Below are 62,454 nucleotides of genomic sequence, written 5' to 3' on the forward strand. Positions count from 1 at the left end.
CATCCAGTCCCAAACATGCTCAATGGGGGACAGATCCGGAGATCTTGCTGGCCAGGGTAGTTGACTTACACCTTTTAGAGCACGTTGGGTGGCACGGGATACATGCGGACTTGCATTGTCCTGTTGGAACAGCAAGTTCCCTTGCCGGTCTAGGAATGGCAGAACGATGGGTTCGATGACGGTTTGGATGTACCGTGCACTATTCAGTGTCCCCTCGACGATCACCAGAGGTGTACGGCCAGTGTAGGAGATCGCTCCCCACACCATGATGCCGGGTGACGGCCCTGTGTGCCTCGGTCGTATGCAGTCCTGATTGTGGCGCTCACCTGCACGGCGCCAAACACGCATACGACCATCATTGGCACCAAGGCAGAAGCGACTCTCATCGCTGAAGACGACACGTCTCCATTCGTCCCTCCATTCACGCCTGTCGCGACACCACTGGAGGCGGGCTGCACGATGTTGGGGCGTGAGCGGAAGACGGCCTAACGGTGTGCGGAACCGTAGCCCAGCTTCATGGAGACGGTTGCGAATGGTCCTCGCCGATACCCCAGGAGCAACAGTGTCCCTAATTTGCTGGGAAGTGGCGGTGCGGTCCCCTACGCACTGCGTAGGATCCTACGGTCTTGGCGTGCATCCGTGCGTCGCTGCGGTCCGGTCCCAGGTCGACGGGCACGTGCACCTTCCGCCGACCACTGGCGACAACATCGATGTACTGTGGAGACCTCACGCCCCACGTGTTGAGCAATTCGGCGGTACGTCCACCCGGCCTCCCGCATGCCCACTATACGCCCTCGCTCAAAGTCCGTCAACTGCACATACGGTTCACGTCCACGCTGTCGCGGCATGCTACCAGTGTTAAAGACTGCGATGGAGCTCCGTATGCCACGGCAAACTGGCTGACACTGACGGCGGCGGTGCACAAATGCTGCGCAGCTAGCGCCATTCGACGGCCAACACCGCGGTTCCTGGTGTGTCCGCTGTGCCGTGCGTGTTATCATTGCTTGTACAGCCCTCTCGCAGTGTCCGGAGCAAGTATGATGGGTCTGACACACCGGTGTCAATGTGTTCTTTTTTCCATTTCCAGGAGTGTACAATCTGGTCCGGAGGCCTTGCCTTTATAAGTGATCTAAGCTGCTTTGCTACACCGAATATATCTATTTCTATATTTCTCATCTTGGCAGTTGTTCTTGATTGGAATTCAGGGATATTTACTTCGTCTTCTTTGGTGAAGGAATTTCGGAAAACCGTGTTTAATAACTCTGCTTTAGTGGCACTGTCACCAGTGACTTCACCGTTGTTATCGCGCAGTTTGAATTTCGGTTACACGGTGCAATCTAAAGGCTGTATTTCAACAAAATACATATATATTACAATTACCCACGTCGTAACTTGTTACTATCAAATAGAAAATGTTGTGGGAAAGGCGAACCAAAGACTGCTTTTTATTGGCAGGACACTTGGAAGATGCAACATATCTACTAAAGAGAGGACTGATGGAGGATGCAGAAAAAGTTCAAAGGAGGGCAGTTCGTTTTGTAGTATCGCGAAATGGGGAGAGAGTGTCAGGATGTGATCCGCGAGTTGATGCGGAATTCCTTCACCAAAGAAGACGAAGTAAATATCCCTGAATTCCAATCAAGAACAACTGCCAAGATGAGAAATATAGAAATAGATATATTCGGTGTAGCAAAGCAGCTTAGATCACTTATAAGGCTTTTTCATTGCGGCGCGATCTTTCCATGAAATTTCATTTACCAGCTTTCTCCTTCGTATGCGAAAATATTTTATCGACGCTCCCCTACATAGGTAGAAATTATCGTCGTAATGAAGTAAAGGAAACCAGTGCTCACGGGGATAGATTTAAGCATTCGAATTTCCCACTCGCTATTCAAGAATGGAGCGGTAGTTGAAGAGTCTGAAGGCTGTTCGATGAACACGCTGCCAAGCACTAAGTGTGAATCGCAGGGTATTCGTGTAGATATTGGTGTGAGAACGGCTTAAAGCACTTTTGCCGAGGTCTTGTTGCGAAGTATCGGAGTACCCTCTCCCACCTCCCTTTTAAAAATGCTTGAACAGGTACACTCTCAAATGAAGAGCAGAGTACACTGTTCATTAAAACGTGCTTGCTGTAGATTGTAAGGAGGAGGAGGAGCCATCATTGTCAGGGCTGCTAGCTGGTAGCTCATTACACACACGACAACGTCTTCATTTGGTCAAAAGTACAGACGAGTTGCTTGTTCGTTCCTTCCAATAGAGGTGGCTGTTAGCATAACAAACGCTTCCGAAGGTCTGTATGGTCCTTTGACTGCGCCGAGGGTAGCTCCGCCACGCCAGGGGCGCTGCCCCTCCCTACCCCTCCACAGGGTGGGGGCGTAGCCGGCGGGGGCGGCGAGGCAGTGACGGGGGCGGCGCGGCAGCTCGGTCAGTCGCGAGCTGCAGTCGGCGGGTGGCGGCACGCGACACAGGCCAACCGGAGTCCCGCATACCATTAACTCGCCGCGGTCATGTGCGGCCTGGACCAGGGGGAGCAGCCGCGCCGCTCCAGGCCCAGCGAGACGCGCAAGGTGGGTGCCGCACATCCGCTCCCTGCCCCTCTCTCTGCCTCACGTCCTGATCTCGTCGACGTCTCCAACATCGGCAGCGGTGGAACTGACCACAGTGCAATGTTACCGTTTGCTTCTATTTTAACGTGGTGTTATGTAATTATGAAAGAAATTTAGTTTTTGATAAGAATATTCAGTTGGAAAAAATGACACGTTGTCTATGACGATTGAGTCATTGCTTGGTTCCGATCTTTTTTACTGTTCCGTGCCTCAGTCGGTAGAAACGGAAGCCTTTATAGGATCGCTTTGTTGTCCGTCTATCTGAGACTCTTTTGTCTATTTGAGTCCGAATAATTTAAAGAAAAATTTAATTGAACATTTTTTTTTTACGAAATTCACCTTCATCGGCAACGAATACAAGAAGAAACGGGTAAAAAGTAAACAATAAATGTTTTATGGAGGTAGCCTAGTTTCACTTTGGAATATGAGGGTAAAATTCTTAAAAGGGGAGGCAATGAATCATTGTCAAGTCTATAAAATCTGCTTGGTAGCTATGCGTACATACGAGGAAGTGACGCCCTAACAGCTATGCAACTCGGCAAATGCAGCGGCACCTAGGCGTCAGCGTGCACTTTATACTGATTTTTGCAATGAATATAAAGCGCAACTAATAATTTTTACTCCTTTTCTACATTTTTAGCATATTCAGTTATTAGTCACATTCCGCATCATTACCTGCGTATTAACCAATCCTCCCTACACCCACCATCCCTGCCCATTTTTACAATAACTGATTTTTAAAATTAGTTTAAAAATGTTTAAATTTATTAAAAAACTGTTTAAGAATCAAGTCTCATTGCTCTACTGAATGTAACTGTAAAATCTGCCAAAGTATATTCCTCTTGCGAATATGTCCACGTATAAACAGAGGTAATCACTCTGTCTATAAAATCCAGTGCTTAATTTCGGCCGGAAAGCATTCCGGTGCCTTCCAGGGATTTTTTTTTACTCTGTAGAACAAGTCAACACCGGAGATTTAAAATAGTATACGTGTATTAAACCTCAGCTTAACTATAATTTACCGCTGCGCCGCCACCAATGACTATTTTAGTGTGTAGCCCGTGGTCGTGCGGTAGCGTTATCGTTTCCCACGCACGGGTTCCCGGGTTCGATTCCCGGCGTGGTCAGGGACGACTGGATGTTGTGTGCTGTCCTTAGGTTAGTTAGGTTTAAGTAGTTCCAAGTTCTGGGGGACTGAGACCATAGATATTAAGTCCCATAGTGCTCAGAGCCTATTATAGTGACGTTTGTGTTCAAATGCGTTGCTTGTTTGTAGTAATGAATATGAACTTGACCAGTTCTCATCGTCATTCATCGTTAAATGCTTTATTAATTGATACTGGACCACAGGCGGCCGCAGAAATTTTTCCTGTGGAGGACGGGAAGGAGGGGGTTGGGGGGCAAGACTCTAAATTTGCTATAAATGGCTCTGAGCACTATGGGACTTAACATCTGTGGTCATCAGTCCCCTAGAACTTAGAACTACTTAAACCTAACTAACCTAAGGGCATCACACACATCCATGCCCGAGGCAGGACTCGAACCTGCGACCGTAGCAGTCGCGCGGTTCCGGACTGAAGCGCCTAGAACCGCTCGCCGGCGTTCGCTATAAAAAGAAATTACTTCGTCAGTTCTGAGACGTGACATACCATAATAACTAAATTTTGCAGGTGGCACAAAAAATTTATTCAGGGTGTTTATGGGGACAAGAAAAAAAATTCGCAGATTTTTCCCGGTTAAAAACGCGCTTTTCCCCACGCGAAAATACACTTCCTGCAAGGTGAAAAATAAATTTTTTCCGTAGGTGACAATATTATTTTTCCCTTGAAGCTTCAAAAATGTTAATTCTTTGACTGGTAAAGGTTTTATACACCAACGTGGAACTTCAGAGAACGAAAAAACTAGGCAAAAAAATTGGAAAGATCTTTGAGGTAGAGTGACATTTACGCAGCTTATTTTCATAATACGATACTCTGTATATTTTTCCATTCGTACTACGAAAGTATTGATTCGAAACAGCTCGTTAGTTTCCGAAGCATTGAAATTAAGCCTGAAATGCGCTTTTGTGAGCCAGTCATTGCTCTTGTCACGTGATCTCGCCAGCCAACGAGGGCAGATATTCAAAGCATACGACGCGTGTCGTAGTCAGCCAATAGCATCATCATGGTTTAGACACAAACAGGAAAAGTTAATGATTTAAATTAATGTACATAGTGTAGCTACAAAAAAAGTTAAACTTTCACGTATAATATTTGTCTTGCAGATTAATAAGCTACATGAAAAGCTAAGCTTTCACATATAATATTGGTCTATTTTGTGTGAAACTTCCTGGGAGATTAAAACTGTGTGCCCGACCGAGACTCGAACTCGGAACCTTTGCCTTTCGCGGGCAAGTGCTCTACCAACTGAGCTACCGAAGCACGACTCACGGCTGGTACTCACAGATTTACTTCTGCCAGTACCTCGTCTCCTACCTTCCAAACTTTACAGAAGCTCTCTTGCGAAACTTGCAGAACTAGCACTCCTGAAAGAAAGGATATTGCGGAGACATGGCTTAGCTACAGCCTGGAGGATGTTTCCAGAATGAGATTTTCACTCTGCAGCGGAGTGTGCGCTGATATGAAACTTACAAAAATGGCTATGAGCACTATTGGACTTAACATCTGAGGTCATCAGTCCCCTAGACTTAGAACTACTTAAACCTAACTAACCTAAAGATAACACACACATCCATGCCCGAGGCAGGATTCGAACCTGCGATCGTAGCAGTCGCGCGGTTCCGGACTGAAGCGCCTAGAATCGCTCGGGTACAACGGTCAGCTGCATTGGCAGTTCCTTTAATATACAGGGCGTATCAAAAAGAATCATTTGATTTTAAAAGAAAATCGTAACTGTTATGTTATTTGACATGTGTGTGTGGAGAACGTACTGTTGGAAAAAGCAAATTCACGAGTTTTACATGGTCCCCGCTAGGGTAGCAGCAGTGTGCTCCCACTTCAGTTCTGTATGGTAAACATGGTGTCGGGAGAACAGAAAGCGTTTTTGTGTGATTCATTTTGCACAGTGCGGGTCAGTAGTAAGTGTCCACTGTGACATTCGTACTAGGTATGGTGTGGACCCTCCTACACCACAGAGCATCAGACGATGGCATGAACAATTCCGAGAAACAGGTTGTTTATGTAAAAATAAATAGCCGGGCCGACCCCGACTGTACGACACAGACGTGGAAGGCATCTGCCATAGTTGCACAAGAAATCCGCAGAAATCCGTTCGCCGTGCATCTCGTCAGCTCAACATCCCCCCCAGGTCCGTCTAGCGTGCGTTGCGTCGCTGGCGCTGCACAGTCGAGGGTGGACCCTCGACGTGATTAGGAAGTTCTAGCGCTGGTGCGCTTCGCCTTCCTCGTGGCGGTGTGGCGAGTTGGGTCGTGGGGATATGGAATGGCATGACGGTGTGCGTATGCTTTTTTTGTGTTTTTTGATTTGAGGAAAGATGAAAGGATAGTCAGAGGAGACAGTAAGAGAAGAGGAAAACGAGCGGTCTAAGTGGCTGGCCGGTGGGTGTCGACAATGAGTCCCGCCCCGTCTCGTGATGACCTCTCGAGGTTGCGCTACTGGAGTTGGGAACGTTGGCGTTTTTGGCGTGCGATGGCTTCCATGGCTGCCCTGTCCTCGGCGTCTTCCTGCTTGAAGTTAACACATGAAACCACTCAAAATTCAGCTGCTGCAAGCTCTTCGTGAAGGTGACAAACAACAACGTGTGGAGTTCTGTAATTTCGTTCTTGGCAAGATGGAAGATGACAGTTTTCTTCCACGCTTAGTGCTTTAGTGACGAGGTAACGTTCCATTTAAATGGAAAGTTGAACTGTCATAATGTGAGAATACGAGGTACGGAACAACCACATGAAGTTGTACAGCATGAGAGGGGCTCTCCAAAATTGAATGTTTTTTGTGCAGTTTCACAGGAAAAGGTGTATGGTCCACTTTTGTTTGCCTAGAACACTGTTACAGGAATCACATACCTCGATATGCTTAATAACTTTCTTTTCCCACAGTTGGAGACTGATACGAACGACTTCATTTACCAGCTGGGTGGGGGTACCCCCACCACTGGCATCTGGAAATGCGAGAATTTTTTAAATCAAAGGATTACACAACGATTGATCGGTCGCACTGGATCAAATTATTCAGTCTTACATTAATGGCCTCCAAGGTCACCGGACCTGGCTGTGTGTGATTATTTCTTGTGGAGGTTTTATAAAATACTCTGTTTATGTGCCTCCGTTACCAATAACAATGAATGAACTGACTTATCGCATAACAGCAGCTGTGGAAGCTGTAACTCGAGATGTGCTCGCTGCAGTGTGGGAACAATTTGAATAGAGCATTGACATTTGCTGTGCATGTCAAGGGGACATATTGAACATCTATATGAAAAGCTATGAAAGAATCTTTTTGAGTTTCCTGATCATTAAAAAACAAAATTCAATTTATATTTTTATTGTTTTCAGAAATATAGACGTGCCATATAGGATGATTCTTTTTGATACACACTGTATTTGACAATACATGGGACCTTACTTATCAGCTCAGTGCAGTTTCTGTACCACCAATGGATCTAGTTACAACTAATTCAGTCGTAAGGCCAAAACAAGGGATAATCTTTTTTTCATCAAACATGTCCCGATTAACCTTCATAATAGTGCTGTCATTATCTGTGATGTGCCCCGATGTGTGGTGTTCTGCCAGCTCAAAAGCACCTAATGTTCCGCAGGGGAGTTAAGACTTGTCTAGAAAGCGAATAATTGAGAGACATTCGTGGGTGTTGATTTGCGCTGGGACAAAGAGTTGCACACACCTGGAAACAACCATGGTGCTGTAGGCTAGCGCAAAAAATTTCCCATGAAGGCACTGACAGTTTTGTCTCACAGTTGCGACGATTGCTTTTGAGATAATAAACAGATCACTTACTTTTATTCCATCTTTCTCGTTTTCATTTGATTAGGCATTATATTAAACCCTGTGGTTAAAGCTTATACAATTGTAATTCAACTGATATTACCAGATGTAACCCAAATCATAATACTGTAAAATTTATGTTTTACGTACTTATAATTTCGAAAGTACAAAAGTCACGAGGACTAAATTACCAGACTCGATGTGTCGACGGCTGAGTATCTTATCTTACAACGGGATGAATGATCCATTGTTGAACGACGTCAATGTTTTTTCTCGTCGATTCATTGGCTATGTATCTCTATTCAAAACATTGATGCTAACTTTCATGTTTATGGCTGAACCTCGACGTTTTCTAAATATGGATGTATTGTTTGCATGCCTGCTTACAAACGAATGAAGCCAGTGATGCATAATCGAATCCCTCGTGTTACATTCTCAAAATACAGGATGGTAATTGCCATAGCATTACCTCACGGCGATCATCTACATAATGCTAAAATTGACTATACGAGAGGTATTACGGAATCACGGAAATAACATCTATAGGTGTATGATAATTCTATAACGAATACAAATTTTATACTTCAGATTCTGGAGGGGGGTGGGGGTTCGAGTACCTTCCTCTTGCCCCTTTCCCCGCCCTCTGCTGACGCCGATTGTCGTCAGAATTTCCCGTGAACATTTACATCAGTATTCCACAAGCGACCTGATGGTGTGTAGCTGGGCTAGTTGGTTGGTTTAAGGAGGGGTGGTGGACCAAAAAGCTTGGTCATCGGTTCCTTGTCCCTCTTAAAACAGTTCCACAAGGGAAATAATAAAACAAACGAGATTTACAGCACAAAACCGGGAGGGAGGGTACTTTTGGTACCACTAACTGATCCCCCCCGCCTGTTGCAGTCGCGAAAGGCGCCTAGGAAGAATAGGTGAACTTCTGCATTACCGGTAGCTGTAATTTTTAGAATTTTCTCATCTCAAAGAGTTGCAAAAAAAAAAAAAAAATCCATTCTAAACAGAGTCACTTAAGTAACAGTATTTCCCGTCGAACTAGCAGTGCTAAACCACCAAAATCGCTGGTGAAATGAGATGGTTGTATGACATTGTTGGCCAGGAAGCCCCATTCAGTTTCGGCCGCCAAGTGCAAGTCTTATTTCAGCCGACACCTCACTGGGCGACTTGCATGCCAATGATGGGAATGAAATGATGAGGACAATACAACACCCAGTTCACGTTGTGGAGAAAATCTCCAACCTGGACGGGAATCAAACTCGGGTCAGCTGCATGGAAGACATGCACGTTACCACTCAACTAAGCAGGTGGACAGTCGCTGGTAACTTGTTGCTACAAATTAGAGAATTCTGTAGCAAACAAAAGCTGTGTTAGATTACAGGAGGAGCAACGCACTCCCTCTGCCCCCCAGCCCCCACCCTGCCACCTTGTGGATGTCTGTGTACTGCACAGAACTTCACTGAGCAGTTAAACAATGCAACTATTCGAATGTTGCTGCTAGGAGCAGTTGAAAACATGACGCCATCGTCACGGAGACCGCCGACTTGTGTATCGAGCAGAACTAGGGAACAAAGCACTGCTACCTGAAGAGATGGTAGCACCTATTATTCATATTAGATCTTGTGGTTATTGTTTTGATTATAAGAAATTATGTTTTAAGAAACCTCAATTCCAGAACTATTTTGGAAGAAATAATATCTCATTGTAAAGTTTATCATAAGTTTGTGGTTTTTGTGGCTGGCAGCAGCACATGATAAGGAATAAAATTGTATATTTGAATAGATGCATTCCTGTATTTAAAAGTTAAGAAATGGAGGACTTGAGCTCTACCTATTGTTGCCTTTATTTAGTATTACTGACATTACAATGGCAGTGTTACATCACAGTTTGCAACAAGTGGCTTAAAGTCTAATTTTGTTCTTTTTTTCATTATGTAAATACCTATCTCCATAGCCGGGGTCGCTAATGCACTCCTGTGCAGTGGTGCGGAATTGGAGGTAGGTCGGTTCAGATCCCTGTGATGGCTGAAATTTTCACTGTCAGTATTTGCTTGGAATGGGGGAGGAGTAAAGTTCCTAATCAGCAGTTTTTGCACCAGTGTCAAATGAAGTGAGGGCATGAGACACTGTTTATGGTGATACGCCCATTGTGTGGGGACATTTAAGATCGATGGCCCCTTGGTGTTATTCCAGAGGGGGTAGGCTATGTACTAACATCAGGCTTCTGCTTCTCCTTTCTGTCATCACACAACACAATGATAACACTACACTATAAACCTATGCATACACTCTCTCATATCCGCAAAGAAAGGAACCAACATTCATGGAGGATGAACACCATCCTTGACTAGGCAGCTGAATTCATCCATTGGTATTTGCAGCCAATAATACCACATTACATTTAATTTTAATTACAAAGATAGTTACTTAATGAATTTTCTAGATTCAATAATGACTCTTTGTCTCTTATTTTTGTTATTGATAGTCCAAAGATGAGCACTGGCTGGTCGGAACAACTTACAGCATTGAGGAAAGCTCATATTATAGGCCTATATAACAATAATGTCCAGATTGAAATCATACAATATTCATGTGTAGTTTTTTTGTTGTTTTTATTTGTGGTTGCATTCATAATATTGGGATAATAGTGCTATAGAAAGTGAGATTGTGTTTTCTCATAATTGTGAGCCCTAAACACATACAGTGCATCTACAGATTTTCATCACTCACAAGTTTCTTACAGGTACAGAAGTCAAATATGTCCTAAGACTGTTGATTATAGGAATTCTTCACGTGGTCATGCCTTGTATGAGTTTGTTGAATGCTGCAGCAACTGCTTACAGCTGTAAACTTTTGCTGTAACTGTTCTGCAAATAATTCATCAATTTATTCTGGTGAAACTGAAAATGTTGTAAAGCACTTTTACTTGTTGTTGCCCTGAAGCTGTTTTCACAAAATACTTTCACTTAATTTGGTCCAGTGTATCCACTCCACATTGAATTTAATTATAGAGATCTGTAGTTTCTAGGAGACTACAAATTATTCACAATTTATGCACTTGAATCAAGTTATACTGAGAAAAAGAGCATTTTTATTTTTCTTGCCTTCATGAAAGGATATAATTTCTCCATTGTTCATCACAGTAGTTTCTTATAGTGTGTACACTTTTGAACATCATGTCGGTAGCTCCCTTCGTTAAGAGCTCACTGTACCCACTAGAGTTAGTCCTCAGTGCTCTGAACAGGTGCATTTAATGTGAAAATACTATCTGTTGTTACATTCCTTCCACTTCTAGGGAATACTGCCAAAAGCTTCATGACAATATATTCAGAGTGGTTTGATCCTCTGGTCAATATTCTTTGTTTTCCAGTATGCAAATGTGTTCAACAGATAAAGTATTTGCTGTGTGCATCTGCTATTAACAAAAATTTGATGCCACGTTTATTTGGGTTACTAGCCATGTATTGTGTAAATTTGCATCTGTTTATTGTGGAAAAAAGCTGTCCTTCAATTTTTGTCCCCAGCTGTACAGCAGGAAAACATTTTCAATGAAACAATTCCACATTTCTCACACCAGCACAAATTTCTAAGTTTTGAGTGTTATTGACATCTGTTCCCTGATATCAAACGACAAAAATTTAATATCTCTTAACACTGTGTCACACAGGAAATGTAGTCCCCAGTCCCAGATACTCCCTTGACACAAGAAGGGTCAGGCGTACAAGACTGCAGTTAATCCAGCTCACTCAGAAAGCGAAACACAAACTGTTGTTCCAAGTCACATGTGGCTCTCTGCCCCTATGCACTATTCATGTGTTTTAGCAGCATCTCAATTGAAGATATGATCCATAGGCACCATTCTGTCTCATCTTTTCTGGATTCCAAACTGCCCCCCCCCCCCCCCCCCCCAAAAAAAAGGCGTGTTAACTGACACCTGTCTCTTCCTCACTGTCTCCCTCTGTTGCGTCGAGTGTCACCTCTCCCTGAAAGATATTCTGGGTTTGATGTGGGAGTTTGTTTTGCTGCACCACTGTTTTCCCTTGATTCAGAACAGTCTGAAATAGAGCTTCTAGTTTCTACTTGTCTTTCAGTTTCACTACCTCTGAAACTCATTGCATATGTTGAAAGTAGTCCATTACTTTGTGTCTGACAACTTGCGGGCCATTTTCAATACCCACATCATGAGTTAGACACAACCAAGCACATTGGATTTAGCAATATGCAATAATTAGTTGAGAAGCTACAGCTTCTATAATAGCAGCATGCCATAGTCACCCATAAAAGAACTGAATGTTTTCTGTGCTGTGGGCAACACAGTTGCATGAAGAAATTTTAAGCAATCAAAATGACTGTGATTCAAATAAACAGCAAGAAATAAAAGCAATGACTATAGTTACAAGTCTGCAGTCTCTGATGAAAAGAAATAAAGTTCACAAAATTTCAAGAATTTTATTTCCCGGATCTGGATCTGTTTTGTGAGAAAGATTGTATGTGGTGAGTTGGTGGAAAGCTAGACCCATTCCTTTAAAGAATAGGTTCACTTAACAGCCTCCTGCTGTTAATGAAACAGAGCCTTTGTCTTTCTTGCTCATGCAGCAGTCTCTCCTCTGTAACAGTCAGGGCACCTGCAGGGGAAAAAGAAAGTACTGTTAGTGGCATGCAGTTGCAGTGTTTAGCTCATCATGGCTCCTCCTAGGGAAAGAGTGTCTTGGAAGGAAAGCAATCCAAAGATGCAGAGTGTATCTTGGGAGGAAATGTTCAGCAGATGTCCACCATACTGAAAGCAATTGGGAGCACAGGTTTCAGTCAGCTGTGGGTCATCACTCATGTTGGCACCAATCTGTCACAAGGGAAAACTATGCATATGTTAACATTGGCAAGGATAAATGGTTTTGTGAAGTAATACTGAAAGTTTCTACAATTTATCTGACAACTGTCTCAAAGTCTGACAGCTTACATGTGAAAGAAATATTCCAGATCTCCTACTTTCAAACAAACACAATCTTTTTGGTAGAGGGAGTAGCAAGCGTGAGGCTCAGGAATAATAGTCACCACAGACCAAAAGGTTATTTAGGAAGAAAAGATAGTATTTACTTTTGGTCAAGTTGATAGAGAGTAATTAACATAGTTAAATGATGAACTGAGGCATTTTAGCTCAAGTTTGGCAAACACAGAAGAATTGTAGTTAAAGTTGAAAGATGTACCATGCTGCAAAAACTAAAAAACAAAAAACTTATATCAGAGAGTTGATAGTTATCCACTCATTATTTGTTATAGCATATAATGAATAAAAGCCAATGGCTTTGCCACAGTTGTAGTACTGCACTGTTGGGCTGGGTTAGCACTTGGATGGATGGTGGGTGACCATCCAGTCTGCCAAACACTGTTGGCAAGGGGGGTGCACTCCGTCCTTGCAAGGCCAACTGAGGAGCTACTTGATTGAGAAGTAGTGGTTCTGATCTTGTAAACTGACATGTGGCCAGGAGAGTGGTGTGTTGATCACATGCCCCTCCATATCCACATCCAGTGACACCTATGGGCTGAGGATGACACAGCAGCTGGTCAATGGCATTGAGCCTTTGTGACCTGTTCGGGTGGAGTTCAGTTCTTTTTTTTATAATGAATAAAAATTCTGTACTCTAGATCCCAGGGATGGGCAAGTGCCCCATCTTGTCCCCCCATCCCCTCTGTGGACACCTATAGTTCCAAGTAAAGTACTAACATATGACAAATACCCACACTGCCTGAATGGTATCACTCATCATTAATATTATGTTGCAGACACAGAGATCACTATATTTGCACTACTAAAGGCATTGCTGGGGCACTTAACAGTTAAAAGTTAATCACAATTCTAGCATCAATAACTTTAAGAAGTGATGCCCATGAGGCCTAAAATAACTTTCCCAGTAGGATTTATAAGAAAATTGAACCTTCCATTCAACATCTTATCAGTTCATTTGGTGGCTAAATTGAGGACATCAGGTAGGAAGTAGAAATTTCAAATTCCACATTTAAATATGTATTCACAGAAGTTGATATGACCATACTAATGACATTACACTGCATAGATTCACAAATGAGCGATATCGATATTACCGGAGTATTGAAAAATAATTGAGAATAATAGTACTTAAAAGTGAAAAATGCACCTGGCTCTGATGGAATTCAAAAAATATTTTACATTGAATACACCACAAAATGAGCTGCTTGCCTAAGTCATAATTATCAAGTTTCAGTCCTACAGAAAATAGAACAATGTGATTGAAAAAGAGTACTGGTCATATAAAGCAACATACTGTAGATTGGACGCACAGAATTATGACACCAGTTTCATTGTCATTCATCTATTACAGGATCCTAGAGCATATCCTAAGCTCACAGATTACGACATACATGGATTCAGAAAAAAACCACTAATGTGAAACACAGCTTGCTTTAATCATACACATGTTGTAGACAATAGATGTAGGTAACCAGGTACATTCGATCTTCCAAGATTTCTGTATGACGTTTGCCACTTTAGCATATCATCAACTACATACCGAGGTACTATCAGTATATCATACAGAGTCTTTTCAAATATAGAACCGGCTCTAGAAATATTTGACTAACAGCACCCTGAGCTTAATATTGGACAGAAAACGTTCCATAGGAAGGAAAGTAATATTGGATTAACCGTATGAAATTATAGTAGAACCTCTAACATTTTCAATATAAAATGGAATTACTTCGAACACTTTCAAACTTAATTACATTACCATGAAAATAGTTTTTTATTATTTTAAAGTAAAAAAAGATGATACATGAGTTTATTGCATGTAATAAAAATAAAAAAGACAGTGTTCAAAGTTACCTTGAGATGGGGGTTAACATTGGACATGAAGTACTTTTGTACTGCTGTTCAAAGTTAAAGTCTCTGAGAGTAGCTTTGTGCAAACAATATTGCTTTTAAGAGAAATTAGTGATTTAATAAGACTTTATTAATGTGGAATATAATGACAATTTAACTGAATTTAGTTAAAATTTGAAAATAAAGTTTGTAAAAAAAGGTTAGCAATCATTTTCTTAAGTTCACAAAATACAACACAGTAAATGAAATCACTAGTTCGCCACTGTCTATAGAAGTGTATTTTGGTAGAATTTACTGCTGAAAAGTAAAAATCCCTTCCTATCGACATCAGCAGTGCTAAGAAACTTTACAATATCCTCCTCACTGGCAATTCCTTCTTCAGGTACATCAAGCCAGTAAAATTCAAATTGACCTTTATGACTGTGATGAAGAGAAACTAAATCATAAGTTATTCCAACTATCTTCACTGATGTTTAGAATTTTACCAACTCAGTTTTTTTGGTAATGACTGAACCAAGTAAAAGTCACCAATTTCTGATTTATTGTTAGTATCCAAAAATCCATTTCCAGAATTTGTGTCAGAATTATTGCTGATTGACAGCCCATACTCATTGTCACTGGCTTCCAGGAGTTCTGTTTACTGTTCATCATCAGCACTTGTACCAGTACTAGTAGAGTTGCCTCCTTGCATAGAGTGCTGTTTTTCTTTGATAGTTTTGCTAGGTAAGACATCTTCAGCATTGATACTTCTCCCAGCAGTAGCATTAATTCTTCTCTTTCTCTGCATCTTCCTTGGTTCATCAATGCTTCTCAATTTCTTCAGCATGTCGACCACTATTTGCAACATGGTATGCGATGGTGAATTTATTTCATTTCCACAATTGCTGGAGGACTTATCATGAATTTCATATGGTAGGCGCAATGGCACCTTACTGACAAGGAGAGGATGAATTCCACATTTGTCAGATTTTCACTTATTTCATGTTGTGTTGGACATAACTTCTTGTACAGCTGATAGAGCCTGTTCCAGAACATCTTAATTGGTTGTTTCAGGACATTTTAATTGAAATGACTGCTAAGATTGTCACCTATTAGTACTTTTCTTCCTGAAATATTTCTGATATGAGGAACAAAAACTGTTTTGAACCAGTCACGGAACGTAACTGTTGAACCAGCCATTCTTACTATGATTATAACGTGTAGTTGGTAGGCCACCTTCTGTCCGTGTAGACCAGATGTGCTCTTCCTTATATATGACATAAGCTGGTACATAACAACAGAGGATGAACCACAGAGCATGACTGAAATGGAGTTTTTGGTACTGTTCTGGGTTCTATCTGGGTATTTGACTCCTCTCTTAAATACACAATGTCCCTGGCCAGGGTCATCTGAAAAATTGGTCTCATCATAATTAAATATATTATCAGGTGGGACACCACAGTAATCATCAATTTTCAGAGTGATACTCAAGTAGTTAAAGTAATCTTTAACAGTTCCCGCATGTAAGGAATTTCTTTTTGTTGTAATGTTACAACTCATGCACTGTGACATTCTGTCCCTGTGTCTTTTCAGAAATACAGGAGCCCAATCTGTATCTTTTATCTGGCATATTATTATCAAATGCTGGTAACTTATGTCCCTGAGCTGTCAAATAGGTGATTGCCAGCATTCGTAAGTCTAGCAGGTCAAATAGAAATTAGCAGTCAGATACAGTTAAGAGATGATTAACAAAGCTACTTTCCTCCTCATCAGAAAATGCCATTGGTCACCCAATATTGTTGAAGCAGTTGTCTCACTATTTATTGCTCAGAGCTCCTATGGGAATGGAAACATTTCTGCTAACTGTTTTCATAGTCATTCTACCGTTTGTGCATTCATAGCTTCCTCCAATATCTTCATAGAGTACAACTTGTATGGAGAGGAATCAGCTTCATGGATGTATGTTCTTGGCATTTTAAAACAGAAATTTAAAAAAAAACACCATGTAACACCTACAAACATAGGCATATTTTTTTTATTAAACTAAGATGTTTGATTGTGTTGATCACAAAATATTGCTCCAGAAGTTGTACCATTATGGAATATGGGGAGTAGCTCACAATTGGTTCACCTCTTACTTTAGCAACAGATTGCAAAAGGTCACTATTCACAATGTTGAGAATAGCTGTGATATAGGGTCTGAATGGGGTATGATCAAGTGGGGGGGGGGGGGGGATCAGTGTTGGGGCCACTCCTGTTCCTTATTTATATAAATGACATCCCCTCTAGTATTATAAGTAACTCTAAAATATTTCTGTTTGCTGATGACACTAGCTTGACAGTAAAGGATGCTGTGTGCAACATTGGCTCAGTTTCAAATACTGCAGTTCCTGACCTAAGTTCACGGTTTGCAGAAAATAAAGTAACACTATATCACAGTAAGACTCAGTTTTTACAGTTTCTAACACACAATTCAACAAAACCTGGCGTTTTAATTTCACAGAATGGACATATGATTAGTGCATTGGAATATTCCAAATTTCTAGGTGTTCAGATAGAAAGTAAACTGTCCTGGAAAGCCCATGTTCAGGATCTTGTTCAAAGACTTAATGCTGCTATTTTTACTATTCGAACTGTATCTGAAGTGTGTGATCATTCAGCATGAAAATTAGTCTATTTTTTTTACTTTCATTCGCTTATGTCATATGGTATTATATTTTGGGGTAACTCTTCCCATTCTAAAAGGATATTTTTGGCTCAGAAACTGGTGGTTCGGGCAATAAGTGATGTAAGTTCATAAATATCTTGTCGACCCCTGTTCACAAGTCTGGGTATTTTGAAATTGGCCTCTCAATATATATATATTCCTTACTGTCATTTACTATTAACAATATCAGCTTGTTCCTAAGAATAAGGAGCTTCCACTCAGTGAATACTTGGCAGAAATCAAACCTGCATTTGGATCAGACTTCATTAACTCTTGTGTAGAAAGGTGTGCAGTATACTGCTGCATCCATTTTCAATAAGCTACCACTTGAATTCAAAAATGTTAGCAGTAATTCATGTGCTTTCAAACTGAAACTGAAGAGTTTCCTCATGGGTCACTCTTTCTATTCTGTTAAGGAGTTCCTTGAAAAATTGAGGTGATTTTTGTTGTGATGTTGATTGTGATTACTTAAACTTATGGACTGACTTTTTTTGGGCACATAAACAGTTTATTTTTATCTGTTATTACTTTCATGTTGTAATTTCATGTACTGACACATTCCATGACCTTGGAAATTTGCTCCTCAATTTGGTCCTGTGAAACTTGACGAGTAAATAAAAAAAAAAATTAAAAAAAAACAAAAACAGAGTCTCTTATAATTTATTACGTAAAATTTTACTGGCATAAGCATAAACAGCATTAAGCTCTACAATGAGTATTGTTGTTAATATAGTGTATGGCTCAGACTTAGTTTATATGATTTGTTTGGCCTTTGTTATTGTTTACCTTGGCTTGTTCTGCATGCCTGAAGCTTTTCCTTACTGTTGGGATCTTTGAGTCATGGTAGATTGGTGGGTGGGTGGGTGGGGGGGGGGGGGGGAGGGGGGGGGGTTGGAGGGTGTGAGAGTGGATGAACAGATGAATTGTCCATAATCTGGTATGGTGTCTATGATCACTGACACTGAAAATAATGTTTAGAATGAAAGAAAAGTCTATCAGTTCAGAAAATATGTAAGGCCTTTGATTTTGCCTTTCGTGGCACTTTATTTAATTTTACCTACTATATAAGTTTCTTCCAACAACTTCTCTTGTAACTGCTTCAGATTTTTCTCTTGGCCACTCAGGTTTTACTTATTTGCACTTTCAGTTTATTTTACCTTCAGCATCCTACACATTCTCAAGTTTCTTTCTGTTATCAGTTAATATAAAACCTTTCTCAGTATTGCATGAATGTTAACCAATGTATGAACATACATAATAGGTTCTTTGATATGTGAGTGGCTCAAAGACTTCTTAAGTAATAGAACCCAGTATGTTGTTCTCGACTGTGAATGTTCATCAGAGACAAGGTTACTATCAAGACTGCCCCAGAGAAGTGTGGTAGGGCCGCTATTATTCTCTACCCACATAAACGATCTGATGGACAGGGTGAGCAGCAATCTGGGGATGTTTGCTGATGATGCCATGGTGTACAGAAGATGTATTTGTTGACTGACTATAGGAGGATACAAGATAAAAAAGACAAAATTTCAAGTTCGTGTGACAAATGACAATTAGGTCTACATGCAGAGAAAGCAATTTTACAGTTTCTTCTGTTTTTATGAACTCTGACAACGTTTTCGTAAATTTAGTGACTTTATTAGAATTAAAAATTTACAAAAAATATTCTTCCTCCTTTATTCTTTGAGGGGAATCACTGTCATGCTCACATATGCCATTGGGTGGATAGCTGAACTGTATGTCATTTATCAGCTGCTATGTAAACACTGTTCGGCCTTTTACATCAGCATGACTACCATTAAGTTATAAGTTAGGATGAATGGGCATAGGCAAAGGGTGTATTCCGGCAACACACAGTATCCTGTTGCAGATCATGCTCTACAACATCACAGTCATGACCTCAGTGCCTATTTCACCACATGCACCATCTGGATTCTTCCCCCAGACACCAGTTTTTCAGAATTGTGCTGGTTGGAACAAGTGCTACAATATTTCTTGGTTCTCACCACCCACCTAGCATTAATTTACATTATTTTCTTTCACAGTAACTACTACTTTCTTCCCTCCCTTTTAGTTTTCTACATCTTTCATTTTCTAACTTGTCTATTTGCACTGTCCCCCTCCCACTTCTGTTACTTCCAATACATTTAGCTTTTCACTCTTATTAACTCACGCACAATCTTTTAGCAGTAATCTCTGTCATGCATATTACCTTGTCTTCCAACTTTAAAATCCGAGGTTTTCAATTCTCATCTGGTGCTGTCCCCAACAATCAGACTTTCCTTCTCATCCTGTCTGGGGAGTCTGCCCTGCCCCGGGATTCTTGGTGACTTTTCTGGACTCTACCCCTTTTCCTAAACTTCTACAGTCCTTTTTCTTCACCCCTCTTCCTTCCCCTTCAACCCTTCTACCAGAAGAAGGATCCACTGGCTCCAAAAGCTTGCACAAGTTAAACTCTTGTTTTATATGTGTGTTCTCCTGCTGCCACTTGGTGAAAAGATTTTTTTATCTGTCCATTTACGTTGAACTGTACGAAGGTATGTCAATGGTTTACAGGTAGTCTTTTCCAATGGTCATCAGCAACTGTGATTTATGTGAGGTTCTGTTGATGACTGCATGTCACAAATAAATATACACTTACGTGATTTTATAAATTCATAATCAGCTTGTACAATTCTTTATTAAAAGGATACATAGGTCATTTGTTCTTCATAATCCCCTGTCCTGACAGATCACTTAAAACAATGAATATCATAAAGATGTGATTTTTACTGTCCTCTATGGACCAGTAAGTGTCTCACAGAGATAAAATAAAGTGCTATGTAGTTAACTGTGTCCTTAAATTATTTGCTTTGTATATATTCTACTTCCATTTCTGTGTAAGTTAATGTTGTTCCTATAGTATGTCTGGTAACTCCTGCACTTCACTACAATACGTTCTGACTGCTTTTTATAGTTTTTGTTCACAACTACTACAGTTGAATTGGCTGCTGGATTGAGCAGTACTAAATGTTTCATCTGTATGCCATACATAAACCGCACAACTTTATATCACCTGGCCTAATCCATTTCCATTTGGTATAACAAGGGAGCAAGACATGTTTTTGCATTTGTAAATTGTCATCATATGCAATCACAAGACAAATTCTTGAAACATACAAGTGATTGTGTCATATCAACTTGATTAGTTTACAGATTTTTTCAGAGACTGTATAAGATATGAAGTTTTATAGACACGTATAATAAGTTCATTGTTTTTGTTGAATGAATTCAGTTAACTGTGTGTTATGAATGTGTCTGTTAATGTACAGATTGAAAATGAGGAGCACTTTTTTTTCTAACATATACTGTTTCTTTTTCGCAGATACGGAAACCACTCATGGAAAGAAAAAGGAGAGCTCGAATAAATCACAGTCTCAATGAACTTAAGAAACTGATCATGAATTCTGAAAATGAGGTAACTTTAATATTTTTCACACAATTTACCATGCTGTTGTTGGTGTCACTCATGGAATCTACAGATGCAGAAAAGCACTATTTATGTTGTTGTTGTTGTGGTCTTCAGTCCTGAGACTAGTTGATACACTCTCCATGCTACTGAATCCTGTGCAAGCTTCTTCATCTCCCAGTACCTGCTGTAACCTACATCCTTCTGAATCTCGTTACTGTATTCATCTCTTGGTCTCCCTCTACGATTTTTACCCTCCACCCTGCCCTCCAATACTAAACTGATGATCGCTTGATGCCTCAGAACATGTCCTACCATCCGATCCCTTCTTCTAGTCAAGTTGGGCCACAAACTTCTTTTCTCCCCAATCCTATTGAATACCTCCTCGTTAGTTATATGATCTACCCATCTAATCTTCAACATTCTTCTGTAGCACCACATTTCAAATGCTTCTATTCTCTTCTTGTCCAAATTAGTTATTGTTCATGCTTCACTTCCATACATGGCCACAATCATACAAATACTTTCATAAACGACTTCCTGACACTTAAATCTATACTCGATGTTAACAAATTTCTCTTCTTCAGAAACGCTTTTCTTGCCATTGCCAGTCTACATTTTATATCCTTTCTACTTTGACCATCATCAGTTATTTTGCTCCCCGAATAGCAAAACTCCTTTAATACTTTAAGTGTCTCATTTCCTAATCTAATTCCCTCAGCATCACCTGACTTAATTCGACTACATTCCATTATTGTTGATGTTCATCTAATATCCTCCTTTCAAGACACTATTCATTCCATTCAACTGCTCTTCTAAGTCCTTTGCTATCTCTGACAGAATGACAATGTCATCAGCGAACCTCAAAATTTTTATTTCTTCTCCATGGATTTTAATACCTGTTCCAAATTTTTCTTTTGTTTCCTTCACTGCTTGCTCAAAATACAGATTGAATAACATCGGGGAGAGGCTACAACCCTGTCTCACTCCCTTCCCAACCACTGCTTCCCTTTCATATCCCTCAACTCTTATAACTGCCATCTGGTTTCTGTACAAATTGTAAATAGCCTTTCGCTCCCTGTATTTTACCCCTGCCACCTTCAGAATTTGAAAGAGATTATTCCAGTCATCATTGTCAAAAGCTTTCCCTGTGTCTACAAATGCTAGAAACATAGGTTTGCCTTTCCTTAATCTACCGTCTAAGATACGTCGTAGGGTCAGTATTGCCCCATGTGTACCAATATTTCTACAGAATCCAAACTGATCTTCCCCGAGGTCAGCTTCTACCAGTTTTTCCATTCATCTGTAAAGAATTCGTGTTAGTATTTTGCATTCATGACTTATTAAACTGATAGTTCAGTAATTTTCACATCTGTGAACACCGGCTTTCTTTGGGATTGGAATTATTATATTCTTCTTTAAGTCAGAGGGTATTTCGCCTGTTTCATACATCTTTCTCACCAGATGGTGGCGTTTTAACAGAGCTGGCTCTCACAAGGCCATCAGTAGTTCTAATGGAATGCTGTCTACTCCCAGGGCTTTGTTTTGGCTTAGGTCTTTCAGTGCTCTGTCAAACTCTTCATGAAGTATTGTATCTCCCATTTCATCTTCATCTACATCCTCTTCCATTTCCATAATATTGCCCTCAAGTACATCTCCCTTGTATAGACCCTCTATATTCTCCTTCCACGTTTCTCCTTTCCCTTCTTTGCATAGAACTGGGTGTCCATCTGAGCTCTTGATATTCATACAAGTGGTTCTCTTTTCTCCCTTTAATTTTCCTGTAGGCAGTATCTATCTTACCCCTAGTGAAGTAAGCCTCTACATCCTTACATTTGTCCTCTAGCCATCCCTGCTTAGCCATTTTGCACTTCCTGTCAATCTCGTTTTTGAGACGTTTTTATTCCTTTTTGCCTGCTTCATTTACTGATTTTTTTTTTATTTACTCCTTTCATCAATTAAATTCAATATCTCTTCTGTTACCCAAGGATTTCTATTAGCCCTTGTCTTTTTACCTACTTGATCCTCTGCTACCTCCACTATTCCATCTCTCAAAGCTACCCATTCTTCTTCTACTGTGTTTCTTTCGGCCATTCTTGTCAATTGTTCCCTAATGCCCTCCCTGAAGCTCTCTACAACCTTTTTGCAGTTTCTTCAGTTTAAATCTACAGTTCATAACCAATAGATTGTGGTCAGAGTCCACATCTGCCCCTGGAAATGTCTTATAATTTAAAACCTGGTTCCTGAATCTCTGTCTTACCATTATATAATCTACCTGAAACCTGTCAGTATCTCCACGCTTCTTCCATGTATACAACCTTCTTTTATGATTCTTGAACCAAGTGTTAGCTATGATTAATTTGTGCTCTGTGCAAAATTCTACCACACGGCTTCCTCTTTCATTTCTTAGCCCCAATCCATATTCACCTACTACGTTTCCTTCTCTCGCTTTTCCTACTACCAAATTACAGTCACCCATGACTATAAAATTTTCGTCTCTCTTCACTATCTGAATAATTTCTTTTATTTCATCATACATTTCTTCAATTTCTTCATCATCTGCAGAGCTAGTTGGCATATAAACTTGTACTACTGTAGTAGGCATGGGCTTCGTGTCTATCTTGTCCACAATAATGTGTTCACTATGCTGTTTGTAGTAGCTTACCGCATTCCTATTTTCCTATTCATTATTAAACCTACTCCTGCATTACCCCTATTTGATTTTGTATTTATAACTGTGTATTCACCTGACCAAAAGTCTTGTTCCTCCTGCCACTGAACTTCACTAATTTCCACTATATCTAACTTTAACCTATCCATTTCCCTTTTTAAATTTTCTAACCTACCTGCTCGATTAAGGGATCTGCCATTCCACGCTCCGATCCATAGAACACCAGTTTTCTTTCTCCTGATAACGACATCCTCCTGAGTAGTCCCCGCCCGGAGATCCGAATGGGGGACTATTTTACCTCCGGAATATTTTACCCAAGAGGACGCCATCACCATTTAACCATACAGTTATATTGCTAAAAATATTCACACCAGATTTTCTGCAGAATCTGTTAAACTCTTGAACAAGCAGTAGTTCTAATATTTCCGTATTTCAAAGTAAAATTCCTGAAAGAAATAAAGTAGCACAAAAATCTCCAACAACAATCAATATCACACTCACAAAATCTCTCGACTTTATTTTCTAAATTATGGTACCAGTACCTTTCAACCACTGTGGCAGGAGGAAGCACTCTTAATGTGCCTCCAGATAGGGGACTGTCCTCTGATACAAGGACTTTTCTAGGAGGAGGATCCACCAGTATTCAGTGCTTTCATGTACAGATATCTGTGCATCACTTCTTAACAGAATGTGTTTTATATCAAGCCAAAAGGGCTAAAACTAAGCAACCACTTTACCTGCCCCCTATTTTAGAAGATGGCGTATCAAATGTGGTTCATGTTTAAAGATTCTGTGTGATGTCTGGTCTTTTCAGTAGTAACTTAGGTAGGAGATTTTAATGTGTTTCCAGGATGGTTGCTTCATCTTTTGTCCTCTTTGCTCACCCAGGCATATCCTCCTTTTACAATATTTTAGATGTTGTGTAGTTATAGTTTGTTGTGTATTTTAATCACAAACTACCTTGAGGCAAACATTTTTTGGTGTTACGTGTAAAAGTGTGAGTGTGGTTGAGAGAGTGTTTCTCATGGTGGCTGAGGATTGCATTTTATATTTTTCCACCTGTTTCATGCTGTTGTTTGTTGTTGTGGTCTTCAGTCCTGAGACTGGTTTGATGTAGCTCTCCATGCTACTCTATCCTGTGCAAGCTTCATCATCTCCCAGTACCTACTGCAACCTACATCCTTCTGAATCTGCTTAGTGTATTCATCTCTTGGTCTCCCTCTATGATTTTTACCCTCCACACTGCCCTCCAATGCTAAATTGGTGATCCCTTGATGCCTCAGAACATGTCCTACCAACCGATCCCTTCTTCTGGTCAAGTTGTGCCACAAGCTCCTCTTCTCCCCAATCCTATTCAATACCTCCTAATTAGTTATGTGATCTACCCATCTAATCTTCAGCATTCTTCTGTAGCACCACATTTCGAAAGCTTCTATTCTCTTCTTGTCCAAACTATTTATCGTCCATGTTTCACTTCCATACATGGCTGCACTCCATACAAATACTTTCAGAAATGACTTCCTGACACTTAAATCTATACTCGATGTTAACAAATTTCTCTTCTTCAGAAACGCTTTCCTTGCCATTGCCAGTCTACATTTTATATCCTCTCTACTTCAACCATCATCAGTTATTTTGCTACCCAAATAGCAAAACTCTTTTACTACTTTAAGTGTCTCATTTCCTAGTCTAATTCCCTCAGCATCACCCTACTTAATTCGGCTACATTCCATTATCCTCGTTTTGCTTTTGTTAATGTTCATCTTATATCCTCCTTTCAGGACACTGTCCATTCCATTCAACTGCTCTTCCAAGTCCTTTGCTGTCTCTGACAGAATTACAATGTCATCGGCGAACCTCAAAGTTTTTATTTCTTCTCCATGAACTTTGATACCTACTCCGAAATTTTCTTTTGTTTCCTTTACTGCTTGCTCAATATACAAATTGAATAACATCGGGGAGAGGTTACAACCCTGTCTCACTCCCTTCCCAACCTCTGCCTCCCTTTCATGTCCCTCGACTCTTATAACTGCCATCTGGTTTCTGTACAAATTGTAAATAGCCTTTCGCTCCCTGTATTTTACCCCTGCCACCTTTAGAATTTGAAAGAGAGTATTCCAGTCAACATTGTCAAAAGCTTTCTCTAAGTCTACAAATGCTAGAAACGTAGGTTTGCCTTTCCTTAATCTTTCTTCTAATATAAGTCATAAGGTCAGTATTGTCTCACGTGTTCCAGTGTTTCTACGGAATCCAAACTGATCTTCCCCGAGGTCGGCTTCAACTAGTTTTTCCATTCGTCTGTAAAGAATTCATGTTAATATTTTGCAGCTGTGGCTTATTAAACTGATTGTTTGGTAATTTTCACATCTGTCAACACCTGCTTTCTTTGGGATTGGAATTATTATATTCTTCTTGAAGTCTGGGGGTATTTCGCCTGTTTCATACATCTTGCTCAGCAGATGGTAGAGTTTTGTTAGGACTGGCTCTCCCAAGGCCGTCAGTAGTTCCAATGGAATTTTGCCTACTCCCAGGGCCTTGTTTCGACTCAGATCTTTCAGTGCTCTGTCAAATTCTTCACACAATATCATATCTCCCATTTCATCTTCATCTACATCCTCTTCCATTTCTTGATGTTCATACAAGTGGTTCTCTTTTCTCCCTTTAATTTTCCTGTAGGCAGTATCTATCTTACCCCTAGTGAAATAAGCCTCTACATCCTTACATTTGTCCTCTAGCCATCCCTGCTTAGCCATTTTGCACTTCCTGTCAATCTCATTTTTGAGACGTTTGTATTCCTTCTTGCCTGCTTCATTTACTGCATTTTTATATTTTCTCCTTTCATCAATTAAATTCAATATTTCTTCTGTTACCCAAGGATTCCTACTAGCCCTCATCTTTTTACCTACTTGATCCTCTGCTGCCTTCACTTCTTCATCCCTCAAAGGTACCCATTCTTCTTCTACTGTATTTCTTTCCCCCATTCCTGTCAATTGTTCCCTTATGCTCTCCCTGAAACTCTGTACAACCTCTGGTTCTTTCAGTTTATCCAGGTCCCATCTCCTTAATTCCCCACCTTTTTGCAGTTTCTTCAGTTTTAATCTACAGGTCATAACCAATAGATTGTGGTCAGAGTCCACATCTGCCCCTGGAAATGTCTTACAATTTAAAACCTGGTTCCTAAATCTCTGTCTTACCATTATAAAATCTATCTGGTACCTTTTAGTATCTCCAGGGTTCGTACATGTATACAACCTTCTTTCATGATTCTTAAACCAAGTGTTAGCTATGATTAAGTTGTGCTCTGTGCAAAATTCTACCAGGCGGCTTCCTCTTTCATTTCTTAGTCCCAGTCCATCTTCACCTACTATGTTTCCTTCTCTCCCTTTTCCTACACTCGAATTCCAGTCACCCATGACTATTAAATTTTCGTCTCCCTTCACTATCTGAATAATGTCTTTTATTTCATCATACATTTCTTCAATTTCTTCGTCATCTGCAGAGCCAGTTGGCATATAATCTTGTGCTACTGTATTAGGTGTGGTCTTGTCCACAATAATGCGTTCACTATGCTGTTTGTAGTAGCTTACCGCATTCCTATTTTCCTATTCTTTATTAAACCTACTCCTGCATTACCCCTATTTGATTTTGTGTTTATAACCCTGTAGTCACCTGACCAAAAGTCTTGTTCCTCCTGCCACCGAACTTCACTAATTCCCACTATATCTAACTTTAACCTATCCATTTCCCTTTTTAAATTTTTTAACCTACCTGCCCGATTAAGAGATCTGACATTCCACGCTCCGATTCGTAGAACGCCAGTTTTCTTTCTCCTGATAACTACATCCTCTTGAGTAGTCCCCGCCCGGAGATCCGAATGGGGGACTATTTTACCTCCGGAATATTTTACCCAAGAGGACGCCATCATCATTTAATCATACAGTAAAGCTGCATGCCCTTGGGAAAAATTACAGCCGTAGTTTCCCCTTGCTTTCAGCCGTTCACAGTAGCAGCACAGCAAAGCCGTTTTGGTTATTGTTACAAGGCCAGATCAGTCAATCATCCAGACTGTTGCCCTTGCAACTACTGAAAAGGCTGCTGCCCCTCTTCAGGAACCACACTTTTTTATCTGCCTGTCAACAGATACCCCTCCGTTGTGGTTGTACCTACGGTACGGCTATCTGTATCGCTGAGGCACGCAAGCCTCCCCACCAACGGCAAGGTCCATCATGGTTCAATGGGGGGGGGGGTTCCTGTTGCATATGTTTCTCAAAACAAGAACACATTCGTCTCCCATCAGTTGAGTACAGGTGCTGACAACCTCTCTGTTAAATGCTTATACATACCACCATCACCATTACATGTTCTACACTCCCTACACTTTTGGTTGCTAGGTTCAAGAGCACATAATGAATCATTAGAGAATGAATGCCACTTTCTTCCGTTTCTCTTATTGACTACATTCTTGCACACAATATTATTGTGCTTTTTGATGTCATATTGCTAATGAAAAATAAATACTGATGACTTTTCTTGTACTGACACCTTTTCACAAAAAAAAGACAATTGCTGATATAAACTGAAAGTTTGTGTCCAGACGCCATTTGTAATGTAGGCTGCAGCAGGAGCCAAACCTTGTGAGCCACAAACTTTTAACAGCTTTAGCATATTAGTTAGGGGGCACATGACAGTATCGCCTATGAAAGAGTTTATATCACTATGCTTCAGTTTTTGAAGTAAATCAAGGTAAAAAGTTATGATGCAGCATGTGTTTCGGACCAGGTGGAATTGTTATAAAATTTGAAAATAAGATTTTCCATGTGACAAATATTGCTTTTTTGAAGCAATTTTATTGTTTTATGGATCACTGTTTTTCCATGGATGGTATTTCAAAACAGTTGACTGTTTCATGATACTTACGCTGTTGTTGGTCTGGAAGACTCTCTTGCAGATATGAAACTGGTGGGTGTTGAAGGATCATTCTCAATGTGATGAATAATTTTCAATGGCCCTACATGACTAATGCCAGAAAGGAGAGAAAAATTATTTGCTCGGCCACCCTCGATAGTACAAACAAGTTATATATCTTAAATCAAGAAATGAGCTTGTTTTCAGCAAAAGAAATATGCACACAGCCAGTGCAACAACATTTAGAGCATCACAGACTGTCAGCACAGTGACTCTATGCATCTTCCACTGACACAGCAGCAGAGAGGGACACGCTAGCAGTTAACATCAAATGAGGATACAGAAGCTGGGGTGGCATCAGTTCACCTTTTCACATGAGTCCCATTCTGCATACAGCATCAGGATGGGTGTTTCTGTATGCACAGGCTCCAAGGAGAATGAACACTGCCACACTGAATTTTGCATATGTCATTGTTATACAAGCCCATCAGTTGGTATGTAGGTCTGGTCTGCCAATGGATACATACTAAGAACATTTCATTCACAAAGACAGTAATTTTGACAGTGTAGGTTACATTTATGATATGGGAAGGCTGGTGTTTGGTTCTTATCGTTGAGACAGCCATGATGGAACCGTACTACCAGATTATGCAAGACCACATGTTATACATGTTGTCCTGACTTATCTCAACACAGTGTGTCTTTGTGTTGCTCTAGTGAACACATTTCCACATAATTCAACCACTGAAAAAGTTTCGTCAATGATTACCAAGAAAATGCTATGCTGCCAATCGTCAGCCATTACAGTTGATGAATTCTGATACATAATTGAAGCAGCATGGAATGACATACCCATGTTGGTCATCCAAGCTCAGTTTCACTCAAAACTCTGAACCATTAATACTGGTGGCAGTTTGGCGTGATAAATTTTACACACCATATATGCCAAAATCACCTAAAAATTTAATCATGTATTGTTCCTACTGTACTGAGTACACACAAAAAGTAGTATTTTGCTATTTACTATCTTCCCTGGTGTTGCATTTTTTATGCTCAGCAATTGATTTATACCCACAATGACAAGAAATCAGAGAGATGATGATTTCAATCCATTGCAGATATATTTCAGGAGGAGAGCAGTTCCTAACAGGGATAGTGATCATATGGTATAAGGCTAGTGTTCACATAACATTCAGTTGCCTTGTTTGTGGGTCTGAACTGCATTTTATGGAATATATTTTACTCTTTCATAAGCAAATGAAATTGGTCATGAAATAAGTATATACACTCCTGGAAATGGAAAAAAGAACACATTGACACCGGTGTGTCAGACCCACCATACTTGCTCCGGACACTGCGAGAGGGCTGTACGAGCAATGATCACACGCACGGCACAGCGGACACACCAGGAACCGCGGTGTTGGCCGTCGAATGGCGCAAGCTGCGCAGCATTTGTGCACCGCCGCCGTCAGTGTCAGCCAGTTTGCCGTGGCATACGGAGCTCCATCGCAGTCTTTAACACAGGTAGCATGCCGCGACAGTGTGGACGTGAACCGTTTGTGCAGTTGACAGACTTTGAGCGAGGGCGTATAGTGGGCATGCGGGAGGCCGGGTGGACGTACCACCGAATTGCTCAACATGTGGGGCGTGAGGTCTCCACAGTACATCGATGTTGTCGCCAGTGGTCGGCGGAAGGTGCACGTGCCCGTCGACCTGGGACCGGACCGCAGCGACTCACGCCAAGACCGTAGGATCCTACGCAGTGCCGTAGGGGACCGCACCGCCACTTACCAGCAAATTAGGGACACTGTTGCTCCTGGGGTATCGGCGAGGACCATTCGCAACCGTCTCCATGAAGCTGGGCTACGATCCTGCACACCGTTAGGCCGTCTTCCGCTCACGCCCCAACATCGTGCAGCCCGCCTCCAGTGGTGTCGCGACAGGCATGAATGGTGGGACGAATGGAGACGTGTCGTCTTCAGCAATGAGAGTCGCTTCTGCCTTGGTGCCAATGATGGTCATATGCGTGTTTGACGCCGTGCAGGTGAGCGCCACAATCAGGACTGCATACGACCGAGGCACACAGGGCCAACACCCGGCATCATGGTGTGGGGAGCGATCTCCTACACTGGCCGTACACCTCAGGTGATCGTCGAGGGGACACTGAATAGTGCACGGTACATCCAAACCGTCATCGAACCCATCGTTCTACCATTCCTAGACCGGCAAGGGAACTTGCTGTTCCAACAGGACAATGCACATCCGCATGTATCCCATGCCACCCAACGTGCTCTAGAAGGTGTAAGTCAACTACCCTGGCCAGAAAGATCTCCGGATCTGTCCCCCATTGAGCATGTTTGGGACTAGATGAAGCGTCGTCTCACGCGGTCTGGACATCCAGCACGAACGCTGGTCCAACTGAGGCGCCAGGTGGAAATGGCATGGCAAGCCGTTCCACAGGACTATATCCAGCATCTCTACGATCGTCTCCATGGGAGAATAGCAGCCTGCATTGCTGCGAAAGGTGGATATACACTGTACTAGTGCCGACATTGTGCATGCTCTGTTGCCTGTGTCTATGTGCCTGTGGTTCTGTCAGTGTGATCATGTGATGTATCTGACCCCAGGAATGTGTCAATAAAGTTTCCCCTTCCTGGGACAATGAATTCACAGTGTTCTTATTTCAATTTCCATGAGTGTAGTTACCAGTAGAAAAATGTTGGAGCAAAATAAGGCAGTCATGCGCATCTTTAAAAGATGCTGATAGAAAAGCAGGGACCAGCTGCCTCAATTGCCGTTCTGCGTCCTCACCAAAATTTTTGGCATGCAAACATCTTCGCACTCTAAAATAGAACATTCTAAATTATTTTACCCAGTCTGCTTTTAGTTAAATCTTCATACTCAGCATCTCCCTCTCACTGCTGCTGTCTATGTATGTCTCTCTTCCACTGTCTTTTCTTTCTCCCATTGTTTTATGATATATTCCACTGTCACTGTCTCCTCTCAGACTCACAGTGTCCCCTTGGGTCTTTGTTTCCCACTGCCACTGTCTCCACCAAACCTTGGCAAATCAAAAATTCAGGGGGGCTCAACTTATTTTTTTCCTTGTACCCACTTGTTTAAAATTTCAGTCCAAAATATGCCTTCGCTCCTGTAGCTACGTGTTAAAGTTCACCAGTCTGAGATGGTCCAGACCACCTAGACCTATGTATGGTCTCCACTCACCTGTTTTTATTCATTTCCATGGTTTCCTCTTTTGCTCCCACTGCTTCTGCCTCCATCCATTTCTCTATTAATGACACTGCCTTTCACTGACCATCAATATCTCCTCTCTCTTTGGCTCCCACTGTCATTGTCTTCCTCCATCTCTCTTTCTCTTTAACTGCCACTTTATCTCTCCCACCATCAATGTCTCCTCTGCCTTCTTTTCCTACTCATACTGTATCGTCTTGCTTCCACCATCACTGTCTCTCTGATACTCTCTTCAGCACAAAGAAGCACAAATAAGTTTGTACACCAAATTTTTGGTGAGGAAGGCAGACTGAGGATTGAGGCAGCTGGTTCTCCACTTTTCTGTCAGATTCTTGTAAAAAGAACACATTTGCCTTACTTCTGCTCCAGTAGGAGAATTTTCCTCTGGTTCCTTTTTCACCCTGCTACAGCAGGTTGTGTTACTTATACAAAATGAATTCTGTACGGCAGTAGGAAGTTCTGACAATGTATACACGTATGTACTTTTACACATATAAGTAACAAATAAGTAATCAAAAGTTAACACAAAATTGTTTGCCTTACATTTTAAGAATACTTTGCTCATTGATTACAATTCATCTAAAATGCCTGGCTTATGATTTGTATCTTAAAATGTTATGGGCATAAGTCTGTACATTTGAACCTTCTGATTCCAGAAACAGATCATGATAGTGAACAAAAATTTCGGATTTCCCTGAGAACACCATCTTAAGAACCAGTGGTAAAAATTTTAATGATCTGCCATGAATAGAAATTATGGAATTGGCCATTCCCATGATTGGTACTTTCTTATCGAAAAATCATGGTGTTTCAGGCTTTTCTCAGGATCTGCCCATGAACAAATGGTGCTTTTATAAGTCACCTAAAGTAAAACCAACACTATACCTAATTCAAAAGAACCAGTCAACCTGCTCAGTTTTCTTGGGCTGGAGGAAATGTATGTTTCAATTTTGACACTGCAGATTAGGATAGAGACTGTATACCCAGGCTCCCAATAGGTGTACAAATGGTCACTAGGCCAAGGGCTACCCAAAACGCTTGACCCCTTATCTCTGTGGTCAGTGGAGTCCTAGATATTACATTTTTGTGTGTGGCTTTTTGGAACACATCGGTACCATGTTCAAAACAACATTCATTATAATAAATTACACTGAGATTGTTTCCCTCACCCCCTCTGCCCCAGTATTTCATATGACAATGTTAGAGAAGGGAAGCTGCTACTCACCATATAGCGGAGATGCTGAGTCGCAATAGGCACAACAAAAATATTCACACAATTACAGCTTTCAGCCAATAAGGCCTTTGTCAGCAATAGACACACTTACACACACACTCCTGCAAACCCAGCTTGCACACAACATCTGCAGTCTCACACAACTGAAACCACAACTGTCTGAGACTGCAGACATGTGGGCTAGTTTCATCTGTGTGAATTAGTGTGTGTGTGTGTGTGTGTGTGTGTGTGTATTGCTGGCAAAGACCTTAATGGCCAAAAGCTATATTGTGTGAATCTTTTAGTTGTGCCTATTGCGACTCAGAATCTCTGCTATATGGTGAGTAGCAACTTTCCTTCTCTAATATTGTTACATTCCATCCCAGGTTTTCCATTGTTTGAGTATTTCATATGATACTGTTATACACATGGTACTGAGCAAAACTAACCACCAGTCTTCATAAAAGTTAACTAAGTAAGATGCCCTTAACAGATTTGATGGTAAATGTGTCCAAAGATTCTCTGCTCTCCCTGCTTCTGTTGCAAGTACTTTCCAAGGCAAAGTAAAGTGTTACCATGACAGGAAGGAAACAAGTAAGTCTTTAAGAAAGAAAAGAGAGAGGTACTGATTTTACAGCAATAATTACTTAACACTTTTGTTTACTTATTCGTTTTCATGTTCTCTAAAAAAGGACAATACACTTTGTGACAAACATCATAGGAAAAACACAAATATATGCTGAGGTGACAAAAGTCATGGGATACATCCTAATATTGTGTCAGATCTCCTTTTACCTGATGTAGTGCAGTAACTTGACATGATGTGGAGTCATCAAGTCATTGGAAATCCCCTGCAGTAATTTTGAGTTATGGTGGCTCTGTAGCTGTCCTTAATTACAAAAGTGTTGCCAGTCCAGGATACTGTACATGAACTCGTGTCTCAATTATGCCCGTTAAAGGTTCAATGGAATTCATGTCGGGCGATGTGGGTGTTGTCCAGAATGTTTTTCAGACCAATTGTGACACAACACTGTTTGGGCACATGAAGTCCATGAATGGCTGAAAATGGTCTCTGAGTAGCTGAACATAACTACAAGGGTTGGAACATAAATAGTGGTAACTATTTATTCACAACCGATACAAAAGAGTTACATACCGGGTGATCAAAAAGTCAGTATAAATTTGAAAACTCAATAAAACACGGAATAATGTAGATAGAGATGTACATATTGACACACATGCTTGGAATGACATGGAGTTTTATTAGAACCAAAAAAATACAAAACTTCAAAAAAGTTTGACAGATGGCGCTTATTCTGATCAGAATAGCAATAATTAGGATAACAAAGCAAAGATGATGTTTTTTACAGGAAATGCTCAATATGTCCACTATCATTCCTCAACAATAGCTGTAGTTGAGGAATAATGTTGTGAACAGCACTGTAAAGCATGTCCAGAGTTATGGTGATGCATTGGCATCGGATGTTATCTTTCAGCATCCCTAGAGATGTCGGTCAATCACGATACACTTGCGACTTCAGATAAACCCAAAGCCAATAATCGCATGGACTGAGGTCTGGGGACCTGGGAGGCCAAGCTTGAAGAAAACGGCAGCTGAGCAAATGATCATCACCAAACGGCGTGTGCAAGAGATCTTCCACGCGCCTTTTCAGGCAATGTCAACATGCTGCGACTGCTGGTGCATCTGATTCTCTCTCTCATTACAGCTTACAGCTCCTTTTATACTTGATTGTCATGCAAAGTCACTGACATTTTGCTGTCCATCGCCATCTGTAGGACATTTTGTGTCCTTCAAAGTAGTTACCAGCATTGTGTAGAACCTGTTGCCAGTGATGTGGAAGGCATAGTATACCACTAGTGGAGCCTGTTCTGTTGATGGTGCAAATGGAGTGGTCTACTACCTGGTGAATCTCTGGAATAGTTCTGAAAAAGAATGCTACGAAGTGGTTCCTTCTTCTTTGGAATCAAATCAAAAGACGCAAGGACTTAAGTCTGGGGAGTATGGTGGATGGTTCATTACTTCCCAGTCCCATCGACGGAACAGAGCAGCCACAGCTTGTACTGTATGCATCCGCACATTGTCATGCAAAATGATGGGTGAGTTGCTCAGAAAGTGTTTCCATTTCTTTGCAAAGCTGGTCACAGGTGATGCTCCAAAAACGAACAGTAATACTGTGCATTGATGGTCTGCCTTGGAGGAATGTAATGCCTGATGCATGTCTGCCACATTTGCCGACCATCACTGAAGCCTTTTACTCACCGTGCCACTGTTCTGTATGGCAGTACCAATTCCCTGCATGCCTCTTTAAGACCTTGATGACATGCTGTACGACCTCTGGCACATTCAATTTTGATCCAACTCCATTGTTCATGTTTCGAAAACAAAGTGACACCGTTATAGAAGACCACTCGCTCACAAGTGACTGTGTTTCCCTCGATTGTGCACACACTGGTGATGTGGGATGGGCGAGTCCATTTGCTCAGAGGTAACGTAGGTATGTCAACAACATGTGCTATCAGCAACAAAAGTAGATTCCATTGCATAGAGTCTCCACAGCAGTGTTGCCACTATTTAAGTTACAACCTACATATTTCCACCCAATGATCAGTTCAGTTGGACCAGAAGACACAGTCCACCCCATGAAAACACAGCCCATACCTTTATTGAGTCACCATGAACTTGCACAGTGCCTTGTTGACAACTTGGTTCCATGGCTTTGTGGGGTCTGCACCACACTACCAGCTGTTACCAGCTGTAATTGGGACTCATCTGCTCAGGCCATGGTTTACAGGTTGACTAGAGTCCAAGTGATGTGGTCAGAAGTCCATGAGAGGTGCTGCAATTTTGTGCTGTTAGCAATGGCACTTGCATCGTCGTCTGCTACCATAGCTCATTAACGACAAATTTCACTGCACAGACCTAATGGATACATTTATCATACATCTCACATTGATATCTGTGGGTATTTTACGCAGAGTCACTTGTCTGTTAGCATGGACAACATTATGAAATGCCGCTGCTCTCAGGTATTATATAAAGGCTGTCGGCCACTTTGTTGACCATGGTGAAAGGTATTGCCTGAAATGTATTCTTGGGATATTCTTGACTAGGTGGATTTCGAAATATTGAATTTCCTATCATTATCATCATCATCATCATCATTTAAGTCTAATTATGCCTTTCAGCATTCAGTCTGGAGCATAGCCCCCCTTATAAAATTCCTCCATGATCCCCTATTCAGTGCTAACATCGGTGCCTCTTCTGATGTTAAGCCTATTACTTCAAAATCTTTCTTAACCGAATCCAGGTACCTTCTCCTTGGTCTACCCTGACTCCTCCTACCCTCTACTGCTGAACCCATGAGTCTCTTGGGTAACCTTACTTCTCCCATGCATGTAACATGATCCCACCATCTAAGCCTGTTCGCCCTGACTGCTACATCTATAGAGTTCATTCCCAGTTTTTCTTTGATTTCCTCACTGTGCACACCCTCCTGCCATTGTTACAATCTACTAGTACCTGCAATCATCCTAGCTACTTTCATATCCATAACCTCAACCTTATTGATAAGGTAACCTGAATCCACCCAGCTTTCACTCCCATACAACAAAGTTGGTCAAAAGATTGAACGGTGCACAGATAACTTAGTCTTGGTACTGACTTCTTTCTTGCAGAAGAGAGTAGATTGTAGCTGAGTGCTCACTGCATTAGCTTTGCTACATCTCACTTCCAGTTCTTTCACTATGTTGCCGTCCACTGAGAATATGCATCCTAAGTACTTGAAACCATCCACCTCTTCTAACTTTGTTCCTCCTATTTGGCACTCGATCCGTTTATATCTCTTTCCCACTGACATTACTTTTGTTTTGGAGATGCTAATCTACATACCATAGTCCTTACATTCATGATCTAGCTCTGAAATATTACTTTGCAAACTTTCAATAGAATCTGCCATCACAACTAAGTCATCCGCATATGCGAGACTGTTTATTTTGTGTTCACCTATCTTAATGTCAACCAGCCAGTCTATTGTTTTCAACATATGATCCATAAATAATATAAACAACAGTGGAGACAGGTTGCAGCCTTGTCTTACCCCTGAAACTACTCTGAACCATGGACTCCATTTACCGTCAAATCTAACTGCTGCCTGACTATCTATGTAAAGACCTTTAATTGCTTGCAAAAGTTTGCCTCCTATTCCATAATCACGTAGAACAGACAATAACTTCCTCCTAGGAACCCAGTCATATGCCTTTTCTAGATCTATAAAACATAGATACAATTCCCTGTTCCACTCGTAACACTTCTCCATTATTTGCCATAAGCTAAAGATCTGGTCCTGACAACCTCTAAGAGGCCTAAACCCACACTGATATTCATCCAATTTGTCCTTAACTAATACTCGCACTTTCCCTTCAACAATACCTGAGAAGATTTTACCCACAATGTTGATTAAAGAGATACCTCTGTAGTTGTTACAATCTTTTCTGTTCCCATGTTTAAAGTTTGGTGTGATTACTGCTTTCTTCCAGTCTGATGGAACCTGTCCCGACTCCCACGCCATTTCAATTATCCTGTGTAGCAATTTAAGACCTGGCATTCCACTGTATTTGATGAATTCTGACTTAATTTCATCCACCCCAGCCGCTTTATTGCACTGCAATGTATTGACCATTTTCTCCACTTTCTCAAATGTGATCCTATTTCCATCATCATTCCTGTCCCATTGTACATCGAAATCTGAAACATTACTGATCGTATTTTCACCTACATTGAGCAACTCTTCAAAATATTCCCTCCATCTGCCCAAGGCATCAACAGGATTCACCAGCAGTTTTCCTGACCTGTCCAAAATACTTGACATTTCCTTCTTACCTCCCTTTCGAAGACTGCTAATTACACTCCAGAATGGTTTTCCAGCAGCTTGACCCAAAGTCTCCAACTTGTTTCCAAAGTCTTCCCAAGATTTCTTCTTGGATGCTGTAATTATCTGTTTGGCTTTGTTTCTTTCTTCAACATAACTTTCTCTGTCTACCTGAGTTCTAGTATGTAACCATTTTTGATATGCCTCCTTTTTCCTTTTACATGCTGCCTTGACTGTGTCATTTCCACCAAGCTGTTTGCTTCATCTTACCTTTACACACTACTCTTCCTAGACATTCTTTGGCCACTTCTAGTACTGTGTCCCTGTACCTTGTCCATTCCTTTTCCAGTGACTGCAATTGACTACATTCAACTAACTAGTACCTTTTTGAGATCACTGTTATGTACTTGTGACTGATTTCCTTATCCTGAAGTTTCTCCACTCTTATCCTCCTACATATGGACATGACCTCCTGCACTTTCGGCCTCAAAATACCAATTTCACTGCAGATTAAATAGTGATCAGTGTCATCAAAGAATCCCCTGAATACACGTGTATCCCTCACAGCCTACCTGAATTCCTCATCTGTTATTATATAGTCAATGACAGAACTGGTTCCCCTGCCTTCCCAAGTATACCAGTGAATGCTCTTATGTTTAAAAAGGAGTTTGTGATTACTAAGCCCATACTGGCACAGAAATCTAAGAGTTGTTTCCCGTTCCTGTTGGCCTCCATATCCTCTCCAAATTTACCCATAACCTTTTCATACCCTTCTGTTCGATTTCCAATCCGGGTATTAAAATCACCCATGAGCAGAACACTGTCCTTGTCCTTTACTCTAACAACTATATCACTGAGTGCGTCATAAAAACTATCCATCTTATCTTGATCTGTCCCTTCACAGTGCGAATATACTGACACAATCCTAATTTTCTTGCTAGAAACTGTCATATCTATCCACATCAGTCGTTTGTTTACATACCTTATTGCAACTACGCTGGGTTCCATTTCTTTCATGATGAAAAGCCCCCCACCCCATTGTGCTATTCTTGCTTTGACATGCGACAGGTAGACCTTGTATTCTCCCACTTCCTCTTCTTTCTCACCCCTTACCCGAATGTCACTAACAGCTAAAATGTCCAACCCCATCTTACTTGCAGCCTCTGCCAGCTCTACCATCTTCCCAGAGTAGCCCCCATTGATATTAACAGTTCCCCATCTCGTTACCATTCGTTTGTCGAGTCATATCTTAGGAGTCAATTAGAGTTGGGACTCCATCACCTCCAAAGGTCTGAGGCATTTTGCTCTGATTGTTGCCAGCATTGTATTTATAGTACCAGGGAAGCAGGTTGCTAGCCTTACTTGCCCAGGGTCCCATTGAGTTTTACCCCTAACGGTTGAGGGACTAACCAGTGGATTTGGTAGTCTTTGCCGTCTGAGCACAAAGGTGACCACGACTTGGAATATGTCCGAGGTGCCCAGACTTATTCCAAAGTAACTGGTATCCTGACTATCAGGACCACTTACTTGGCCACTCATACATTGCACATGGTTCATGAACTAGGACATGATACCAGGAACCCACACCATGAACCACATTTCCTAATGCTTTTCAAAATGGAATGCCTTGTGTCTATCTCCAACTACCATTCCACGTCCAAAGTTTGTCAGTTCCCATCGTGTGGCCATAATCATGTCAGAAACCTATCCACATGAATCACCTGTGTACAAATTACAGCTCTGCCAATGTACTGCCCTTTTATATTTTGCATATGTGATACTACTGCCACTTTATATATTCATATCACTATCCGATAACTTTTGTCACCTCAGTGTATGTTCTGTATTGAGTACAAACAGGTGTCATGAAAATACATAGGCATGAGTTCATGAAATGAAAATACTTGGAACTGTGAAGGAGACCAATGACATTTGCAATGGGCTAATGATAATGATACAAGTTGGTATCGTGCTCACATATTACATTATTAAAATTCATGACTGCTTTCAGCTTTGCTGTCATAATCAAATCCACAGCAGTGACACACAGACACATATCCAATACATAAATTTATCAGATGTTGAAAATACTGCTACAGTTGTAAGGCTCTTTCATTTAGAACATGACCAGTTTCAGGCTCTTACACACTGATCTTCAGGTGTCCATGCTCTACACTCTGTGGTAGCACACTGTGTCTTGTACTCATCCATCATGGCAATTGGAGTCACAGCACCAAGTTAGAAAACCTGAAGATGGGCATATAAGAACTTGAAACCAGTCGTGTTCTAAATAAAAGAACCTTACAACTGTGACGGTATTTTCAACCTCTAGTGTAATGCTCAGTTGTGGATGTTACTCTGACATGATTGTTCGGCACAAATTTATGTTTTGACTAGGTGCCTGTGTACTGCCACTGTACTCACTTGATCTGATGCCTGCAAAGCCAAAATCTGTTGTAAATTTTAAAATACTAATATGTGACAAAGACATTGGATACCTATAGTTAAATTAGTGAGCATGTATGTGCATCAACTTTTTGCCTTGGTCATGGTTTTTGATTGCAATATACAAATGTTTTGAAGGTTTCATTCTCTATCAAAAGAGTAAAAAATATTGCATTAAATGCAATTTGAACAAGCAAGCAAGGAAGTTTAATATGTTTAGTCTTCACCCCTACATGCAGAATTTTAATTTCTCAAAAACTGCCATGTCATGAATCTGATATGTGTAAATAATATTTAATTGTTCTTGTCTGTTCTAATGAATCTGTCTGATGCAAAGTAGATCCTGCATTATGACTTATGATGCCTATTTTTGCAAACATGGAAGTGTACTAACATGAACTCTTTGAAAGAAATTATCTTCAAGTGCCTCTTCTCCACTCTCCCGAGACTAAAATTCTGTAGGTCACTGAAGTCATTTACTCATTGACTCTCCTTGTGCAGGTTGAGAAACAACAGGAAGCAACAAAAAATTCTAGTAATAGCCTACTCATGAACAGTTCTGTTCTTCAAATACCTTATATTATTTGAAAATTAGTTCACTGTCCTGAAATTAAAAATAAGGGTTGCTCCTACTACATCTGTTGCTCCATACTGTGAATGAACAGCTTCTGTCCTACTAGTGATGCACAAGGCTAAAAATCATGCTAATTCTTGTCACTGAGATATTGTGCCACCCATTCATCATTTTCCTTAGATTCTGTCATTGAGTAGAACCTTCAGGGAGTGGTAACAACTCAAGGCATACATCAAAACAAGGTAGAGCAGTTATCAGAAACTAATTATACACAATATTTGATAAGTTTTTATAAATGGTATAAATGAAAGTAATAAACTTGTCATGGAAGTCACTAGTTGAAATTTCCTGGCAGATTAAAATTGTGCATCAGACTAGGACAGAACTTGGGATCTTCCCTAGGTGACAATCTTACTCACTGAGATAACCAGGCATGACCCATGACCCGCCCTTGCGGCTTCACTCGTCTCAGTACCTTTTCTCCTTCCTTTCAGATTTCACAGATGGTCTCCTGCATACATTGTGGGTCTCGTACTCCTGGAATAAATGACATTCTGCAAATGTGCAGTGTTATGAAACTGGTTGACAGATTAAATAGAAAGGTTGGAGAAAGGTACTGGTTGAAGTGAAGTAGTGAGAGTAAGTCACAATTTATACCTGGTTAGCTCTGTCAGCACTTCCTGGAAAATGGAAGGTTTGAAGCTCAAGTCTTGGTCCGGTACACAGTTTTAATCTGCCAATAAATTCCATAACAGTGCACACTCAACTTCAGAGTGAAAGATAATCCCGGCAGTCACTACTTAAAAAAACGAGTGTGTTTTTATAACAAGTATTGTTATACTTGCCTTGTGGCTAATATGAATTTTCAGTCTTTCAGTCTACCTAATCAGATAATTTCAGAGAGGACCTACTAATAAAATGTGTTTGTAACCTTCTTTAGACTTTCTAGTGACTTACAATTATTGCTTCATTTACATTCACAGTTTACTGACAATTTTTTTCACCAGGACACAGGACTCATGCTTAATCATGGATGAGGAAGGATAAATCATATAGCATTATTTTTGTGCATTGATTTGCGGTTGTATTCATCACAGTTGATTTTAAAATTATTATTATTGTTATTATCAGCCAAAAATAAAAACAGAAAGTACAGTAAGTCTCATGCTCAGGAAGTGAGGTTGGAGAAAGATGAAGGAATCCTTCATTGGTGTTCCTAGCAAGGTTCTCATGGAGATGGTTTGCTGTTGCCCACCTCCTCCTTCTTATGAAGAATCCAATTTATACTAGTATAGTGTGTAGGACTGTGATGAGTGGTACTGCATTGTTGTGGTTTTGTGAATAAAAGAAAGGGAGAAGATTAAGTTTGCTGCTGGCAAATGCCTTAGCCTTTCTTAAGAGCAGCAAGGGGATTGGTTAGTGAGGGATAGATGGATATCAACCAAGTCACTTGTCATTTGTTCTTGTTCTGTGAGATATGGTGAAGAGATTGTGAATGTAACCTAAGGTAGTGGCACATTGCCTGATGATCTGGAAATTAACACCACCAGGAAATTAACACCACCTTCTATTCTTCCTTACCTGCCAGTGAAATTCAGATGAAGAGAATTAATTTTACAACCAGAATCTTAACTGTCTGCCTGCAATACAAGTGCCATTGTGCAAGTATGCAGTATTGATTTCAATTAGAAGTTTGCTTGGTCAAAAGTGTCATTAGGATGTAAATACACTTGAAAGATAATTGGGTTGTTTAAATAAGAACCCGTAGAAGTTTTAGCTATCTATTACACAATTTTCTTATTGATTACTTTGATCAATAAATTTCTCTATCAATTTTTACCCTAAATATCATTCCATAGGGCAATATGGAGCAAAATCATTCAACACAAGCTAACAGTTTTTTTTTTTTTCAAATCACGCAGTAGGCAACACACAAGTGAAAAAGTTGATGAACTTACCCAATTGAAGTGAACACTGGCATCAAACACCAATAATTCCTGGAACATTAACAGCTGGACAGTCATGGATATGTGTTTTGTTTACATGTCTAAGAAAGAAGAGTCACTTTTTTTCTTTTCCCTGAAGTAACAGCAAAGAGTTGCACTCCTAGTTGTCTATGACACATTTTCCTAGACTGATTCCCTAATGATTTTAATACACTATATGTCATTCCTCTTGCAGTCACATAAGACCTGTCTGATCATGAAAGAACTTGTTTATACACTAATGCACAAATGTCTTTTAGCGAGTACTTTTTTTGTCATGTTCTGTTTTTAAATGAGGTTATCAAATGTAACATCTGCTTTTCTTCATTTTGTTGTAGAAATTAAAGGCTACTAAACTTGAGAAGGCAGATATTTTGGAGATGACAGTGAAACATCTACAGGAACTTCATGGACAACATTCACAGATCAGCAGGTCAAGTGCTCCAGAAGAATCTACAGAAACACATGAGAAAAATCCAGTGCTCAGATCTGAAAGGACTGTGACCCCTGTTTTGCATGTTCTGCATATCACAGGCACAAATCATTTTTCTCAGTCCACACATAGTACCACACACAGTACACAGAAAGTACGACAAAATCCATTGACTGGATGTGAAGATTTTGGTAGAAGGGACATTACTTCAGAAACATTTGTGGAAACAAAAGACAGATTTTATATTGGTTTCTGGGAATGTGTAAAAGAAGTGAACAAAGCAATTAACAATGTACAACCTAGTTTAAAAAACAGATTATCAGAGCATCTGCAAAGACACCTCCAAAACCTGCAGAAGAAAAGTAATTCACAGAAACTACAGAAAGAAATGTGGAGGCCATGGTAACAAGAATGGACTGTAAACCTACAAAATAATAGAGTATGTTGAATATGGCATGGTAAATTATGATATCATTTTTCTGTCCATACTGCTCAGAGTGATTTTATTTATGTCTTTCCAAACCGACACAATAAAATTGCAAAGCAGGAGATTTTTGACTTATTTTGTACATATATTGGTAATGATTTTTTAGCTCACTCAGTGGTATTTTAGAATTATTTCTGTCTCTGTACTACTCTTCTGAATTTCTGTTATTTTAATTGTTTCTCCCTTGTTTTTTGATTTATCTCTTTATTCTCTTTGGTAATTGCTCCTCTTGTTACATCTGCTTTTTATCTTGATCTATAGTAATGATTAATGAGGACCACCACATCTGTATTTATACAACAATTGTTATGTAATGAGTGGTTTCATTCTTTTATAACATCAGCAATAGTTATATAAATATGTCTGTGGTGGTTCCCATTAATAATTAATATTAGTATCAATCACATGTGAAACTCAACAAGATCAAGATTATGTTAATCAGTTACCATAATTACTGTATTCTACCACATTTCTTTCTTTATGATTCTGTTGTAAGTTCTTTCAACTCAGGTATCATAATTAACTTTTTGTCAGTTCCTTGGATTCTTCTACCTCTGCTTGTTGCTCCTCCTCCCCCCTCCATTCCACCCCTTCCCAACATCCCATCTCTCTTCTTATTTGAAACAGTGGTTTAATTATTTATTATTCTGGAATCTCCCATAAATCCTGATCCTGTATTTCAACATATTGTACTCTAACCCCATTTCTATGACACCCTCTCCATACGGAAATTTGCTCAAAATTTGTCATACTGTCACGTAGGTGGAACAGTTCTTATATCAGCTACATGATATTCACTAAAGTGAATGATACTTTGCAACAAATATCCTCATTTGTGGAAATCTCAAATAGCAAAAGAATTTAAATGAGACAACTGAATAGTTCTCAACTTCTTTTTACATATATAATTTAGACCTTATTGTCTGTGGACAAATAAAGAATTATTTTGCATTGTGGGTATACATGGTAGTCAACAACAGTGTGAAAAGCTTGTAAGGATGTGGCAGGGGAGATGGTGCTGAGAAATATTTTTTTAAAAAATTGATACATTGTGCCATTTCTGAGTTGCTTAGCATTTAAGTTAGCCAATCAGGTCATCACATGCACAAATTCAAGTGTACTTCCAGATACAGTGTCACCAAACTTGTTCTTCATTTGCGTTCCTCAAACCAAGCAAATGTAGCTTTTGCTCACCTAGCTTAAATTTATCTCTTGCTAAACAGGGTCATTTTAATGGGTAATGAGCATTTGAACAAGTGGAACTCACAGCCTCATAGATGTCTGTGCATTACCATATTTTAGCACGTGCAAGTGTTTGAATTTGTCCTGACTGGCTAACTTCAATGCTAAATAACTCAGAAATGGTGCAATGCATCAGTTTTTTTCTTAACAATTATTTCACAGCACAATCTCACCAGCAACATCAATACAAGCTTTTGAGACTGTTTCTGACTGCTCAGTATAGTACAATTACGGCATAATACAAGGGAGAAATGAAAATAATACATCTTAGTTATTCACAAACAATGTGGTACAAATGAGAAGATAATCTCCTCTCAAAGGAATTATTTAATTCTATATATAGACATACTAAGCCAATGACTCCTTCAAAAATCTGTTCTACAAATTGAATCCCAAATAGTAGGTGTATATATATGTAATTTTTATGTTATGCATTGTGAAGTGAAAGTCACAATATTTTCTAGTGTTGTAAATATGTACATCATTGCCTAAACTATTGTATTATGCATATTGAGATTAACTGTATATTTTTATAAATATATAGTGATGGACATGTAAGTAATTTTTCCTCCAATATGTACTTCCAGGAAAAAACATGGAAATCACATGATCTTCTGTTAATGTATGATGTTATCATAAACAGTTTACTTGATACAATTAAGACACAATGTGCTGTTGCAGCCTTTTGTATCATCCTTTTCACCACATGAGTCTTCCATATGTGATTCATCTGCCATTAAACATTAAATTACAAATTATTTTAATGAACATTTTAATATTATTTGAGTAATTTGATTTCCAGAGAATGTAATATGATATATATGCAAATAAAATCAAAATTACATGGTAAAAACAATGGTCTGTTATTTATATTTTTGAACTTTAATCCACTATCTATCATGATTGTTGCACATTTGATATTATCCTAATCGATGTACTCAGTTTAATATGCGTGGTCAAAAATACCCAAATTTTACTCAGCTATGTCACTTGAAAGAACCATCAGTATCACTTTTAAACACAAGTTTAATGTAAAATTGCAGCATTTGTAGTTCTGCACAAATATCGGGATACACTGTTACCCAGGGCATCTCCAGATACATCTTCACTGGTCATCAGGACTCTACTCAAAGTGGGAATCATCACTGTAGATTGTTCTACTCTAGTCAATGAGATTCCAGGCTGAAGATATATGTGGAGATGCCTCAGGTAGTGGTGGGCTACCAAACTGACCATTGCCTGCCATATGGCCCAACAACCAGAAGTGATGGTCTGGGGTGCCATTTATTTTCATAGTAGGACTCCACTGGTTGTCATCCATGGCTCCCTTACATCACTGTGGTATGTCAACGATATTTCATGTCCCGTTTTGTTGCCCTTCATGGGAAGCCATCCTGGATTTATTTTTCAGTGAGATAATGCCCACCTGCACAAGGCAAGAATTTCTACTGCTTGTCTACATGTGTGCCAAACCTTAACTTGGCCAGTAGGTGTCACCACATCTCTCCCCAGTTAAGAACATTTGGAGCATTATAGGCAGTGCTCTCCAACCATCTCGGGATTTTAATAATCTAACAACTCTATCGATCAGTGTCAAGCTGAATACCAGCTTGCATAAGGGCCAGAGGTGGACAAACGAATTATTGAATTGCTTAATTTGTGAAGCTCTTTCTCTTGAATAAGTCATCCAATTTTATGAAATTGTAATCATTTGTTTGTCTGTACACGTACATCTAATCTATTGATTCCCATCCCATTTGGACAATTCTTCCAAGGTTCATCATTTTTCTTCTTCTTCTTTCTTCCTTAGAGTGTATTTGGAAGCCACAGACTAGGTAAGCAGCACTCTTGAACTTTGACAGATACAAATTTACATTTAATACAGGGTGTACACTTGTTTGTCAATTTATATTACTACTGACTGCCGAACAATACACGACAATACATGTACACCATGTAGCTCCATAGAATCATTCATGAAAGTCGAAAACCTACAGCTTGCAAAGTACAAAGGAATAAAAGTAAAAATACATTTGGATTTTTCCAATATTAACATAAGGATGCTGTTCAGTAACATCATTTGGAAATTCCAGGAATGGCACAGATGCACCTAGAGAGATACAAGTTAGCATCATATTACTGTAGTGTAACATGCCAGTTTCAATTCAAAGCCAAATCATCATTGACTACAGATGCTTATCAATTTGCAGAATTTTAAAAGTGAACAGGTTCAAATTCAATAATTTTTGTATCTGATAGTTAACTGGTTTTGTGTGTTGGCTTTGCTGTCTTTGGTGTATGACTGCTGTCTCTGGATTCTGTCTGAAGGAAATGAAATTTCACTTGTTCACTGACTATGAAATAATAACTGAACACACTTTTAACTTCTGTATTCTTGAACATTTAAAGTAAATGGTTGACAAAATAATTTCCAGTTGCTCTCTTGAGTTACAAACACCAACTCAGTATGAAACATGTCTACTCTTTACAAATGACATCCCATGATTCTCTGTCAGCTACTCCTCCCACCAACCAAGAAAAGATACTTGCATTTGTAGGTAATGACAGTATATAAATTCACTTATAACTATGTTGCTTATATAAAGATAACAAAATACACATTGAGTGTAAACAGTCACACATAAAATATGTTTATGTACAAATAGTACTGGATACGATTACTGCCTTTCAAATTAATCAATGATCATGGATATCATAGAATTCATGATGTGCGTTAATCTTGATTACATCATAATACTCTCCTAGAATTCCACACAAACATTTATGATTGGGATACTACTAGCACAGTGACAAAATCAAGCAGGGGTTAATGAAGTTAAACATAATTTTTTCCATAGTGCTGAGTTACACATATTTACAGTGAATATATTCTTCTCATCTGGTCTTGACTTAAAATTTGTTTTTCTTATAACTCCCTTATTAACAGCTGTGATCAGTAATCCATATCCTTCTGTACTTCCTTTTGTCACAACTACACTGTACTGTCTGTCAGCTTAAGTACAGTAGAGGTAGTACTTCACCTTATTGAGTTCCTCAAACTCCCCATCAAAATACACTCCTGGGATTATTACACAGAAACAGTTTCTTTATCACATGACATGAGAGACACATTATGAAATGGGCAACTGAACAGGAAGTGTTAAAACTGGCAGAGAAACAGATCATAGGATTTGAAGTGAGATTGCAAACTGAAGTGTTTGAAATGAGATTTCTTAACAGTAAACAACTTAACCTACAGCCAGACAAGTACCATTAATAACATGTATAAACTAAAACAAGTTAATGAAAAATTTAGGTACTAACGTAATTAATTTTGAGTATTGTTCAGTTGTTAAACTGTTTATAACGTAACCGATAACTTTGGTCTGTCCAACATAGCATTGGAGAATAACCATAATTTTAGTGGAAAATTCGCAATTTTGCTCTAAGGCATACCATTAGATTTACAATAGTTATGTACCACAGTTCCAATTAGGGTATAAGTGTAGGAATGCAATCAAGCCAAAAATATAATAGGAAACATATGATGCCAGTGGGTCTTGATCTTCTCAGTTGGATAAGAATAATTTCTAAATATACTGATTCTTAAAAATGATTTATTACATACTTAAATATTTATATCCTGCATATTTAAAATAATGTTGAAGAATTTTACTTAAATTCACTTAAATCTATTTAAATAATTGTCTCAAATTTATACCAATGATTATTACCGATAGCGTTTTAAACACTTTTCTATGCAACATCGCTGTTATTATGTAATTCTTCATGCTTTCCCGGCGATCTGTTGACATCTTGGATATTCAGGAATCCAGCAGGATGTTCGCGTCGTTCTCGCATGAAATTTCAACAGCGTGCCTTGCTGTCTTCTTCAGGTGCTACCTGAGACTGATCCTTGGGTCGATCGAGTCCAGTATTTATGCCTGGGAGGAGCTGGGAGTTCCCTAATTGGTCCGCGCCGAGTCGAGTGTTCCATCTGTGGTCCACGCCCACCAGACGCAGCTAAATTGTCTGTCTCTGGTCGCAGGTGTTCCCTCCGCCATCCGCGCCTGGTCTGGTAGTCTTCTGAAGTCGAGTACATGATCTGGGGTGTGTCAGATCTGGTCTCTAATGTCCGACACCTTGTCTCGTGGCTGTTCTCTCGGTCTCCACTTCTATTTCTTGTAGAATCCCGGAGTGTCCTGCGTTGAGTTTTCACAAGCTCAAGCGCTGAATTCCAGGCAGTGCTGATTTGGTATCCTGAGTCACAGTTGATTGGATTGTCTGTGACCTTAATCTCAATGGCTCCTTTAATGACACTGTCCCAAAATCTTGATGTCTGTGTCACAATCTTGGTGTCATTGTAATCCATTGAATGACCAAGTTCCAGACAATGCTCTGCTATGGCTGATTTAGTTGCCTGCCTGAGTCTGTTATGTCTCTGGTGTTCTTTACACCTGATGTCCACATTTCTGGTGGTCTGGCCAATGTATGACATCCCACACTGGCATGGTATATTGTAAATACCTGGCTTGCGTAGCCCCAGGTCATCTTTTACATTCCCCAGCATAGCCCCAATTTTGGTGGGTGGGCAAAATATGCTATTGATGTCATATTTCTGCAGAATCCTGCTGATCTTGGTAGAGATAGGTCCGGCATATGGCAGATATGCCATCTTCTTTGCCTCTTCTGGTTCTTCTTCTGGATCCTTTGGCCGGTTGGCAGGTTGAAGTGCCTTCTGGATGTCTCTAGAGGAGTACCCATTCCTGCTGAACACTGATTGTAAGTGTTTTATTTCTGTGGCCAGACTATCAGGATCTGACAGAGTTTGTGCTCTGTGTACCAGTGTTTTGAGCACTCCATTCTTCTGTGCCGGATGGTGGCAACCGCTGGCTTGTATGAATAAGTAAGTGTGTGTAGGTTTGCGGTACACACTATGTCCAAATGTGCCATCTGCCTTTCTCTTCACCAGAACATCCAAGAACAGAAGTAGTCCATCCTTCTCCATTTCCATTGTGAACTGAATGTTCGGATGGCAAGAGTTCAGATGTAGCAGGAGCTCATCTAACTTCTCTCTACCATGGGGCCAGATGACAAAGGTATCATCCACATACCTAAAAAAGCACTTGGGTTGATATGTGGCTGAAGAGAGTGCCTCCTCTTCAAACCTTTCCATAAATAGGTTGGTCACCACTGGTGATAGAGGGCTGCCAATGCCACCCCTTCTGTTTGTTCGTAAAACTGACCCCCATATAGGAAGTATGTCGAGGTCAGTACATGCCTGAATGGGTCAAGAAGAGCCCCATCGAACTTCTCTCCAATAAGCTCAAGTGACTCCTTCAGTGGTACACGTGTGAAGAGAGACACCACATCGAAACTAACCATGATGTCTGTGTCTGATTTTGCTGGCCCAGTCGTTGCAGGAAATCCTCTGAGTTCCGGATGTGATGTGCACATTTACCCACATGTGGTGTCAACATCATCTTCAGGAATTTTGCAGTGGGTAATTTGCTGTGTCAATATTGCTGACAATAGGTCGCAGTGGAACCCCATCCTTGTGAACCTTGGGGAGTCCATAAAGTCTAGATGGTGCTGGCACTTTGGGATGCAGCTTCTTGATGACTTGTTCAGGCACGCCTGTCTCCTTCAACAGAGCCCTGGTCTTTTTGTCCACTTTCTCTGTAGGGTCGCTAGATATTGACCTGTATGCAGGATCCTCCGGAAGTTGTTGCACCTTTCTGTCATATTCTGTTTTCTTTAGGATGACTGTGGAGTTCCCCTTGTCTGCAGGCAACACCACAATGCTGTCATCCTCCCGGAGTCGCCTCAGTGCCACCGTTTCATCACCTGAAATGTTGGATTTGGGTGGCTTGGTCTTGGTGAGCGCCCTGCAGGTCTCTCTTCGGATCTCTTTGGCCACACTAGAAGGTAGCGTGTTGGCCGCTTGCTCAACTGCGCTGACAAAGGCTGTGACAGGAACGTTTCTAGGGGTCACTGTGAAATTGAGGCCCTTGCTAAGTACTTTTAAGGTGGCCTCATCAAGCTGCTTGTCACTTAGGTTGACCACAGTGCGTGTGTCCCCAGTCTGTTGCACCTTGTTGTTGAGGCGCTCCTAGAGACCAGGAGGCACCATCAACCTGGTCCCAGTCTTGAGTGGTCAAGCAAGATGCAATAGTTAGGTGAAGATGCAGCAACTCCCTGGACGTCACATCCAGTCGGTGGCGCAGGTTGTGTAGTGTCTCTCTAACCAGAGCGAGATTAGAACGGTGTTTGACCCTATTGGCCCCTCTCGAGTTAACGTGATGCTTAAGTCTGGCGAAAACTGGAACTACCTCCCCCTCTCGGCATCTCAGCAGGAAACTGAGAGAACACAGCATCCTCCCTTTCCTTTGTCGAAGCTTGTCCAGCTTCTTGATGTTACGGTACATCTCCTCCCCGTAGAGTCTTCTGATGTAATTCTTCATGCTTTCCCGGCGATCTGTTGACATCTTGGATGTTCGGGAATCCAGCTGGATGTTCGCGTCGTTCTCACACGAAATTTCAACAGCATGCCTCGCTGTCTTCTTCAGGTGCTACCTGAGACTGATCCTTGGGTCGATCGAGTCCAGTATTTATGCCTGGGAGGAGCTGGGCGTTCCCTAATCGGTCCGCGCCGAGTCGAGTGTTCCATCTGTGGTCCGCGCCCACCAGACGCGGCTAAATTGTCCGTCTCTGGTCGCAGGTGCTCCCTCCGGCATCCGCGCACAGCCTGTCAGTCTTCTGAAGTTGAGTACATGATCTGGGGTGTGTCAGATCTGGTCTCTAATGTCCGACACCTTGTCTCGTGGCTGTTCTCTCGGTCTCCACTTCTATTTCTTGTAGAATCCCGGAGTGTCCTGCGTTGAGTTTTCACAAGCTCAAGCGCTGGATTCCAGGCAGTGCTGATTTGGTATCCTGAGTCACGGATGATTAGATTGTCTGTGACCTTAATCTCAATGGCTTCTTTAATGACACTGTCCCAAAATCTTGAGGTCTGTGTCACAGTCTTGGTGTCATTGTAATCCATTGAATGACCAAGTTCCAGACAATGCTCTGCTATGGCTGATTTAGTTGCCTGCCTGAGTCTGTTATGTCTGGTGTTCTTTACACCTGATGTCCACAGTTCTGGTGGTCTTGAGACTGGAATGATTTTGGGAGCAGAGAATGCATTGTAGGGATAACTCTCATTTGTGCATCTCAGAAAAGCTGGAGGTGGAGGGCAGGATCCAGTTCACTCAGGTTGTGAAGCAGCCATTAAAATCAAGTGTTTTATGCTCAGCTGCCTGTTGGTCCATAAGGTGTCCATTTTGCTCTTGGTCAAAGTTTGCTGGTAGCCATTCAGTCTGGTGGATATCTGGTTGCTAATCACTCAATATAAAAAGTTGTGCAACGATTGCAAGAGACAGCTGGTATATGACATGGCTGCTTTCACAGATGGCCCGGCATCTGATGAGGCAGGATAAACCTATGACTGGACTGCAATAGGAAGTGCTGGGTGACTAGATTGGGCATTTCTTGCACCTAGTTCTTCCACAGGGATATGTCTCTGTAGTAAGGGTCTGGTATTGGCAGTGGCATAAGGATAGACTTGGAATGTTTGGAGCTTGATTAGGTGATCGAACACCATTTTAGGAGGGGTAGGAAGGGTTTTGAGTAGGATGTCTCTCATTTCAGGGCATGATGATAGATAATCAACGCCCTGATGCAGGATGTGGTTCAGTTGTCCCAGTCCAGGGTGGTATTGGGTGACAAAGGGGCACTTCTTTGTAGCTGGCTCTTGAGGAGCGGTGTGAGGATTGGGTGTATGTTGGTTTAAGGATGATTTGTTAAATGAGGAGGAAGAGGAGCCTGTGTTATTCATTAAGTTGACAGAGGTAAGTAGAAATTAAAATAAAGTTGCAACTGAAGTATCTAAATCTGTTACATGTGTAAATACCAATGATGCTTATGAATTATTCACTTAAATGGTTCAGAACAAGTCTGTGTGTGAGATGCCTAATCAGTTTTTAATTCTTAATCCTGAAGTTATTAATGAAAGTTTTCTTTGCACATTTTGGGTAAATGGGGAAGAATTACTTATTGACACACTTTGGAAATAGCCAGCAGCCTTATACAAAAGAGTTTACATCTACTGGTGGGTTTGTTAACTGCAACAGTATTTATGAATCACATAAAAGAAAGGTATGGATGAGTGAAGATTTAATTGGGGTTTTAGGAAACTTGTCTCATGACCATTATAATATAAGTACCAATGATGACTGTGAAATAAATACTAATTAGATGAAGAAGGCAAGTGATTTAATGAGAAACAGGAGCATTCAAATCAGTGAAGAAATGGAAATCAGTGCAGTTGGAAAGGACTTATTCGATGAAGACACAGCAAAGATAAGGAGTTTAGTGCAGTTGAAAAGGCCTGTTAGATGACAACACTGTTATAAAGACAAGTGATGAAACAGGAGACCCATACGCTCTTGTGAAAATAGGAAACTGGAAAAGGAAAGCTTTACTGGAGTCTGGCAGCAAAATTTTTGGAATATCACAAGCTTTAAGTAACAAAATTAGACACAATAAGAATGTTATTGAAGTGCCAGTGAAAGGAGTTAGAATTGGAGGGGCCACTGGTAAACACAGTAAATTAGTGACATACAAAACTTAACTGATATTTAAAATTGAGGGTGCAGAATTAGAAAATTTTTGCTTAATAATTTCAGAACTAAGCAGAGGAGTTTTTCTGGAGGACTGATTGGTAAGTTAGCGCATCTCTTAAACAGCAAAAGAAAATTTTATATATGATAGATGAGAAAGGGAATGTAATATTTAGTATCTGTACTGGTGCGACAACACCATTACACTACATCATCAGCACTGATACTTCACAGGCCGACAGTGGCTCAGTAATAACTGGAGAACAGCACCCTGTGAGTGGAAGATGAATGCACCATATGAGTCAATCTATATGAAGCAGAGAGCCTGAATCCACATAGAGATGGCACAGTAATTACTCAGCATGCAACTGGCATGGATGGCTAATGACTAAGCACTTGGCACTAAGTGCAAGGTGAGGTCCATGGTGGTTGAATTCTGCATAAGCACTAGCTCACCCTGCCTACTGCAACCCACAGGTAAACACCTCTGCCAGTGGCTTTGTCCATAATATGTATCATGTGCGCCCTGCATGGTGGGTTTCTGCAATATCCCATTGCGCTACCCATACCAGCTTGTTTGCCTCCCTCATGGTGTTCGCTGTCAGGGATACACAGTAATACAAACAGAATTTGTTGAAGAGGGCAATGGAAATGAAATCATCTCCTTTGTGAAAACATGAACAGGTTGGCTGTAGTGAAGGATGAAAGTTGTGTAGTTGGGGATAATTTAGGGCTAAAAGTTTAAGAGAAAACATTAATGAGAATGATTGAGGAAAAGGTACCTGAAACTGTGGAATGAATGATGAACAAAAACATGAGCTTACAGTTTTGTTATGGGAATATGGGGATTCAGTGATGAAGCAGGAAAGGTGAAGAATTTTGAATGTGTGCTAAAATTAAAACCTCTTGAGCCATTCTTTAAAAAATTGTGTAATGCACCAATTGAAAAAGATCAGCTGTCAAAAAACAGTTGTGAAAGCTGGAAAGGGATCACGTAAGTGAGAGTAGTAGTAGTGATTATAATAATCCTTTGGTAATTGTAAGAAAACATAAAGTTCATGGAATCTACTGAAAAAGAATTCTGTTTGGATCTGGCACAAGAAATGCCAGGAAGTCTTTTGATGCTATAAGAAGTGCTTTGTGTAATCGTAACTTGCTGCATAGACCCGACTTACGCTTACCGTTCATGTGATACTAGTGATTACGGACTCAGTGCATGTTCAGTTCAAATAAGGACTGTAAATGGAGAAGGTAAGAACCAAGCAACTGCTTTCATGAGTAGGATGCTCCAAAAATATGAAATACCTTACATTGCTACAAGAAGCAATTGCTAGCTGTACATTGGGCATTTACCAAATTCAGAAACTACTTGTCAGGACATGAAACTAGTACACTCAGACCACAAGTCCTTAGGCTATTTTAAAGAATGCAAGTTGTATCAAAGAAGGCTGACAAGGTGGGCCATATCTTTAGAACAGTTTGACTATGAAATTAAGTATCTTACGGGATATGAGAATCTAATTGCAGATACACTGCTACAGTTGCTGTTAGAAGGGGATAGTAATATAATATTGAAGAGAAGGGGGAAGACAAAGAGTTCAGGAGTGTGTATCTGAAAGGGGTTAAACATGAAAAGATAATTAAGACCATCTGTAATGACATTTTTAGAAACCAGAATTAAAAACTAGTGAAAAGTTGCTGTGGTAAAAAAGGAGTGCTAGAAAGTAACCGAAAGGGGTTAAACATGAAAAGATAATTAAGACCATCTGTAATGACATTTTTAGAAACCAGAATTAAAAACTAGTGAAAAGTTGCTGTGGTAAAAAAGGAGTGCTAGAAAGTAAACAAATATTACAATGTGCACCAGGGAATATTATTTAGAAGAATGAAAGGAAAATGAATACTGTTACAATAAGCAAAAAGAGTTAGGAAACAAATTTCACCTTGTGACATATGCCACCAAGTCAAAGTAAGCAACAGAACTCGTCAGGGTCAGATGCAAACATTCTACTTATGAAACCTGCGAGTATTGTCACCATCTATTCATGTAGCTTGTTACAATGAACAAGTGGTGGGTACTGTTTTGTATCTGTCATTAAGCACATGTTTTCTACATGGATCACATTATACCTTACCAGCACAGCAATAACTAAAACACTGATTTCAAAAATAAAAAGGACTATTTTACGTAAGTAGGTACACCTGGAGCAATGGTGTCTGATGATGGATCACAGTTTGTCTTCAAATCTTGGAAAGCATTTACTAGGAAGACAGGAATATAACACATTTTAATATCTGTTTACTGTCCAACCAGTAATCCCACAGTGAGGCGCATGGACAGATTGGCAGGTTGTGCTGCAATCATGAAGATCTGTCTGCAATTGACTACTTAGCTAATTTTGAAGATGTGATGAACAGTTTTAAACACACAGGTTTTTCACCAAATGAGACACTAACAACAAGACAGCCAACCTCATTAACGAATTCAATGAATTTTCAGAATGCAAACTTATTTCAGCACAAGCAAGAGAAACTGTTGTAAAAGAAGTAATGAAGAAACATGGCAAAACAAAAAAGAAGAGAGAGAGTGCTATAATTAAAACAACACAGTTGAAAACTGGAAACTTATTCTTAGTTAAGATCCATGAGAGATCCAAATTGATAACTGGTAAATTAAAAAATTCTTTGATGTCTATATAGGCTTATTAAAAGTATAGGCAAACCACATCCAAATGCTTATGGATTGGTATATCTGAAATCTAGGAAGTTGTCTGGACTAAGGAACACTACTAAACCAAAACCATGTATTCAAGAGCTTAAAGAGTGGCTAATTACACAAACTAAGGCTACAAATTTAGTTGACGATCGAAAGGAAAACTTTAAACTGAAGATATTTTTGTTATTTTATTTATTGAGATTTTCCTCTATACACAGGCTTTTCTCCAACATAACAAAATACCCAGAAATTATTACATCTTTTCATAAGATCTTAATTTAATTTATCTCCTCAGGATGTCCCTCCAGATGTTTTGATCTTGTATATCTTCTTCCTGTGCACCAAGTCTTCTCATTACCAATCATACATTTTGGAGCCAGGTGGTCATAGGGTATCTCTGTCCTCTTCTCTTCTTTCCCTCTGATCTCCATTTCAGCATCATTTTCGGAATTCTGGCTTCATCCATTTTTCTTACATGCTTGTACGATTGTAACTTCCTTCTGTCCACCACATCATGTATTCTCTCTCTTATTTCCATTCTTTCTATTATTTTGTCATTACTTACCTTCTCTTTTCTAAAAATTCCTGCTGATCTTCTCCAGAAGACCACTTTTACAGCTGGCGGTTTCTTTACGTGTTTCAGATTAGTAGTCCAAGTCTCCACTCCAGAGATAAATATGCTCTCTAGTATTGATTTATATATGACTTTTTTGGTTCAGTTTATTACATTTCTGCTCCATAATATTGAGCTGAGCATCTCAATGACTTTCCTTCCATTGCTAATTCCTTTGCTAATTTCTGCCTCTGATTTTCTCTGCAACTCTAAAACAAACAAAACAGTTGAGTTGAAAAAATATTTTTAGTAACTTTTAACACAGATGTGCTACAAGCAAGACTTATTCACGATTTCTGTGGTTGTTGAATCAATTATGTGGGAAATGTTTCTTAATTTGTGTCTAATCTCAGACGACATGGGTGACTTATAAGCCTAATGTTTATGTGAGAAATGATAATTTTGTTCTTTATGGAAGTTGAAATACACTGACAGCGAACTGAAAGTACTCTTCGAGTACCTACTTATTTCACAAGTAGGGAGAGAGAGGGAGTGAGTCATCTATATTCCTTTAACTAGCATCATTCTTTTGAGAAGAAGTTTTTGGAGACTGACGTAGCTGGCTATCCAGGGAAGAAGATCGGCAGTGCAGACCAAGTAAGTCTATGTGCGTAAAAGAAGTGAGAAGGTTACATTAGAACCTCTTTTCTTTAACTGCCACTTCTATTTCCACTAACTACTATTCTGCTGTATGGCTGTGGCTGTTTCCCCTTATGCCCAGCACCTCTGTTGCTATACTTATAACATTGGATTTTATGTAATCATACATTTCCTCTGTACTTCTCTCAAATGATTCTTTCAATGTTTTTTTTTTCCATTCTGGCAGCAAAGAATGTTCGTATACTTTCATCTTGTAGGCTGTCAATGTTGAAGTATAGAGTTTGAGCTTTCTCAGCTCAATTCATTTTAATGTTGTTAGAATCCTTCTTTGCACTCTTCCATGACCAAAAAATAATGGTCTGATCCACATTGGGCTCTTGTATATGATCTAACATCTGCTACCTTCAAACTACTTGTCTGTCTAATGACAACATAATATATAATAGAATGAATTTCTCTAGTATTCAGGTGCCAAGTATATTTATGAATATCCTTGTGTGTAAAAGATGTACTGGAAATTTTCAGATCAAAATGTTTACAAATTTCAATCAGTCTTCTCCATTATCATTATATCCTGTCTATCCATGTTTTCCCACTATCAGACATGATTATCTAATTCTTACACTTCCGCTCATGTACCCCATGGTAACCAGTTCTTTCCTCCTTGGGATTTTTTCTAGTCTCCCTAATAATTGACCAGAAAGTATCTTTCTCCTGGTCTCTTGCATCATTTGTGGGTGCATATACACCAATAATAACAAAAAAGATAATCATAATTACAACAAAGATATTTTTCATATGCTAGTTATATCTGATCTGTTGTTTAACAAAAACACATATAAATGTTGACATAAAATTTAATTTTCTTACATATTAAAAAGTTTTGCAAAACTTTGAGAACATACATTATTAGTATGTGATGTGCCATGACGTGCTCAGGGTTTCAACTGTTGTAGCATTTTTTCACTTTAGTTTCTACGCTACAGCTGTTCTTATCCTATCTGGTCAATGTTTTTGTTATAACCGTTAATCACAATAATTGTGTGGATATTCACACTCTCTCTTAGAAACAATAGCTGATCACATGATTACAACTCAGTCTCTCATATTCGACTGCCGTGCCGTGACATGCGGCCGGCGCCATTCGTAGCTAGGTGGCGCTCTCGCGCTCAGCTGATATGTGGAGCGCCTCTATCGCCGTTTGCGCGTACTGTCGTGGCGGCACTGTTAAATGTCTTGGCACTATCACAACACTTTTCCCCCTTGAAAAAAAAAAAACACTCATTTCCTTGGAGACATCCATGGCCTCTTGTGAGGCCCCGAGGAGATCCCGTGAAGAGACATGAGAGTATGGTCGAAAATGTCCAGGATGGAAGCTCGTGCGTGGAACGTGCCTCCTGGATGAGATGATGGGTGAAAACTCCGGAGCAGCATCCATAGGTGTCATGGACCTGGGAGTGTGCTCCAGCGAGATGAGTCCCGGAGAAGGCGGCATCACGACTGGGGCCGGTTCCGGCATACTCGGAAGTGGCAGCAACATCGGCTGCATCAACACGGACGGTAGATCGGCAGCAGCAACAGGACTGGCGTCTCGGGCTGGTGGAGGCGAAGGATGGGAAGGTGGCACCGAAGTGGCCACCACTCGTGCGCGCATCTGGTCGTAATGGCGAACAACCGTGCCATCGCCCGTACGGATTTCACAAAGCCGGCGGCCGCGAAGAGCCTTGACCACCCCTGGAATCCATTTACGGCGAGATCCATACCCTCGTGCCCACACATCAGTGCCCACCGAGTATTTTCCCGCACTAGGGGACACAGTACAAGGCCTGACAGGGTGAAGCAGGTGCAGTAGAGTGTGTGGTTGGCGGCCATGCAAGAGTTCAGCAGGGCTGCGATCACCCAGAGGAGTGAAGCGATAAGAACTCAGAAATTGCAGCAGAGCGTCATCTGTGGAAAAATCACTAAGGAAGTTTTTCATCTGGCATTTGAAAGTGCGGACAAGGCGCTCTTCCTCCCCATTCGATTGCGGATGGAAGGGAGGTGCTGTAACATGATGAATCCCTTGTCCAGTACAAAAATCACGGAAAGCCTGCGAAGAGAACTGAGGGCCATTGTCCGTGACGATTGTGGATGGGAGACCTTCTAGCGCAAAGATTTTGGACAAAGTCAGTGTCGTCACCGCAGTGGTGGGTGACGGACATCTAACAACAAACAGAAACTTCGAGAAGGCGTCAATCAACAGTAGCCAATAAGTTCCGAGGAAGGGGCCGACAAAGTCGGCGTGCACCCGTTCCCATGGATGAGTTGGATCAGGCCACGGAGAGGGCATTGTACGAGGTGCCACCAGTTGTTGAGCACACTGGCCACACGCAGCAACCATATGGGCGATGTCCGAATCAATACCGGGCCAATAAACGTGCCTGCGGGCCAGGGACTTAGTCCAAGAAATACCCCAATGGCCTTCGTGCAACAGTTTGAGAACATCTTTGCGAAGAGAGGCTGGCACCACGACCCGTGGAGATGCGCCATCCGTGGCCAGAAGAACAACACCATCCCGAACAGACAGACGAAAGTGCAAGGCATGGTAGTTGCGAAGGGGATCCGATGCCTGGCCCTTGGTCCTGTCCGGCCAACCTCATTTGACAAAACCGATCACCTGACGCAGGACCTAGTCCCGCGCAGTAGCCGACGTGACCTGCGAACCTGTAAGTGGAAAGCCCTCGACTGCACGACGTTCTTCCTCATCGATGTGGAAACAGAGGAGTTCATCATGGTCGAAAACAGGGTCGGGGCCCATCGGCAATCGCGACAATGCGTCAGCATTGGCGTGCTGGGCCGTGGGGCAATAGTGAATCTCATAATGAAAACGAGACAAGTATAAGGCCCAACGTTGCAGGCGGTGAGCCGCCTTATCCGGAAGCGACGCCGATGGGCTGAACAGGGAGACCAGTGGTTTGTGGTCGGTGATGAGGTGAAACTTAGAACCATACAAAAAACGCTGAATTTTTTTAGAGCATAAATGATAGCGAGCGCCTCCTTTTCAATTTGAGAGTAACGCCGTTGCGCCTCGTTGAGGGTCTTGGAAGCATAGGCGTTGGGTCGTTCCGACCCATCATCATATCAATGGGCGAGAACAGCCCCTAGGCCATACTGTGATGCGTCAGTCGCCAGAACCAAGTGCTGACCCAGACGGAATGTGGCAAGACAAGGTGCCGACTGCAAATGAGCCTTCAGACAGACAAAAGCCTGCTCACACCCGTCGGACCAACAGAAGGGGACGTTTTTGCGTAACAGCTGATGCAGAGGATAAGCTACCGCCGCTGCGGATGGAATGAATTTGTGATAATAAGCAATCTTGCCTAGAAACGCCTGAAGTTCTTTGACCGTAGACGGCCGGGGTAGAGCGTTAATGGCCGCAACGTGCTGATGGAGAGGACGTATACCCTCACGGGACAAGTGGAAACCAAGATACTCAATGGAGGGTTGGAAGAACTGTGACTTGTCCAGATTGCACCTCAACCCAGCCGAATGCAAAACCAGAAAAAGTGAACGCACATTACGAAGGTGCTCCTCAGTGGAGGCCCCCGTGACAACAATGTCATCCAGATAGTTTATGCAGCCAGGAACGGAAGCCGTGAGCTGTTCCAAAAACCGCTGAAAAATGGCCGGTGCGCTAGCGACGCCAAATGGTAATCGCTGGTACTGATACAACCCACAAGGAGTGTTGATAACGAGAAATTCCTTGGAAGTAGCGTCCAACGGCAACTGATGGTACGCCTCCGATAAGTCAAGTTTGGAAAAGAACTGGCGCCCAGCGAGCTTGGTAAACAACTCGTCAGGACGGGGAAGAGGATAAGTATCAATGAGGCTCTGAGCGTTGACACTGGCTTTAAAGTCACCACACAATCGCAGACTCCCGTTTGGTTTAGAAACCACCACGATCGGCGATGCCCATTCGCTGGAGGTAGCCGGAAGGAGAATCCCTGAAGCTGTTAACCTGTCTAGCTCAGCCTTGACAGGTGCATGCAACGCCACCGGAATAGGGAGTGCCAAGAAAAACTTAGGGCGAGTCATAGGTTTAAGAGTAATGGGGGCTTCAAAATCCTTGGCACAACCCAGATCAGCAGAGAACATGGACGAAAATTCAGAACACAATCCATTCAGCTATTGATACGGAATATCCTCAGATATGAGGTGCACATCATGATCAATGGAGAACCCGAAACAACTGGAAAGCATCATAACCGAACAGGTTTTCAGTGCCCGCATGATCCACCACATAAAACGAGAGGGGCCGAACAACAGACTTGTAGGCAGTGGAAGCATCAAACTAGCCCATGATAGGAATTTTTTGTTTATTATAAGTCCTCAAATTTCGCGTAACTGGAGACAAAGGAGGGGAGCCCAACGCCAAATACGTGCGAGAATTAATGAGAGTTACTGCAGAGCCAGTGTCCACTTGCATGCGGATGTCTTTATCCAGAACACGAACAGTAACAAACAACTTATTTGCTGAGAAAGCACACAGTGAACATCCATGTCCGACACCTCATCCTCCTCGACAGGAACTTTAGGGGACTGACACACAGAAGCAATGTGGCCTTTTTTCCTACATGAATTACACGTGGCCCAACGTTTTGGACATGCTGCCCTGTCGTGCTGTATGAAACAACGGGGGCAAGAAGGAAGTGCGGAACGAACCGGTTTCTGTGGTTGCTGGTTTCGCTGTGAGCGTTGCGGCCCAATGCGACCTTGTTGACGTGAGTGAACCGCCGCCACATCGTAGTTCTCCTGTGAAACAGGCAAATTGCCCGTGTCGAGAGTTGACTGTACAGCGCCTACATCACACCACGCGTCTATTTGCGCGCCAGCAGCGTGAGACACTTCAAAGGATTGAGCGATGCTTAGAACTTCCAACAACGACGGGTTTGGCAGTTGTAGTGCACGTTGTTGAACTTCTTTATCAGGAGCAAACCGTAGAATAGCATCCCTAACCATTGATTCAGCATAAGACTCGTGATGTGTGTCCGTGACAAACTGACATTTCCTACTCAGACCGTGTAGTTCCGCCGCCCAAGCCCGGTAAGATTGATGGGGCTGTTTACGACCCCGTTAGAACGCCACGTGGGCGGCAACGACGTGGGTGTTTTTTCGATAATAGTCAGACAATAAGTCACACATTTCTTGGAAGGACAGGGAGGCAGGTTCCC

At 40.9% G+C, this 62,454-nt stretch overlaps 1 protein-coding gene across 1 annotated transcript; it reads left to right on the top strand.

The window, feature by feature from the left end:
- Nucleotides 1-2,429: 2,429 nt before the first annotated feature.
- Nucleotides 2,430-45,508, top strand: LOC126354858 (enhancer of split mgamma protein). The gene is made up of 3 exons (XM_050004847.1): nt 2,430-2,567; nt 20,473-20,565; nt 42,829-45,508. Exons 1-3 carry the CDS (start codon nt 2,508-2,510, stop codon nt 43,327-43,329), a joined length of 654 nt encoding a protein of 217 aa, XP_049860804.1. The 5' UTR covers nt 2,430-2,507; the 3' UTR covers nt 43,330-45,508.
- Nucleotides 45,509-62,454: the final 16,946 nt, after the last annotated feature.

This window comes from Schistocerca gregaria, chromosome 3 (genome assembly GCF_023897955.1).
Source record: "Schistocerca gregaria isolate iqSchGreg1 chromosome 3, iqSchGreg1.2, whole genome shotgun sequence".
Lineage (NCBI taxonomy): Eukaryota > Metazoa > Arthropoda > Insecta > Orthoptera > Acrididae > Schistocerca > Schistocerca gregaria.

Coding starts and splice junctions, on each gene's coding strand:
- LOC126354858 (XM_050004847.1), top strand. CDS start 2,508: ATGTGCGGCCTGGACCAGGGGGAGCAGCCGCGCCGCTCCAGGCCCAGC. Junction 2,568..20,472: donor GGCCCAGCGAGACGCGCAAG/GTGGGTGCCGCA, acceptor TCTTTTTCGCAG/ATACGGAAACCACTCATGGA. Junction 20,566..42,828: donor TCATGAATTCTGAAAATGAG/GTAACTTTAATA, acceptor ATTTTGTTGTAG/AAATTAAAGGCTACTAAACT.